At 44.7% G+C, this 72,089-nt stretch overlaps 3 protein-coding genes across 3 annotated transcripts in view; 2 read left to right on the forward strand and 1 right to left on the reverse strand.

Moving 5' to 3' along the window:
• The window catches only part of LOC115469905 (arylamine N-acetyltransferase, pineal gland isozyme NAT-10-like), a 19,561-nt gene extending 19,271 nt beyond the window's left edge, over positions 1 to 290 (forward strand). Inside the window, 1 exon segment of the mRNA XM_030202661.1 lies at positions 1 to 290. This exon segment is cut by the window's left edge and continues 87 nt beyond it. Within this exon segment, the coding sequence (XP_030058521.1) occupies positions 1 to 224 (224 nt within the window). The 3' untranslated portion in view covers positions 225 to 290.
• A 9,116-nt stretch (positions 291 to 9,406) lies between these two features.
• LOC115470904 (arylamine N-acetyltransferase, pineal gland isozyme NAT-10-like) lies at positions 9,407 to 17,876 on the forward strand. The gene is made up of 2 exons (XM_030204519.1): positions 9,407 to 9,611; positions 15,546 to 17,876. The coding sequence occupies exon 2, from the start codon at positions 15,554 to 15,556 to the stop codon at positions 16,433 to 16,435; it is 882 nt and encodes a 293-aa protein (XP_030060379.1). The 5' UTR covers positions 9,407 to 9,611; positions 15,546 to 15,553; the 3' UTR covers positions 16,436 to 17,876.
• Positions 17,877 to 22,916: 5,040 nt separating this feature from the next.
• On the reverse strand, positions 22,917 to 39,599 carry MPHOSPH6 (M-phase phosphoprotein 6). The gene is made up of 5 exons (XM_030204520.1): positions 39,394 to 39,599; positions 35,688 to 35,800; positions 30,440 to 30,530; positions 25,848 to 25,951; positions 22,917 to 24,491 (listed from the first exon to the last, which is right to left on the reverse strand). Exons 1-5 carry the CDS (start codon positions 39,442 to 39,444, stop codon positions 24,347 to 24,349), a joined length of 504 nt encoding a protein of 167 aa, XP_030060380.1. The 5' UTR covers positions 39,445 to 39,599; the 3' UTR covers positions 22,917 to 24,346.
• Positions 39,600 to 72,089: the final 32,490 nt, after the last annotated feature.

Consider the following 72,089-nt stretch of genomic DNA (forward strand, 5'->3'; position numbering starts at 1 on the left):
CGCCAGACTCTCCGTTTAAACGGAAATCTATCTGCTGCCTCCAGTTAAGATCGGGCCTTCGACATTTGGTTGGATGGACACTGACTGAGATAGAATACAATTACCAAGAAAGCATGGATCTAGTGGAAATCACAACTGTTAAGGATGAAGATGTGGAGAGAGTACTAAAGGAGAAATTCAGACTGACTCTAGAGAAAAAGCTGGTATCAATTAACATAGATTAATTGAAACCCTTATTCACACCCTTGTTACTTCTCGCTTGGACTATTGCAATTTACTTCTCACTGGTCTTCCGCTCAATCATTTCTCTCCTCTCCAATCTGTCCAGAATTCTGCAGCTCGACTTATTTTCCGCCAGAATCGCTATGCCCACAGTAGCCCACTCCTCAAGTCTCTTCACTTGCTCCCTGTTCGCTTCCGTATACAGTTCAAACTTCTCTTACTGACCTTTAAATGCATCCGCTCTATGACCCCTCGTTACCTCTCCTCTCTCATTTCTCCCTACATTCCTCCCTGTGAACTCTGTTCTCTGAGCAAGTCTCTCTTGTCGTCCCCCTTCTCCTCCACCGCTAACTCCAGACTTCGCTTCTTTTATCTTGCTGCACCTTATGCCTGGAACCGCCTTCCCGAGCCCATACGTCTAGCTCCATCTCTGCCTGTTTTTAAATCTATGCTGAAGGCTCACCTTTGGCTCCTAGCCACTACCCATTTGTCCTCCTCCCTGTTCCTCTTTACCCTGTAATTCCCTTGCCCGTAATGTCTTGTCTGTCTGTTTTACCTAGATTGTAAGCTCTTTGAGCAGGGACTGTCTCTCTATGTCAAATGTTCAGCGCTGCGTGCGTCTGGTAGCGCTATATAAATGCTATTAGTAGTAGTAGATTAAAAGTAGACAATTTAACCCTAGCTTTAGGGGCCTCTTTCTATTTAACTTATCCTTGCAAATGTGTAATCAAATATCAAGGGCTTAAATACGTCTTTCTCCTTCCCAGAACACTTAAATGCCTTTATATGTCAAAAAAAGTTGGTAACAGTTTGACGTTGGAAATAGAGAGACTGAGAATTAATAGTAATGCTAAGGTTTTGCGTGTAAAGCTATATCTACCTCTTTATCAATTCTTTAAGTTCTCTCCTGAATTTGTAATCTCCCCCTCTTATTATTGTGGTCTAAAGAGGGCATAATACTTTTCCTTTAATTATATTTTTGGCATAAGTTAGATGAAAAATCAACCGAAGCCTTTATTGCTTATACAAGTATTGTACTTGTTGAAATATTGATATAAATAAATAAATAATTAATTTTTAAAAAGTAGACAATTTAGTCCATCTTCTACTGTGCAATTGTTAACCGCACAATGGGCCCTGTTTACTAAGCCACGCTGTACGCGCTCTAGCGTTTTTTGTGCACGCTAATGCTAGAGACACCCAACTTGACATTTCGTTCTTTAGATTGTAAGCTCCTTTGAGCAGGGACCGTCCTTCTTTGTTTATTTTGTACAGCGCTGCGTAACCCTAGTAGCGCTCTAGAAATGTTAAGTAGTAGTAGTACTAGTATATTCCTATGGGTGTCTCGAGTGTTAGCGTGTGCTAATTTTTAGCACGTGTTAAAAATGCTAGCACACCTTACTGTACACAAAATCACTGTATACAAAATTACTAGTTTATTTTTGTTACATTTGTACCCTGTGCTTTCCCACTCATAGCAGCCTCAATGCGGCTTACATATTATATACAGGTACTTATTTGTACCTGGGGAGATGGAGGGTTAGGTGATTTGCCCAGAATCACAAGGAGCTGCATGTGCCTGTAGTGGGAATTGAACCCAGTTCCCCTGGACCAAAGTCTACCATGCTATCCATTAGGCCACTCCTCCACTCCGCTATTGGAGATTTGATATACTGCCCTTCAATGAAAATCACAGCAGTGTATAACAAAATGTAACAAAGGAAAGAAACTACAAAAAAATGAAAATAGGGGATAGCACAGAATATCAACTGGAGGAAAAAAAAAAGGGGGGGGGGGGCGGGAACTGTTCCAGGGTAGGCAACCGAGCCATAAGTACATAAGTACATAAGTAATGCCACACTGGGAAAAGATCAAGGGTCCATCAAGCCCAGCATCCTGTCCACGACAGTGGCCAATCCAGGCCAAGGGCACCTGCAAACATTCTATACATGTTATTCCTGGAATTGTGGATGTTTCCCAAGTCCATTTTGTAGCGGTTTATGGACTTGTCCTTTAGGAAACCGTCCAACCCCTTTTTACACTCTGCTAAGCTAACCGCCTTCACCACTTTCTCCGACAACGAATTCCAGAGTTTAATTACATGTTGGGTGAAGAAAAATTTTCTCCGATTTGTTTTAAATTTACTACACTGTAGTTTCATCGCATGCCCCCTAGTCCTAGTATTTTTGGAAAGCGTGAACAGACGCTTCACATCCACCTGTTCCACTCCACTCATTATTTTATATACCTCTATCATGTCTCCCCTCAGCCGTCTCTTCTCCAAGCTGTATAGCCCTAGCCTCCTTAGTCTTTCTTCATAGGGAAGTTTTCCCATCCCCGCTATCATTTTAGTCGCCCTTCGCTGCACCTTTTCCAATTCTACTATATCTTTCTTGAGATGCGGCGACCAGAATTGAACACAATACTCAAGGTGCGGTCGCACCATGGAGCGATACAACGGCATTATAACATCCTCACACTTGTTTTCCATACCTTTCCTAATAATACCCAACATTCTATTCTCAAACAGGGGTGAGGGCAAGGAAAGCTTGGGAGAACAGATGGGTCTTACGGACAGCTCAGAATCATAAGATTGTTCTCAATGAAGCTCCACAGGGAGGCCATATCAGAGGAAAGGAGTTGCACATTAAAAGACTGAATAATGGGTAGACTCAAGGTGGGAACAGTGGGCGGGAGTGGGGGGGGGGAAGTCAGTCGAAAGGCTAAGGCAGAACTTAGAACCCTAAAAGGAGTGGAGGAGGAAATGAGAGCAGAGAGATAGAAGGGATTCCCTGAATGTAGAACCTTATGAACCAGATTGAGAATCTCGCATTGTATGCAAAAAGATATGGTGAGCAAGCAAGGGAAGACGTGATCAGACCTGTGGGTGTGAGAGAGCAAACAGACAGCAGTATTTTGAACCGTTTGAGAGGGACTTTAGGGAGACCGGAGTAAATATTGCAATAGTCTAGACGAGAAGAAGCTAGTTGAGTGGCACATGAGGTAGCATCCAGGCTACTGCGAAGAGTACGGATGAAGCAAAGTGATTGGAAGAGATATAAGAACTGAAGGACAGTTGAAGGTCAAGAGTAAAACCCAAGTACTTAAAGGACTGAACTAGGTGAAGGGGAGATAAGGACTAACCAGTTATCCAGAGAGCAATGGATTTAGAAAGGTTCAGGACCAGGTGGTGAGCCAAGAGTCTATCTTGTTGAAACAAAGTTGGAGAGTGGTAAGACTGATAACTGATGGATTTGGTGGTGGTGGGGAGACCAACAAAATATCATCAGCATAAAAGTGCATGGTTCAGGATAAGGTAGTGGAGGAGTGGCCTAGTGGTTAGAGCACCGGTCTTGTACTCCAGAGGTGGCTGGTTCAAATCCCGCTGCTGCTCCTTGTGATCTTGGGCAAGTCACTTAACCCTCCATTGCCTCAGGTACAAACTTAGATTGTGAGCCCTCCTAGGACAGAGGAATATCCAATGTACTTGAATGTAACTCAAGTGAGCTACTACTGAAAAAGGTGTGAGGCAAAATCTAAATAAATAAAGATATCACCAAAACAGGGAAGATAGGGTATCCTGATAGTGAGGTTGCAAAAGAGACCATACTACATTTCTTTGAATGGATGAACAAACATGTGGATAAAGGTGAGCCGGTTGATATTGTGTATCTGGATTTTCAGGCGTTTGATAAAGTACATCATGAAAGACTCCAGAGGAAATTGGAGAGTCATGGGATAGGAGGTAGTGTTCTGTTGTGGGTTAAAAACTGTTTAAAAGATAGAAAACAGAGAGTAGGGTTAAACGGTCAGTATTCACAATAGAGAAGGGTAGTTAGTGGGGTTCCCCAGGGGTCTGTGCTGGGACCGCTGCTTTTTAACATATTTATAAATGACCTAGAGATGGGAGTAACTAGTGAGGTAATTAAATTTGCTGATGACACAAAGTTATTCAAAGTCGTTAAATCGCGGGAGGATTGTGAACAATCACAAGAGGACCTTACGAGACTGGGAGACTGGGCATCTAAATGGCAGATGATGTTTAATGTGAGCAAGTGCAAAGTGATGCATGTGGGAAAGAGGAACCTGAATTATAGCTATGTCATGCAAGGTTCCACGTTAGGAGTCACAGACAATTCATTTGAAACAAGTATAAACTGTTTTGGCTGTGCAGACCCCAAATTTTTTCCTCTTTGAAAAAGGCATGTATGTTTGAAAATGCAAAAAGCTTAGGCACACTATAGCAATTCCCTCCCCAAGGAATATTTCAGCTCAATGCAGGTAAAAAAATTCTGGCGGGGAGAATGAAATGAAAGTGTCCAAAATTCAATTGCAACTTTTTTTTTTAGAATTAATGTACCATAAATCCCAGTCTAAAGGATCTTACCATGTACATGAGTATTTGAAGCAACTGAGGACAAGGTGACTTGCCCAAGGTCACAAGCCTGCTTATTTTCGAAAGAGATCGCCGGCCGTCTTCCAAAACAAATCGGGAGATTGCCGGTCATCTCCTGAAATCGGCCAAATTGGTAAAATGGAAAGCCGATTTTGGCTGGCTCCAACTGCTTTCCTTCACAGAGCCGGCCAAATCTAAAGGGGGCGTTTTGGAAGGGTATGGAAGGCGGGACGGGGGCATGGTTATGAGATGGCTGGCTTTGGCCGATAATGGAAAAAAGATGGCCGGTTCTAACGAGCATTTGGCCGGCTTCACTTGGTCCATTTATTTTTAGAACCAATCCTCAAAAAAGTGCCCCAATTGACCAGATGACCACCAGAGGGAATCGGGGATCACCTCCCCTTACTGCCCCAGTGGTCACCAACCCCCTCCCACCCCCCAAAAATTAAAAAACATTTTTTTACCAGCCTGAAATGTGATACCCAGCTCCCTGACAGCAGTATGCAGGTCCCTGGAGCAGTTTTTTGTGGGTGCAGTGGACGTCAGCCAGGTGGACCCAGGCCCATCCCCCCCTACCTGTTACACTTGTGGTGGTAAATGGGAGCCCTCCAACCCCCCCCAAAGCCCACTGTATCCACATGTAGGTGCCCCCCTTCACTCATAAGGGCTATGGTATTGGTGTAGAGTTGTTGGGGAGTGGGGTTTGGGGGGATTTGGGGGGCTCAGCACCCAAGGTAAGGGAGCTATGCACCTGGGAGCAATTGTTGAAGTCCCCTGCTGTGCCCCCTAGGGTGCCCAGTTGGTGTCCTGGCATGTCAGGGGGACCAGTCACAGTGCACTAACAAATGTTGGCCCCTCCCACGACCAAATGCCTTGGATTTGGCCGGGTTTGAGATGGCCGGCATTGGTTTCCATTATCGGCGAAAACCAATGCCGGCCATCTGAAACCCGGCCATCTCTGACATTTGGCCGGCCCCAACCATATTATCGAAATGGAAGATGGCTGGCCATCTTTTCGAAAATACGGTTCGGGACCTCCCTTTGCCCCTCAAGGACAACCAGTGGTGAAAACACAAGATGAACCCTAGTTCTCAGCACCTGACTTTAACCACTACTACTACTACTACTACTTAGCATTTCTATAGCGCTGCCAGGGTTACGCAGCGCTGTACAAGTTTAAAGATGGGGAAGGACAGTCCCTGCTCAAGAGAGCTTACAATCTAAAGGTAAAAACTATGTAGTCAGTGTAGGTATCATGAATGGGGAAGGTGGTTATGCGCCAAAAGCAAGGGAGAAGAGATGGGCTTTGAGTAAGGACTTGAAAATGGTCAGGGAGGGCGCATGGCGTATGGGCTCGGGAAGTCTGATCCAGGCATAAGGTGATGCGAGGCAGAAGGGGCGGAGTCTGGAGTTAGCGGTGGTGGAGAAGGGTACAGATAGGAGTGATTTGTCCTGAGAGCGGAGGTTACGGGTGGGGACATACGGTCAGAGGAGGGTAGAGAGGTAATGGGGGGCTGCAGATTGAGTGCATTTGAAGGTCATTAGGAGAAACTTGAACTGAATACGGTAGCGAATCGGGAGCCAGTGAAGCGACTTGAGGAGAGGGGTGATATGAGAGTATCGGTTCACGCGGTAGATGAGACGTGCGGCGGAATTTTGGACAGATTGAAGGGGGGATAGATGGCTAAGCGGGAGGCCAGCGAGGAGAAGGTTGCAATAGTCAAGACGAGAGGTAATGAGCGAGTGGACGAGGGTTCGGGTGGACCTTCTCCTACTAATGGTTAAGAACTGGTTGAAAGATAGGAAGCAGAGAGTAGGATTGCGTGGCCAGTATTCTCAGTGGAGGAGGGTAGTTAGTGGGGTCCCGCAGGGGTCTGTGCTGGGTCAGTTGCTTTTTAATGTATTTATAAATGACCTAGAGATGGGAATAACTAGTGAGGTAATTAAATTCGCCGATGACACAAAATTATTCAGGGTCGTCAAGTCGCAGGAGGAATGTGAACGATTACAGGAGGACCTTGCGAGACTGGGAGAATGGGCGTGCAAGTGGCAGATGAAGTTCAATGTTGACAAGTGCAAAGTGATGCATGTGGGTAAGAGGAACCCGAATTATAGCTACGTCTTGCAAGGTTCCGCGTTAGGAGTTACGGATCAAGAAAGGGATCTGGGTGTCGTCGTCGATGATACGCTGAAACCTTCTGCTCAGTGTGCTGCTGCGGCTAGGAAAGCAAATAGAATGTTGGGTGTTATTAGGAAGGGTATGGAGTCCAGGTGTGCGGATGTTATAATGCCGTTGTATCGCTCCATGGTGCGACCGCACCTGGAGTATTGTGTTCAGTACTGGTCTCCGTATCTCAAAAAAGATATAGTAGAATTGGAAAAGGTACAGCGAAGGGCGACGAAAATGATAGTGGGGATGGGACGACTTTCCTATGAAGAGAGGCTGAGAAGGCTAGGGCTTTTCAGCTTGGAGAAGAGACGGCTGAGGGGAGATATGATAGAAGTGTATAAAATAATGAGTGGAATGGATCGGGTGGATGTGAAGCGACTGTTCACGCTATCCAAAAATAATAGGACTAGAGGGCATGAGTTGAAGCTACAGTGTGGTAAATTTAAAACGAATCGGAGAAAATTTTTCTTCACCCAACGTGTAATTAGACTCTGGAATTCGTTGCCGGAGAACGTGGTACGGGCGGTTAGCTTGACGGAGTTTAAAAAGGGGTTAGATAGATTCCTAAAGGACAAGTCCATAGACCGCTATTAAATGGACTTGGAAAAATTCCGCATTTTTAGGTATAACTTGTCTGGAATGTTTTTACGTTTGGGGAGCGTGCCAGGTGCCCTTGACCTGGATTGGCCACTGTCGGTGACAGGATGTTGGGCTAGATGGACCTTTGGTCTTTCCCAGTATGGCACTACTTATGTACTTATGTAATGGGTTTAGTAGATGCTAAAATCATTTAACAGGCACTAAAATAAAACATGCACACCCATTTTCTTGGTTGATTTGTTTTAAAACAACATGAAACGAAACAGTACAATCCCTGGTATTTTCATTTCATTTTCAATGACACTGCAACTGTACCAGTTAATGATAAACTGTTATTTAGCATTTCAGCTAAAACTAGGACTAGGGCACACTGCAGAAAAATAATTGGCAGCAGATTTAAAAGTAACAGGAAAGAGAGGGGGATTCGTTTCCAGCTTCTGCAATACAACAATGATGCAGAAACGAGTCTGCTCACACTACATACTCAGCAGGGAAGGAAATAAGGAAAAAACGGGGGGGGGGGGGGGGGGGGAGGGGGTGGAAGACCCCAGAAAAGGTGACACACAGCTAAACTGCTGGAATTTAAAACAAACAAATTCTAGGCACAGGGAGTTATCAATAGAAATCAAACAAAATAAAACATGGAAAAGAAAATAAGATGATACCTTTTTTTATTGGACATAACTTAATACATTTCTTGATTAGCTTTCGAAGGTTGCCCTTCTTCCTCAGATCGGAAATAAGCAAATGTGCTAGCTGACAGTGTATATAAGTGAAAACATTCAAGCATTACTATGACAGTAAAATAGATACCATTGGAGATTCTCCATGGAATGTTGCTACTATTGGACATTCTACATGGAATGTTGCTATTCCACTAGCAACATTCCATGTAGAAGGCTGCGCAGGCTTCTGTTTCTGTGAGTCTGACGTCATGCACGTACGTGCAGGATGTCAGACTCACAGAAGCAGAAGCCTGCGCGGCCACATTGGTGATCTACAAGGGCTGACTTCTACATGGAATGTTGCTAGTGGAATAGCAACATTCCATGTAGAATCTATAGAAATCAAACAAAATAAAACATGGAAAAGAAAATAAGATGATACCTTTTTTTATTGGACATAACTTAATACATTTCTTGATTAGCTTTCGAAGGTTGCCCTTCTTCGTCAGATCGGAAATAAGCAAATGTGCTAGCTGACAGTGTATATAAGTGAAAACATTCAAGCATTACTATGACAGTAAAATAGATACTATTGGAGATTCTACATGGAATGTTGCTATTCCAGTAGCAACATTCCATGTAGAAGGCTGCGCAGGCTTCTGTTTCTGTGAGTCTGACGTCCTGCACGTACAGGACGTCAGACTCACAGAAGCAGAAGCCTGCGTGGCCACATTGCTGATCTACAAGGGCCGACTTCTACATGGAATGTTGCTAGTGGAATAGCAACATTCCATGTAGAATCTATAGAAATCAAACAAAATAAAACATGGAAAAGAAAATAAGATGATACCTTTTTGATTGGACATAACTTAATACATTTCTTGATTAGCTTTGGAAGGTTGCCCTTCTTCCTCAGATCGGAAATAAGCAAATGTGCTAGCTGACTGTGTATATAAGTGAAAAAACATTCAAGCATTACTATGACAGTCTGACAGGGTGGTAGGCACAGGGAGGAAAGGGGTGTTTTTGAGACCAATGATTAAAGAAGTGACGATGACGTTTCTTTTTCTGAACTAATTCCAGCAGTTTTAACTTGTGTCACCTTTTCTGAGGTCTCCCCCCACCCCCGTTTTCCCCTTATTTTCTTCCCTGCTGAGTATGTAGCCTGAACAGCAGATTTAAAACAAACTTAAAGGTGGTATTTTTCAGTCCATGCACAATGAAGATGTGTGGGGTTTATTGCCAGAGGATGGAGTTCAAGCCAGTAACATAGCAGGATTTGACACCCCAACAGAAATATTCTATTGCTTCGAAAGGGTATCAAGGAAAAAAAAAAAAACAGTCCCCAAATTGTTTCCAGCTCTTGAAGTGAGTCCAGCTGGTTACTGGTTTGCCTGTGCCAAGCCCTGCCCTGCCTTGGCTCTAGCAGAAGGAAGCTGATAAAAAGGAGCTGCATGCATGCAGCAAGAGGAACTTCTGCATTTAGGAAGAATTCACTTTGCTCCTGTGACAAGACGGAGGAGGCTGGTAGTGAACAGAGCCCAGCTCTTCACTCAGTGTAAGTGTGTCTTATCTTCCCTCTTCCTAAGTTTATAGTGAAGAAACCCGAAGTCCGTGGTTTGTGCTGTGATAGACCCAGCTGATTGTCAGCGACTCTGGGACATGACAGAATTGGGTTTACGTTTAAGCTAGACAAGCTGCAGCTTTTTAAGGTCTCATATTTCAAGAGGCCTCATGCTTAGCCTGGAAAACTAACCTAAAATTTAAAGCCACTTAAGGGAGGGGAGGGGGGGCCTCTCCAATGTTACAGCTGAGATTACGGGCCACAATATGCATAAATCCAGCCCTGCCCAGGAGCAGTCAGCTGTTTTGAGAAAGTGAAAGGAGGCTGAGACTTTGTTGGTATCCGTTCCTGCTTAGGCCACAGCTTGCTTGTGTCCGGCTCAACACTCAAGACTTTGCCTTCCATCTCTGAACCGAACGCTTTGAGAGTAGATTTATAGCCTCCAGTTACTACTACTACTTAACATTTAGGGTTACGCAGCGCTGTACAAAAAGGAAAGTCCCTGCTCCAAGGAGCTTACAATCTAATGGGCGAAATGTCAAGTAGGGCAGTCCAGATTAGACTATTTAACCTGTCTGGTCAGTTTCTGTTAAGGAGGGCTGGTGGCCCATGACTGGAAAACAGAGGCATTGCTAGGTACTCAAAATATTTGGGGCTTGGGGATAACTCCAGGAGGCCAAATGGCATGGGGGGGGGGGGGGGGGGGGGAGAGACTACAGAAACGTGAGCAGTCTTGACTTATTTATATCACTCCTTTGTCCTACCATTTAATACAGATTGCTTTCCCTTCCTGTATTTTTTCTTCTCAATGTAATAGCAAACATACTAATAAAACCAATTCTAATCTGTGATGGAATACCAAGCCATTTAATCAGGGTGGTGGCAGCATCCCGTATACCCCGTTATCCTTGACTTACAGATGGCATCTCCAGCCCAGCATTCCCTTCTTTTGTAGCAGTGGCACTGGGAAAGCAGCCTCCTCTCTCTCTCTCTCTTGCACCCAGCATTCCCATCTCCCATTCCTGCTCAACTTCTCCCTGTCTTTCTCTCCCTTCCTTCCTCATGGAGGACAAGAGTAGCCTAATAGTGCAGCAGCCTGAGAACTCACGTGAACTGGGTTCAATTCCCACTGAAGCTCCTTGAGAATCTGGCCAACTCATTTAACCCTCTATTGCCCCAGGTGCAAAATAAGTAAACCTCTTTAATTGCAACCATAGAAAGGCAGTATATCAAATCCCATCCCCTTACCATCCAGCAATCTGTTTTGTTTTTTCACTCAGCTGTTTGGCATCCTCTTTTCTTTCCCTTAGATCCTGGGAGGATCTCCAATCTCTCTCTTTTGCTGATCTAGGGCCTCGTAACGCTAATGGTCTTCAGTAATGTTCCATCTAATTTTTTTCCCAGTCGGGTCACATAATTTCTGTGAGTACAAGGAAGGTCCCGTCCACCCTCCCACGAGCTCTTTCTAACATTAGCAGGAGCCCAAAATGTCTCATTCTCCTTTGTTCTTTCCATTTAATTTCTACTTCTTATCATCTTTATTCACTCCTCCCTAGGCTTTTTCACATCTTTCAAACTGCTGAAAACCTATCTCTTCGACAAGATATATCACAAAGATCAACATGTATAACAGTATAGTCTTAAAACTTTCAGACTGTCTTTCAATGTTTTATAATGTCTTTCTGCTCTAACGCCCTCATGTATTTCACCACCATGTAACACAAAACCCTCTGTATACCAAATGTATATTCACTGCTATCTCCAGTATCCATGACAAAATGTAAGCCACATTGAGCCTGCAAAGAGGTGGGATACAAATGCCATAAAATAAATAAATAATAAATAAAAATTTCTCAGTTACCACTGAACCCCATTTTCCTCTTTCCCTTCCACCTTCCTCCCCTATTCCTTCAGCTCAAAAACATTCATATTTCCTTTTCCATTCTCAGCTCTTGCAATCATAGTAACATAGTAGATGACGGCAGAAAAAGACCTGCATGGTCCATCCAGTCTGCCCAACAAGATAAACTCATATGTGTATACCTTACCTTGATTTGTCTTTTTCAGGGCACAGACCGTACAAGTCTGCCCAGCAGTATTTCCCGCCTCCCAACCACCAGTCCCGCCTCCCATCACCGGCTCTGGCACAGACCGTATAAGTCTGCCCTCCACTATCCTCGCCTCCCAACCACCAACCTCTCTTCCCCCACCTGCTCCGCCACCCAATTTTGGCTAAGCTTCTGAGGATCCATTCCTACTGCACAGGATTCCTTTATGCATATCCCACGCATGTTTGAATTCCGTTACCGTTTTCATCTCCACCACCTCCCGCGGGAGGGCATTCCAAGCATCCACCACCCTCTTCCCTTTCTATGCTCTTGCATCTGCCTTCCTGCCTCCTCCCCTTTCGTTGCATCCACCTTCATGCCTTTTCTCCCTTTCTAAGAATCATCATCTCTCCATTCTACTTCCCTTTTAGCCTACGCTTCCCTCCTTCTTCTCCTCTCAGCTGCTTTAAACCTCTGTCCTCAGCATCTGCCCATCTTTCCCCCAAACCTTGTGTATTAATGCAGCTACTGCCCTACTCCGCACTTGCCATTAGAATGCAGCTCAGCTCACACAACTCCATCCTCCCCCCCACAATAATACCTGCCCCTTCTAGGTGCTTCCCCATCTGCCCTCTTCCAATCCCCTCTTCTGGATGGAGTCGGTCCAGACGGCTGCTACAAAATTAGTAAGTGGTCTTGAACACTAAAAATATAGGGACAGACTTATGAACCTGGGAGGAGACATGATAGAGACACAGGGCCATGCCTAGGGTCTCTGGTGCCCTCCTGCAGACTATTAGTTGGCGCCCCCCCCCCCCCCCCCCGTGTGGCACAAGATGCAAAGGAAATAGGAGCTGAAAGATGGAGTGCATCTTTGTGGGATTGCTGGACAAATAGAGGGTTTACAACCACTTAGATTTTTGTGCTTTCATGTTCATGAAATTAGTAATTAAATCTTTGATATCTAACTGGGCACATATATCATTCTCAATAGCAATCATGGCAAGGCTTACAAGCCTTTCTTGCGAAATACTCGATCGCAAATAATTTTTTATGATTTTTAACTGTGAAAATGATCGCTCACCACTTGCCACACTGACAGGAACTGTCAGCAATATTCTTAGAAACAAATTGCTATACATTGCAAAATAAGATAGCAGATGTAAATTCTCAAAGTGGACATATTCCAAACACTAAAATGAAAATAAAATGATTTTTTTCTACCTTTGTTGTCTGGTGACTTTCTTTTTCTGATCATGCTGGCCCAGTATCTGATTCTGCTGCTATCTGTCCTCTTAACTCCGTTTCCAGGGCTTCCTTTCCATTTATTTCTTTACTTTCCTCCTTTCTTCTTAATTTCTTGCTCTATATCCATAAGTAAAAGCTGGGTCCTCCGCAGACTTGACTGTCCAGTGGATCCAGCTTCTGCCTATTTTCTCCATCCATGTGCAGTTTTTCTCCTCTCTTCCTTTCCCCTCATCTCATCTCCTTCCTCTCTCTGCCCTCCCCTCCATCCATGCCCAGCATTTTTCTCTCTCCCTTCCCCTCCATCCATGTGCATCTCCTTCCTCTGTCTTCTCTTTCCTCCCCTCCATCCATGTCCAACAATTCTCCTCTCTCCCCTCCCCTACATTTCCAGCAATTTCTCCTCTCCCTGGGCCCTGTCCTCCCATCCATGTCCCTCTCTGCCCTTCCCTCCTCCATCCATATCCAGCAATTCTCCTCTCTCCCCTCCCCTACATTTCCAGCAATTTCTCCTCTCCCTGGGCCCTGCCCTCCCATCCATGTCCCTCTCTGCCCTTCCCTTCTCCATCCATATCCAGCAATTCTCCTCTCTCCCCTCCCCTCCATTTCCAGCAATTTCTCCTCTCCCTGGGCCCTGCCCTCCCATCCATGTCCCTCTCTGCCCTTCCCTTACCTCAGCTCCGCACCGCCCTGGGAGCTTTAAATCTGAGCAGCGTCAGTGAAAGAGCTGCTGACGTCTCCTGCCTTCCCTTCGTGCTCGCTTGTTCGTTCCCTCAGTGTCCCGCCTTCTTCTGATGTCATTTCCTTGCGAGGGCGGGTCACTGAGGGAACGAACGAGCGCGAAGGGAAGGCCGGAGACGTCGGCAGCACTTTCACTGACGCTGCTCAGCTGTTGCGACTGTCGAAGGTAAAAGATTTAAAGCTCCCAGGGTGGCACGGAGCTGAGGTAAGCGGTGAGGGTAAGCACCGCGGCGGCGCCTTCCAGAGGTCGGCGCCCCCCCCTGCGGTGCTTACCCCGCTTACCGTGTTGGCACGGCCCTGTAGAGACATTTAAATATCTCAAGGGCATTTATGTACAGGAAGTGAGCCTTTTTCAACTGAAGGAGAGCTCTGGAACGAGGGGGCATACGATGAAGTTAATAGGGAATAGGCTTAGGAGTCATCTAAGGAAGTATTATTTAACAGAAAGGGTGGCAGAGGCGTGGAATGACCTCCCGGTGGAGGTTGTGGAGTTGAGAACTGTCAGAATTTAAAAAGGCATGGGATAAGCATGTGGGATCGCTTAGGAAAAGGAAGAGTTAGGGGTTACAGAGGATGGGCAGACTGGATGGGCTGCCTTCATGTGTCTATCCTTCCTCTGTAAGTGGTAAACTCTATTATGCCTTAATATTAATATTAGAGACTTATATGGTGTGTGCCAGAACTGGTGGTGGGACGCGGGACTGGTGGTTGGGAGGCGGGGATAGTGCTGGGCAGACTTATACAGTCTGTGCCAGAACCGGTGGTGGGAGGCGGGGCTGGTGGTTGGGAGGCGGGGATAGTGCTGGGCAGACTTATACGGTCTGTGCCCTGAAAAAGACAGGTACAAATCAAGGTAAGGAATATACACAAAAAGTAGCACATATGAGTTTATCTTGTTGGGCAGACTGGATGGACCGCGCAGGTCTTTTTTCTGCCGTCATCTACTATGTTACTATGTTAATATTAGAGAATGTTTATTGTTTGCTTGGAGCTACTTTATTACAAGAGTAGGAGTCTTGGCTACATTTAAATGGTGTACTAAGACCAGGGGCGTATCTGGACTCCGGCGGTAGGGGGGGCCAGAGCCAGAGGGAGGGGGCACATTTTAGCCCCCCCCCCCTCCCCGCCATTGCCGGACACCCCCCTCCCTTCCCGGTTGCAACCTTCCCTCCCCGCCATCGCTTACTTTTGCTGGCGGGGGACCCCAACCCCCGCCAGCCGAGATCCGCTTCCTCCTCCGAGTCCTACCTTTAAAAATATTTCTTCAGCTGGCGGGGGACTCCAACCCCCGCCAGCCGACCCGAGATCTTCTTTAACTTTCTTCTATCTTCGTCCTCCGCGTGGCTGGCGACGTGTTGCTGCTGTTGTGCAAAGCTGAAATCCAGTTTCGGAGTCTGACTGACATCGTAACGTGCTGCAACGTCAGACTCCGAAACTGGATTTCAGCTTTGCACAACAGCAGCAACACGTCGCCGGCCACGCGGAGGACGAAGATAGAAGAAAGTTAAAGAAGATCTCGGGTCGGCTGGTGGGGGTTGGAGTCCCCCGCCAGCTGAAGAAATATTTTTAAAGGTAGGACTCGGAGGAGGAAGCGGATCTCGGCTGGCGGGGGTTGGGGTCCCCCGCCAGCAAAAGTAAGCGACGGAGGGGAGGGTTGACGGCGGTAGGGGGGCCAGGGTGAAATCTGCGGGGGCCCAGGCCCCTGTGGCCCCACGCAGATACGCCCCTGACTAAGACTACCTGTTTAAGGGCTTCTTTTACCCACGCTAGCGATTCCTGTGTGGTAAATGTGACGCAGCCCATTCATTTTGAATTGCTAGCATGATTTAGTAAAAGAGGCCTAAATGTTAAAAAATATTATAAAAAGGTTAATCAAATTTAAACATTCTTGCAGGACGCAACATGGATTTAGAAAAATATTTCAACAGAATTAATTATCAAGGGACACACACAAAATTAGACTTGGATACACTGAATGAAATCTTACAACATCACGTCAGAGCTATTCCATTTGAAAATCTCAGTATCCACTGTGGTGAACCTATTGAACTAAACATAGAAGCCACTTACAACAAAATTGTGCAGAAGAAACGAGGTGGTTGGTGCATGGAGAATAACCATCTTTTATCCTGGGTGTTGAAAACAATGGGATATGACATCACACTTCTAGGGGCTAACGTTTATATTTCATCAGACGAGGCTTACTATCCCAACATATCTCACCTCGTGGTTAGAGTGGCAATTAACGGCAAATCCTATATAGCCGACGCTGGTTTTGGAGCTTCTTACCAAATGTGGCAAGCCTTGGAGCTGGTTTCCGGAAAGGCCCAGCCTCAGACGCCTGGCATTTTTTTCCTGACTGAAATTGACGGGGTTTGGTATTTAGACAAAATGAGACGGAAGCAACAGCTTTCCAACCCAAGTTTCTTGCATTGTAGCCTTGTAGAGAAGCATGACTATAAGAAAATCTACAGCTTCACCCTTGTGGCCCGAGTTATCGAGGAGTTCCAGGACATTTCTACATACCTACAGACAGCCCCCGATTCCCTGTTCAGAAATAAATCTATCTGCACCCTCCAACTCACAGATGGGCTTTGTGCATTAATAGGCTGGACACTATGCGAAGTCAAATATAATTACGAGAAGGATGTGGATCTGATGGCATTCACAACTGTTAAAGACGAAGACATGGAAAAAACACTAAAGGAGAAATTTAAAATAACGCTTGAAAACAAATTTACACCAGCTGATAACAAAATGAAAATGGTACGGTATACAATTTAATTTAGTGAACACAGGGGTCTCTGGGACATAATGTCAGCAGAATGAAGAAACTTTTGTTTTATGCCTGACTTGGTTTCATAAATGAAGAGTTCAAAAATGGTGCCTATTTTTTAAGGTACCACAAAGAGAATTTCTTGTATTGTGTTTGTTTAAATACGTTCTTACTTTTCTCAACATTTTTGATAATTAAAAATAAAAATCAGGAGGAAAAGACCCCATTTAGACCTTAACCACAATCTTGGAACTTACTGTTTCCTACGTATGGGGTTTGGTCAAAAAAGTCATCATTGGTCTAAAAAAAAACCCATCTGTTAATCGTCGTTGAACAACAAAAATCAGTCAACTTTATTCACAATAACTTTAGTTCAACAAGCGTATGTATAGAAAAAATGTTACTTAGCTTGAGCTGCCTTGCTCTTAAGCAACTCCCAAGTGATCATCTAATGGTTTTTATTGTGAGACCATGTACGGCGCTGTCAGTTGCTCGGTGGGGGGTCCCAACGGTGACCCATTTCGCTGTGGCTTCTTCTGGAGACCCCACCTTACTTGACGATCTCACTGTGAAAATATTTTAAGAATCCAAACACGCGTAAAATGACGATTACTGCCCAGTTTCCGCCACGCCTAGGAAAGTCTTCTGGATTGTTAAATGTGCATTTTTGGTGGAACTATGCGATACATCAAAACTTCGAACCTGCTCTTGCTGAAAAATGTGGTACAGTTCTTAATAAACGGAAATCGTGGTCGCCTATTGATGTTTTATACACAGAACACACTTCCATCTTCATAAGCCATTGCTCGCCATTCAGCTTTACTTTGATTGTGCGTTCATTATAGTGACACTACTGGACCGTTATGCAGCATATCGGAATTGTAGTTTTCTGTTTTACCCTCTTTTAGGAGGAGCGAGTTGGAAAACAATGCACGTAAATTTGATTTTTCGGATCTACTCATGCTGTTCTCAAACAAAGTAAATCTGCCCACACAAACAATGAGCTGAAAATCCTATAGGCCCTTTTCATCCATGGACCATGTAGCAACTCTGCTACTACTATTACTACTATTTATCATTTCTATAGCGCTACAAGGCATACGCAGCGCTGTACACCATACACAAAAAAGACAGTCCCTGCTCAAAGAGCTTACCTGGATAGATTCCCTTTAAAAATCAGGTGCAAGCTCCAAGGGTACGAAGTATCCACAGATGGTTTTAGTTAGGCAGTTTTTGGAACCTGCACCCGAAGGTGAATTGAAACACCAATAGACTGAAGCAGTCAAAGCAGAGCCCTGCAGGTCTCCAGCAAAGATTTAAACTATTAGCAGAGAGATTGAGACAGGGGAATAGACTGGAATGACCAGCTAGCCCATATCCATTATGCTCCTCTTCAGAAAGGAAGCAGAACCCTGCAGTAGGCAAGTGTTACTTTTAAAACAAACAAACTTCCTATTGTTTCTAATTCAGAAGATTAGCAGGTCCTGGTTGCCACTCCCTAAGCAAATGTGACCACCTCTGGGAAAAGGTGACTTAAGTCACCAGGAAAAAAAAAAAAAAAGAAGGGAAGGGACTTGATATATGGCCTTTCTGTGGTTTTTGCAACTACATTCAAAGCGGTTTACGTAGTATATACAAGTACTTATTTGTACCTGGGGCAATGGAGGGTTAAGTGACTTGCCCAGAGTCACAAGGAGTTGCAGTGGGAATGAACCCAGTTCCCCAGATCAAAGTCCGCTGCACTAACGACTATGCTGCTCCTCCACTCAACAGACCAAACCCCATCCTTTTGTGTGAAAAAAAAAATAGCAGATGGTCAAACATGGAACTTTCTGACTACTTATGATCATGAAAAATTGGCCATTCTCAACATTTTGAATCTGCGACTTAAGTCACCGTTTCCCAGAGATGGTCACAAATGAGGTCCTGGTTGCCACTCCCTAAGGAGATGCATTAGCTGGCTGTTAACAGGCATGTATGTGCTCAGACAGTCCTGTTGAACTGCCTCAGCCCAGTCAATGCCCCTTCTCCCCCCCCCCCCCCCCCCATGGCCTTAATCTCACTAAAGAATTTTCATGTGTCCCAAAAACATACTCCCATGCTGGAGGTCATCAAGCTGTGGGAAATAACCCCACAAACAGGCATCTGGTAGCCCAGCCCTGACTGATGAATTGTGAATTTTAATTCTTTACTGGCTAAGTTCTGGTATCTTGACCTGGGTGTTTTTCATTATGCTGCTGGAGACATCCCTAGTCACGATGGTTTTTAATCTTCTTTCTCTTTTGGAATATGGTCCACTCCACCAGTGGCATTCCTAGGGGGGCTGACACCCGGGGCGGATCGCCGATGCGCCCCCCCCCCCCCCCAGTGAAAGAACCCCCCCTGGGTGCACGCCACTGGGGGGGGGGGGGGGGGGGGTGCCGCGCGCCTGCCGGCTCTTCGTTTTCATGCTCCCTCTGCCCCGGAACAGGAAGTAACCTGTTTTTCTACCACAGGACTTTAATGAGCAATCCTGTTGGTAAAGCAAACCAGCTGTAAGCACATGCTCTGCTTATAAGCAAGCACTTGACTGGCTCTCCCCTTGTGTGCACAGTTCAACTGCTGTCCTTTCATTGATGTGCTGTTGTTGCTACCGTCCTATTAATTAATAAATGGGATACACCGGCTTGATTATGGATTGAGCGGAGCAGCCTAATGGTTAGTGCAGGGGCCAAGGAAACAGAGTTCAATTCCCACTTGAAGCTCCTTCTAACCCCGGGCAAATCACTTAGGGGTCCTTTTATTAAGGTGCGCTGAAAAATGGCCTGCACTGGTGTAGACACCTATATTGGAAGCGCAGGTCCATTTTTCAGCGCAACTGCAAAAAAGGCCTTGTTTGGACAAAAATGGACACGCAGCAAAATAAAAATTGGCGTGCGTCCATTTTGGACCCAAGACCTTACCGCTACCCATTCCAGCTTATTTTCGAAAGACACCCATATTTCGACCCAAATCGGGAGATGGGCGTCTTTCTCCCGTGGGCGCCCAAATCGGTATAATCGAAAGCCGATTTTGGGGCGTCTTCAACTGCAATCTGTCTCAGAAACCAGCAAAGTTGATGGGGGTGTGTCGGAGACATGGTGAAGGCGGGACTGGGGCATGTTTATCGGCAGAGATGGGTGCCCTTGGCCGATAATCGAAAAAAGGCGTTTTTAGCGTAAATTTGGGTCACTTGTTTTGGACTCTTTTTTTTCATGAACAAGTCCCAAAAAAGTGCCCTAAATGACCAGATGACCACTGGAGGGAATCGGGGATAACCACCCCTGACTCCCCAGTGGTCACTAACCCCTTCCCACCCAAAAAAAAAAAAAAAACAACTTTAACAACTTTTTTTTACCAGCCTGTATGCCAGCCTCAAATGTCATACCCAGCTCCATCACAGCAGTATGCAGGTCCCTGGAGCAGCTGTTAGTGGGTGCAGTGGACGTCAGTCAAGTGGACCCAGCCCCCCCCCCCCCCCCCCACACCTGTTACACTTGTGGTGGTAAATGGGAGCGCTCCAAACCGCCCCCACAACCCACTGTACCCACATCTAGGTGCCCCCCGTCACCCATAAATGCTATGGTAATGGTGTAGAGTTGTAGGCAGTGGGTTTGGAGGGGGGATTTGGGGGGCTCAGCATCCAAGGGAAGGGAGTTATGGACTTGGGAGGTATTTTAATTTTTTTTTAATTGTTACAAGTGCCCCCTAGGGTGCCCGGTTGGTGTCCTGGCATGTGAGGGGGACCAGTGCACTACGAATCCTGGCCCCTTCCATGACCCAATGCCTTGGATTTGTTTGTTTTTGAGCTGGGCGCCTTCGGTTTCCATTATCACTGAAAAACGATACCGCCCAGCTCAAATCCACACAAATCCGATGCATTTGCCCGGCATAAACCGTATTATCGAACAAAAAAAGATGGACGCCCATTTTTTTTCCAAAATACGGTCTGTCCTGCCCCTTCACATACCCGTTCTCGGAGATAGACGCCCATGGAGATGGGCGTTTGCAATTATGCCCCTCATTGTCTCACACGTTAACTGGGTGGTAATCATCAGCACGCGTACACTGCCATTAGTGCCATGTGTTGGAAAATTTTCCGGCAAACGTAGTGGACGAGTGTAAAAAACATTTGAAATTACCGCCCGGGCCACGCAGTAGCCGGACTGTAGTTCCAAATTGGCACGCGTAGGTGCCTACGCAGCTTAGTAAATGGGCCCCATACTTCTCCCATTGCCCCAGGTACAAAATAAGTACCTAAATATATAAACTGCTTTCATTGTAACCACAGAAAGGTAGTATGTCAAATTCCATCCCCATTTCCCTGATTACATTTACATATGATTAGTCTAATTGATGATTTTTAAAAAATTGTCCACTGGTGCTACACTGTATGGTAGTAACGTGTGGTAACTGAGAGACAGTTCAGACAGGATCACATTGAGTATATGCAAGTTGAACTTCAGTTTATTCACAGCATCATTTATGGAGAAGTTCCCGATCATTTATGGAGAAGTTCCCGAATACTTGTTAGATCTTCTGGATTTACCACCCAGAAACAGTACCAGTTCCTCCCGATCCTACCTTAATTTACACTATCCAGACTGCAGTGGCCTTAAATACAAATCTACCTACGCCTCCAACTTTTCCTTCATAGGTACACAACTATGGAATGCTTTACCCAAATCCTTAAAATCAACTCAGAATTATTGAGGACCAACGGGTTCAAGAAGGCTTCCCTCCCAGCCTCAACCTAATCTTACTTCTTCCTGGATTCAGCAACATTCATGGACCCTATTGCCTTGTATTACCCTTGTTATTCTTTGTTGTTTATATGATACATATATGTCTATTATCTTATCATTACATTGTTTAGTTGTGCTTTTTAAACTGTAGCCTACCCTCCGGTTCTGTGTAAGCCACATTGAGCCTACAACTAGTGGGAAAATGTGGGGTGTAAATGTATTAAATAAATAAAATAGTAGTTACTTTTACAACTGATTACATATATAAATACGAAAAAATAATCCAATCTAATTAAAACTCAGATTGTGAGCACACTGACAGAGAAAGTAACTCTACATATTGGAAACTGCTTTGATACCACATGAAGGTAGTATATCACAATGCATGACCCTATTTACGATGTCCCGATGAAGGGCACATGTATTTACAACCACATTCTCTGTAAAGGTCCAAATATTTGATTCTGTTGTACTCTGGAATTGTATTTATAATTTCATTTGTTATTCCATACCTTGAAATTGTATGTAGGGATTAAAAAAAAAAAAATTGGCAAATGATAACATGATGATACCTTAGTGACCCAAGATTCCCAACAGAGTGAAAGAAATATACTGTTATCTGAAGGTTTTTGAGTTGATTTAGGAAAGCAGGGAAGTGGGGGGGGGGGGTGGGGGGGGGGGGGGGGGGGGGGGGGGGGGAGAGGCCATGCTCTGGCATGGTGACATCATCTCAGTTATGCATTGTTCCACTGACACGTTTCAAAATTCTGTAAAAACTGTGCGATAACTTTGCAGAATGCCAATTAATATATGTAAATGTTTAAACACATTTTAAAGTGAACAAATAAAATGAATAGTATATGCAGTGTTTTTTTTGTAGGAAAAAAAGTTACAAATACTCATGAGTGGGGCTCCGCCCCTATGATAGCCTTCCCCTTATACCAACTATGGCGCATATAAACAGGCACCATTGAAAATATACCAGTATAGGAGAAAAAAATAACTTGAATTTTTTCATTATAAATTTCTTTTAAGATGTTACAGCTCCAGTATACCCAGTAGAAAACAAGTTACACTTATACAATTTAGGCCTGTCGTTCATATGCCTAGATTTATGAGCCTGGTGCTGAAAGTACTAATCCCCCCCCCCCCCCCCCCCACACACACACTTCTGTTCTCACCTACTTTTTATGCTTCTAAAGTTAGGTGTACAGTGAAATTCTGAGTATAAATTTAGGTACTCAGTTATTTTTTATTGTTTTTTTTAGTACAAACTGTATTTATATATAAAATTGTATCTTATGAATTCAATTTAATGTAGTTCACCTAAATATGAAAGTGTTAGGCACATAAGCAAACACAAATAAATAAAAATATAACCTAAATCAAATCACAAGAGCCCGGGGGCACTGCTGCTGCTGCTTGAATTTTAAGCGAGGATTGTCTGGTAACTCTCTCTGTAATCAGGCAAGAAGTGAAAGCCAAGGCATTTCAGCCAAAAGGTTTTCCCATTTATTTGGTTCAAGGACCTTTGTCCTGTTGACACAGAACTTAAAAACACTTCATAGTATTAAACATCATCTAAGAATATGCTGCACAAAATCTTTTTTTTTTTTTTTACATTTGTACCCTGCGCTTTCCCACTCATGGCAGGCTCAATGCGGCTTACATGGGGCAATGGAGGGTTAAGTGACTTGCCCAGAGTCACAAGGAGCTGCCTGTGCCTGAAGTGGGAATCCAACTCAGTTCCTCAGGACCAAAGTCCACCACCCTAACCACTAGGCCACTCCTCCACTTTGAAAAGCAAAGCCAAATAAATCGAACTGAAATTCCTACCCTTCTTTTAAAATTCCTGTCAACCAACTTGAGCAACGTATCCAGCTGTTGATACTGGCTGAAATGATGCACCTGCCTGTACAAAGGGGCAAATACACATTACAGGAATGGATTTTTTAAAGCAGCATTTTAACACAGCTATGTAGGAGACGGCCACTTGTTTCTAGGTGTAAGAACTGACAACCGCACACCCCTCTGTCCCCTACTTTTATAACATTATTTTTAAAACTTAATTTTCAGCAGAGGGCTCCATAGGACTCCTGTTCAGAGTATATACCTGAAGGCTCACAATCAGCAGGGACCTCTGAAGTGCACAGCAGGAATCAGCATGTGACGAGCAAAGGAGAAAATGCTCCTAAGACTCATTTATGTAACTCAGCTAATCAACAGTTAAAAAAAAAAAAAAAATGACCTTTACTGTTCCAAATTCTGCTGCCATTCACATTAGGCACTTCGGCCACTCGGACTGTGGAATGACCCTGAAGGCAGAATGTTGTAAACCCACCTTGACTATTAAAAGTACATGACCAGAAGGGCCTGAAAATGAGACATTTTTCAAAACAAAGATGATCTTCAATGCTCGAACAGGTAGAGGGGCTACAATGCCCATGCTCAAAAAAAAAAAAAACCTGATAAGAAAAGGATATATAATATCCATCACAAGCATACACTTTTTCATAAAAGAATATGTCCGTCATAAGATGGACATTTACATCAGAACAATTTTACTTTATGGGCAGCTCTCATGAGAGAACAGAGGAAAAGATTATTGGCTGGGAAGGTGACAGAAGACAATTTATATCACACACAAACACACAAACATTTAGCTCTAAAAACGGAGTTCTTTAGTGATGCCAGTTCATCCTGGTCCCTTGACGGGGAACAGACACCTTCAGCAGTCACCCGATAAACATTTCCTTTATTTTGCTGCGGTAGCTGCCTTTTAAAGAGATCAATGATTATTCAGGACAACAGACTAAAGGCTCCACCAAACACACTCGAATCAGGATCTTCTCTGCACAACTTGGGGTTTAAAAACTTTTTCTTCGCTTCCAGAGGGTGGGCTTTTTCAGATTCTAGAAGCAAAACGGACATGTGGCAGCTTATAGACTTACAGATTTAACGGGGCATAAGCCTTCAAGGATATCCAACGAGGTGGACTGTTGTGCTCCAACAAATCTGTTAAGTCTCTTAATTTTGCTACCACGGTCTAATCCGACATACCCTCTGACAGTGTTACCACCACGGAAGGCACCAGATTCCGTCAAATAAATCTGAAATCCGTAATACATCCGACAAGGTGGGCCCTTGATACATCCATCAGTTTATGTGCCACCAGCCTCTGCTTCTTTTTTCTTTCGGTTTGGTGTCTTGGTCGTTACCGCTCTCCTCGTTATTGGCTAGTGCACTTTGGTCTCTCTTTTTTGTGTATTTTTTCCGGATTGATCCTACTAGGGTCTCATACCTGAAGAGTTTAGAAGGAAAACAATTAATACCAAACCTGGATGAAGCACTTTCACTGCATGTGCAGTTTAGTTAATAAGATTGATGCGCTAAGGCTTTTCTTCCACTTTGTGTCCATGGCGAAAACACTCAGTGAATCAGATCCTACCTCCTACATTGACAAGTAAAAGGACACACAGGATGTATGTCTATATCTATTACACACATATATAACATATCTATGTATGTGTGGATATTACATTACACGCACTATATTAAAAATAATGAATGTGTACACAACTGCTGTTCTGCCATTCCTGCATATCAATGTTTTTCAATTCAGAGAGAGAGAGAGAGAGAGAGAGAGAGAGAGAACACAGTCGGGCTCTTCTCAACAGACCAAAGATGCTGAGTATGAATGACAAATTTTAATAAAAATGACTCAACACTCTGGGATTACTTTAATCAGTGTGATTTGAATTAGAGACTTAAGTATATGTATTGTTAAATAACTTCTGGTTTTTAAAAGAGAAAAAATGTAATCAGATGTATTATTTCTAACTAATATTGGACAATAAGTATGTTTTCAATGAAATGATTTGACTATACACCGTATTGGCCTTGAAGAAGCCAACCAGATGATCAATGTGGAATAATGAATTAGACGAGTAATATCTGGGGATAATCAGGTTAATACCACATTTTTTTTTCTGTTTACTGTTTAATTGATCTCCTTGTCTTGTTTCACTCTCCCTATTTAGTGGTCTAAGGACGAGAATAGAATTACCTGACTGCAATAATTCCTACATATTACTTTCTCTGTATTTCCAGCAAGTTGTTTTATCGCTTGTAAAAATTTAAATGGTTATAAATAAAAAATTTAAAAGAAGACTCAACACGGTACCATCTTTCGGCATTGTAAGTGCCTTCTTCAGGAGTCTTGGTAAACGTGTCTGCCACGGCACCTAGAAGCGACAGCACTCGCAATACTCACCAAAGGTCTTTGTAAAGACCACCACGTTTCATTTTTCAAAGACTCTTTAATGAAGATAAAGATTGTCAGACACGTTTACCAAGACTCCTGAAGAAGGCACTTACAGTGCCGAAAGATGGTACCATGCTGAGTCATCTTCTATTAAAATTTGTTATTCACACTCAGCATCTTTGGTCTGTTGAGAAGAGCCTGACTCTGTTCCCACTCTCTCTCTCTCTCTACATACAGCTGTTTGGTCCATAAGGGAAATCCAGCCCAAAGAGCTGCTCCTCCCCCAAACGAGTGTCATGCAGTAAAGACATCAACCCCCATGTATAATGTATATAAATGAAATTTTCACACACAATTCTCTTTCCTAGATGTATCCTAGAGCATGCAGTATACCTTCTGGCCATTTCTTCATCTGATATATCAGCTTCCATTTTCTCTTCCTCCTCCTCCTCCTCCTCTTCTGCCTTGTTCTTGGCGTTCATTGTTATCATTAGCTTCTGAAAAGAAAATTTGAAAAAATATCTTGAGAATTGAACTTGTGAACTTATCAGTAACCATTACATGCATGAGTGGCCCTTTCCATGCAGGATATGTGATCTTTTCTAGGTGAGGGAGGACTGCCTTTTCCCGTGGTAGGAGAGGGCAGAGTTCAAAGCACTGGATTGACATTAGCTCCACGACAGACATATCCATATCTGTAACTAATTTTGTTCAATTCAGGAGGATGCCCATGCCCCAGCCCATGAATCTGTCAGACTGCTTTCCCACGAAGAGCAGAGGTTCTTGAAACATCGAGTACACCACTGGACAAGGAATTCCCAGGCTGGAGGGGAGGAGGTTACAGATAGCCGGGAAACTTTGCATGGGTAGGGTTCGTGAAGAGAAGCCCTGAGGAAGATGAGCCTCCCTGGATCCGCAAACCAGTATGTAATGGCTCCCAGCAGATTCAAGGGGGTAGAGTTTCTAACAAGACCCAAAAGGCTCAAGGAACCTACTCCTATGGAGACGGAGTGGCCTATGATATAAGAGAAGGATCAAAATGTCAGAAGCAGAGAGTTTATGGACTGCTCCGATGCAGCCAATTAGCTAGAACCCCAAAGTATGGAGGTAAGTGAGAAAAGGGGATTCCCAGTTACCTGCTACAACTTACAGCTTTCTGATTAACAGCTATAGGGTGGGGGATAGTGCCTATTGAGCCCAAACCAGAGAACAGACTAAAGAAGGTACTAGATTTTTCCAGGCACCGATTTGCATATGACTTGTGGACCTTTAAAATTCCAGGATTATAAGTTGCAAGGGAAGGAATCCAGGGGTTGGAACTTATATTGTGGACTTTACAATCTAATCTTAAAGTATATAGTGCCTTGTTGATGACTGGATGCTGAATTTGTTTGTTCACCCCGAGTAAGAAGGTGGCCCAGAATCAGGACCCGTTTTTCTTGGCAGAACGCTGAGGCTTTATTATGGACTACTACTACTAATCATTTCTGTAGCGCTACTAGATGTACGCAGCGCTGTACACTTGAACATGAAGAGACAATCCCTGCTCGACAGAGCTTACAATCTAATTAGGACAGACAAACAGGACAAATAAGTAGATAAGGGAATGACTAAGGTGGGGATAATAAAATAAGGGTACTGAACAAGTGAGTAAGGGTGAGGAGTTAAAAGCAGCACCAAAAAGGTGGGCTTTTAGCCTAGATTTGAAGACGGTCAGAGATGGAGCTTGACGTACCCACTCAGGCAGTCTATTCCAGGCATATGGTGTAGCAAGATAAAAGGAACTACTGCATGCACCTGCTGGCGGTGGACCCCCTGCATGCTACAATAGTTATAGATATTGTATATCTATAAATATTGCAAGACAGTGGTTATGTATAAATATCTCCTTAGCGGCATAGACCAGAACAATGGGGCAAGCTGGATATCCCAGTCTTTGTCTGCTGACAAATTCCATGTTACATGTTAGGGTTCGATTAATCGATCAATAATAGGTTAAACTAACTGCTGCATTGCAGCAAGACTGGACAAAAAATAAAAATTAAGCTGGTTCAGTGAAAAAATACAGCTGGTCTAGGAGTGGCATTTCAGTGCATTATATCTTGTTTAGCAGAGTTGCCTTTGAGTAGGAAATGCTGCTTCTTGTGAGCTACACTGCTTTTCCTGCATACAGTTCCCGTTGTTAGTGGACTCAGTGCGACGCAAATAGAGCAACTGCCCCACAGCCATGCTCAAAGGGGCCCTATGTCCGCTTCCTGTTCTGCACACGAGTGACAAGGAACATCAGCAGCATACACTCTACTGTCAAAACCCCCTCCCTCAGTCATCCCACTTGCACTAAAGCCATCAGTTTGCACCAGAAACCTTCCCCGATTAGAAGTGCTGCACGGATATGTCCCTGGTCCTGCACCGGGTGGTTGCATACCTGGAGGAAAAAAAAGGTTCTGCAGCATTCAGGGGGTTAACTTCTATCCCGCTTTCTGTTGGTGTGCCTCAGGGTTCTGTCCTTGGACCCCTCCTTTTCTCCATCTATACCTCTTCCCTTGGTACCCTGATTTTATCCCATGGCTTTCAGTACCATCTTTACGCTGATGACTCTCAGATCTACATCTCCACCCCTGAAATTTCAACCTCGATCCAGGACAAAATCTCAGCCTGCTTGTCCGACATTGCTGTTTGGATGTCTCAACGCCATCTAAAGCTCAACATGACCAAAACTGAACTTCTCATTTTTCCCCTTAAACCCACTTCCCCTATCTCTGTTAATGGCTCTCACATCCTGTCTCCTCGGCTCGTAACCTTGGAGTCATTTTTGATTCCTCTCTCTCCTTCTCTGCACATATTCAACAGATCGCCAAAACCTGTTGTTTATCTACAACATTAGCAAAATTTGCCCCTTCCTTTCTGAATATGCTGCCAGAACCCTTATCCACACCCTTGTCACCTGTCGCTTGGACTATTGCAATTTACTTCTCACTGGTCTTCCACTCAGCCATCTCTTTCCTCTCCAAAATTCTGCGGCATGACTTATTTTCCGCCAGAATCGTTATACCCACACTAGCCCACTCCTCAAGTCACTTCACTGGCTCCCTGTCCGCTTACGCATACAGTTTAAACTTCTCGTACTGACCTTTAAATGCATCCATTCTGCAGCCCACCATTACCCATTACTCTCATCTCTCCCTACATTCCTCCCCGTGAACGCCGCTCACTGGACAAATCCCTCTTGTCATCCCCCTTCTCCTCCACTGCTAACGCCAGGCTTCGTTCCTTTTCTCTCGTGGTACCTTATGCCTGGAATAGACTTCCTGGACCTATACGTCTAGCTCCATCTCTACCTGTTTTCAAATCTATGCTGAAAACCCACCTTTTCATGGCTGCTTTTAGTTCCTAGCCACTACTCAATTGCCCTCCCCTTGTCCCTTCCGTCCTTCTCACCCATTACTTCCCTCACCCATAACTGTCTTGTCTGTCTGTATTATTTAGATTGTAAGCTCTTTTGAGCAGGGACTGTCTCTTTGTGTCAGGTGTTCAGTGCTGCGTGCATCTGGTAGCGCTATACAAATGCTAATAATAATAACAACTTGCATTTTTTTGCTCAAAGTGCCTCATCAAGGCAAAATATACAAGAAATTAATTCAATGGGGTCCAGTCTGACAAAAATTGATAGCAGAATGTAAACAAAACCACAGGAAGAACTCCCTATAACGAACGGAGGGTCAGAAAAAAAAAAAAAATCTTTTGGCCTTCCTAAAGGACTCTGCTGGGTTGTCCTTTTCTTGTTAGGTCACATATACGCTGCAAAGGAAACATTAAAGCTGCTATGATCCACACTGACAGAAAAAAAGTTGAGCCTTGCTGATCGACTCTTGCGTTAGTTGTTACCCGGGAAAAGTCACCCATCATCCCTGACCAACAAGTAATCAGCATGCACAGTTAAGACAGAGTTGCAATGAAGGGTTTGGAGAAGATTTTCAAGTCTTGTGATATTACTCTGCTCATATTCAGCAGATTGCCAAAACCTGTCGTTTCTTTCTCTATAATATTAACAAAATTCGCCCTTTCCTCTCCGAGGACGCTACCAAAACCCTTACCCACACCCTTATCACCTCTCGCCTAGACTACTGCAATTTGCTTCTCGCTGGTCTCCCGCGCAGCCATCTATCTCCTCTTCAATCTGTCCAAAACTCTGCTGCGCGTCTTATATTCCGCCAGAGTCGCTATACTCACGTTAGCCCTCTCCTCAAGTCGCTTCACTGGCTCCCTATCCGCTTCCGCATAGGGTTCAAACATCTCTTTTTGACTTACAAGTGCATCCACTCCGCAGCTCCTCAGTACCTTTCCGCTCTCATCTCTCCCTACACTCCTCCCCGTGAACTCCGTTCGCTGGGTAAATGTCTCCTGTCGTCCCCCTTCTCCCCCACTGCTAACTCCCGGCTCCGTTACTTCTATCTCGCTGCTCCCTATGCCTGGAATAGACTCCCTGAGCCAGTACGTCAGGCTCAGTCTCTGGCTGTCTTCAAGTCTAGGCTTAAAGCCCACCTCTTCACTACTGCTTTCGACTCCTAACCATGACTCTCTTACTCAACACCCTCACTTATCACCCCTACCACTGCAATTTCCCCACCCCTAGCTGTCTGTTCGTCTGTCCAATTTAGATTGTAAGCTCTGTTGAGCAGGGACTGTCTTTTCATGTTAATTTGTACAGCGCTGCGTAAGTCTAGTAGCGCTATAGAAATGTTTAATAGTAGTAGTATTACTAACAAAGATTTGAATTATACAAACAACTTTTTTTTTTCCTGTTACACTGTATAGAGGCAAATGTTGGAACATGAAAAAGCATTGAGGCATTTGAGTTGTGGTGCTGGAGATGACTGTTCTGAGTACAATGGACAGCCAGGAAATCAAACACTATACGTTTGAGTCTAGTCATATGAGCTTCGATGAGTAAGCTATGAGCAGTGGAGGTATGCTAAAGAAAATACCTCAACTTCTGCATTAAACCCCTTGAAGGACATTCTGCCATAAACCAGGTCTTCGCAAAGTACAAAACTTCTTTCTTCTATGATAAAAGACCTTGAGGATAGAGAAAACAAATAAACAAAAGTAAGCTCAAATTATCAGATGCAATAAACTGAAAAGCGTTAAGAGGTTTCCTTGTAAACGCCTGGTAACATAGAAAACACATTTTTTAGATCCTATTCATCTGGAGAATTTTCTCATAGATAACGCTATTGCTCGGAATGTGGAATAATGTTTCTATAAATAGATTTAAGCAGCTGTCTTGAGTTAGGGTCAGATGTTTATTTCTTCATGCCTGTGGTTATTTGGAGTAATTTGGAATTTGTTTTTCTCTCTTGAATCTCATTTTGGTCTCTCTTGAAGTGGGACTTTCATGTAATAATATGTAGCTTTATCTTGTGTGTTTTTCTTACACGTTTCTTTATTATTTTTTTTAAATAAAGTTTTATTCAAACATGCGTGGGATAAACATAAAGGAATCCTGTGCAGAAGAAAGGGATCCTCAGGAGCTTAGCCTAGAATGGGTGGCAGAGCTGGTGGTTGGGAGGCGGGGCTAGTGTGGGCAGACATATATGGTCTGTGCTGGGGCTGGTGGTTGGGAGGCGGAGCTAGTGTGGGCAGACATATACGGTCTGTGCTGGGGCTGGTGGTTGGGAGGCGGGACTAGTGCTGGGCAGACTTATACGGTCTGTGCCGGGGCTGGTGGTTGGGTGGCGGGACTAGTGCTGGGCAGACTTATACGGTCTGTGCCAGAGCCGGTGGTGGGTGGCAGGGATAGTGCTGGGCAGACTTATACGGTCTGTGCCAGAGCTGGTGGTTGGGAGGCAGGGTTGGTGGTTGGGAGGCGGGGATAAGGCTGGCCAGACTTATACGGTCTGTGCACTGAAGAGGACAGTACAAATAAAAAAAGTAGCACATATGAATTTATCTTCTTGGGCAGACTGGATGGACCGTGCAGGTCTTTTTCTGCCGTTATCTACTATGTTAGTAAAAGCCCAAAACAAAATGGCTCCTTGCCCCTCTCACTCCAACCTTCACTATCCTAATTCAAATCAAATCAGTTTAGCCACTTGAGCATGATGAAAAGGAAAGAGTAGGCAAAATTAAACAAAGTTATTTCATATCATAAATGCGAGTACTGGCTGCACTAGCTTCCCAAATACTGTCTTTGACATGATCAACCAAATCTGAAAGTGATTTGCTTTCACATGACTGTATGCTAGCCTCTTTCATACACGCTCACTGTGGGCACCCTGAAGGGTTGACCTTGAATAAGGAGCTTCCACTTGGCAAGCACTGAATCGACGGCTCAACCAAATTCAATTAATTCAATGGGGTCCAACCAAATTTTTGCTTGGCTGCCATGGCCACGAGATTCTTTAGGGCTGTTACAGTTCTTGAGGGATAATCATCCTCTTCTTACACATGGAGTTGGATTTAGTTGATGGGTGGCTGTATCTTATGCATTTTTATAATACTGTGCGATTATGACCCTGTAATTTATTATTGCTGAAAACAGTTTCATAGCTTTATTAGAAGTTGAAAACTGCATACTTACAGTGTGACAAAATGGTGCATTTACGTGGGCAACTGGGTGTGAAGTGATGAGGAGGGGCGTTTTCGAAAGGGCGTCCAAGTCAAAATGTATCAAATGGGCGTTTGAAAATACTTCAGATGGATGTCCAGGCCCTGGAAACGTCCAGCATGAACATTCGTTTTACAAACGGAAACATCCAAATTTTGAATGGGGGCAAACAGGGAACATGGACGTCGGTATAACAGCATCCTTAGAAAACGGCCACACAGATGTCCATGCTGAACTGAGAGAGGCAGCCTAGTGCTTAGCATAATGGACTGTAAACCAAAGGACCCAGGTTCAAATCCCTCTTTAGCTCTTTGTTTTTGTAACTGTGAACCCTCCAGGAACAGAAATATACCTACTGTATCTAAATGTACACCATTTCAATAGCCTTCTGTTATGACTGGGAATGTGAGCCCTTGTGCCCCGACTGAGCACGGCGAAGATGGAGGGACACCGCACTCGGTCAGGCAGCCAGACAACCCCTAGCTTCACCTGGGAAGCGACCGCCGTTCCCTGAGAGTTGAGGCTTCAGGTGCAGGCGGCCACCAGGACTTCTGGAACCGGCGGGGTTGCACGGTCACTGACCCGACAGGCGGGCGAGCAGACAGAGTCCCGGAGCAAGGAGTCAGCGAAGCAGCAAAAACAGGAAACAGTCCCGAGGTCTGGGCAGGCAGCAACACAGTGAGTAGTCAAGAAGCAATCCGAAGTCAGGAACACAGGAAAACACAGGAACAGATGAAGACCATAACCTCTACGCAAATAGAAACCGAAGCATGGAAGGACTGGAAGCAGGGCTTTAAATAGTGCAGGAATTAGGCTCAACCATGTGCAGCTGTTCCAAGATCGCTGCCCCCATCAGAGGAGATGCTCTACGCCCAAATATGGGCTTCCTTCCTGAAGCTGCTTAGTTCCAAGATGGCTGCCACCACCTGAGACGCCCATCTCCAAGATGGCCTCCCTAACCTGGCGATACCCCATCCAAGATGGCCGCCGCATCCTCGAGTGCCCATACCCTGCGCAAGCAGACTGCACCTCTGGAGGACTGTAGCAGAGCGTAACACCTTCAGGCTTGACGGTGTCTTATATATTTAGGTACAGTAAGTATTTTCCTTTTCCTGGAGGGCTCACAATTATAAACAAAAAAACCCAAAACTAAAGTGGAATTTGAACCTGGGTCCCTTGGTTTACAAGCCATTGCACTAACCACTACTCAGACTAGTTTCCTGCTTTGCTAAGAATAGCCATAATAACTGAAGCTGTCATACAGCCTGGTATCCTCTTCCAGTTTCACGGGAGAGGGACAGCAAACACTGGGGGATTAAGGAGGTGTTATGCCTTAATCCTTCCAGTGGTCAGCTGTTCTGTCAGGCCCAGATGCTCAGAACTCTGGCGCTGTTCCAAACCATGCTGTAAAAATACCGCCAGAACACAAACTCCTTAATGCTCAATGCTAATTTATTTGTTACATTTGTACCGCATATTTTCACCACCTATTTGCAGGCTCAATGTAGCTTACATAGTACCGCAATGGCATTCGCCGATTCGGTTGATAACAAATACAGGTTGTATTGTGGTCTGATGAGGTAGGTGTGTATCAGGCAACAAGAGGGTCGAAGGGAATCTAGATTATATATTGTCCAGTAAGGTCATTGGTTATGCTGTGTTGCTGTGAGATGCAAATATAGGAGCGCTCATAGTGTTAAGCATTAGGGAGTTCAGTGGGAGAACTGTGCTTGGCGCATGCGGAAAACCCCAACGCGAAGCATACGTTGGTGTCTGTTTTCTGCAGCCTAAATATAAACGTTTAAATTTTTTTTTTTAAACCTTGGATGCTTATATTTGAACAAAGGAAACAGATACCAATGTGTGCTTTCACTTTTGGGTCTGCTGTGACTTGTGCATATTCGTTTCTCACGACCAGAGCTTAAGGGCTTCCTACTGCCTCCAAAAGTATTCAAAACCAGCAGATTTTGAAGAAGGTTAGAATCATGAGAAATCCTCTCTTCCAATCTGGTGCTATTTTTTTTGCAGCGGTAAGGCAGTTTTGTTTTGGGCGCTCTTTTCCGAGCGCAGGGGAGGAATACAAAATGACCTCATTTACATGAGCCTGACTACATTAGCATGACACTTGTGCGGTTTGTTCCAGTTCTCTGAGCCTCTGAACATTCTGCGCAGATAAACGCAGGCGCTAGTCCAGTGCTAGCGACCTCTAATGCCCTAGTTTCCTTTGAGCATCAGGGCACGGATATTTCTAAAACAGATGTAAATAAGGACATCCCTTTTAAGACTTGGACGTCCAGATTTCAGGCCATCTGTAGTCCCGTGCAGATTCGGGATATGGATGCCCATATGCTTTGCTAAAATGTGTGTGTTTTCTGACATATAGACATTGTAGCACCTTACCCTCCTGAGACTTTGCCATCCACTCCATCCCTTTCCCCGTCACCTCGACCTATATCTTCCCTTCTAGACTCTTATGTCCATCCACCCTCCACTCCCTCAGGGGCTGTCCCTCTCACACATACTTATCCCTCTCTTTCTTCCCCTCTCCATTTTCACCCTCCCCCCCTTAAACTTCTAAACTTTATTCCAAGCCTTGGGCTGAAGGCACATCCTGCAGATCCTTGCCAGTGGGCTGTGCTGCTGAAGCCTATCTTCTTTTGTGGGCAGGAAGAGTTCTCTATGGCAGACTCCACTCCGTATCACTGCAGCCTCCATCGCTCTCTCCTCCCCCATGGCAGACTTCACTCTATGGACTGAATTTTATAAATGGTGCCTAATAGCAGTAAGCACTATTCTATAAACAGTGCTTAAAGTAAGGTGCCGTTTATAGAATAGTGATGCGAGCCGTGACTCGTTTAGGCACGACCGATAATAACAAAGAAACCTTGGTGTAAATCCCCGCACTTAAATAAGACACTGATCCCCTTTATTCTATAAACACATGTAAATTAAAGGAAGGCCATTGATCTGCCCAGGACCCTCTCATGGCTGCGCCCCCTTTTGGGACCCATGCATAAAATTTGTGTGCGGATCCCGCAGCTAAATTTATTAATTCCAATTAGCAGCAAAAACTGCTTGTGAAGAACAATTATTGGCGCTAATTGGCTTGTTATTCAATTAAACTGCACGTCCAAATTGGACGTGTGCCCCAATTTACATGCGCAATTTTTTGTGCTTTTTATAGAATTTGGGGGTAAATCACTGCAGCCTCAGTCTCTCTCTCCCCATGGTACACCACACACCAGAAGTTTCCAACCTAGTCCTCAGGGCATATCCAACCAGTCGGGGTTTTCAGGATATCCCCAGGAGTCCTGAAAACCCTGACTGGCTGGGTGTGCCCCGAGGACTGGGTTGAAAACCTCTCCTCCACTCTTTATCACTGCAACCTAAGTCTATCTCTCTCTCCCCTCCTTCTTCTGCTGGCGGAAGACAGGCTCTTCACTGGCACACTAAACTTTGCACCACCTTCTTTCATGGAACGCACAGGTTTTTGTGCAAATAAACCTATGCGTATAGAAGGACAGACTGGCAGACCCTTCCCAATAGGTGATACTCATAGGACAAAATGTGCCTAAAAACGAGAAATGAGAATAATCCTTTTCCTGCACACACAGTTTCAGACTCACTCCTTTTCCTTCAGCTCTGGCAGATCAAGATACCAATGTTCATCGCTGATTATCTTCTTTTCCTCCTCTGCCAGTTGCTTCTTGGTTTCTGCATCTAAGCCCCGTTGCATAAACTGAAAAAAGGAGAGAAAAAGACACTCACTGCTAGGAACAGGAAAGGGAATGAAATTTGATATACCACCTTTCTGTGGTTATGAACCAAGCAGTTTACATATAATAATATACAGTACTTACTTTGTACCTGGGGGAGTAGAGGGTTAAGTGACTTGCCCAGAGTCACAAAGAGTTGCAGAAAGAATTGAACCAGGTTCCTCTGGTTTTTACGCTACTGCACTAACCATTAGGCTACTCCTTCACTCATTCCCTTTCTGACTCAAAATCCCAACAGCCCACTACATTATTCATCAACAGCACTATGGTGCCACTTCCGATCTAGGTTAGATTTTGGTCATGTCTTTTTACAGGGTAAGCCCACACATTTAAAGACATCCTAAAACACACAAAATACAACATCAGTAAATACATGTAAATAAGAAAATATATCAATTCCATAACAATAGAAAACATAATTTTACCACATTAAACATTTTAATCCTGTCTGCAACTTTTGCCAGTGGTGAAACGTGTGTGCTGAGATTGTACATACCAAGAACTAAAGGAGGAATGGGCCTTCCAGAAACAGATCACACGTATTGAGTTAGTACACCAAGCAAAGTGTGCTGAAGTATCAAGGTAAATGTCCAGAATCGCTTCATCCTTATTCAGTACTAATCTAAACACACATATTTGGATTTAGCTCACACCTTTTTCAGTAGAAGCTTAAAGTGAGTTACACTCAGGCACACTGTTCAGGTCCCTGTTCCTGGGGGGGGGGGTTCACAATCTAAGCTTGTACCCGAGACAGAGCCGGTTCTGGTTCTACCCCATTAAATACAAGGCAGAACAATCCTACTTCTCTTGGGGAAATTAGGTCTATATAAAGTGCAGCGAGGAGGAAGATGGCATAACAAGTATTATCCCTGCAGCAGTCTCCGTTGGGAAAGAAACCCCTTGATCAACAAGGAGTGGCCTAGTGGTTAGAGTGGTGGACTTTGGTCCTGGGTTCGATTCCCACTGCAGGCACAGGCAGCTCCTTGTAACTCTGGGCAAGTCACTTAACCCTCCATTGTCCCTGGTACAAAATAAGTACCTGAATATATGTAAACAGCTTTGAATGTAGTTGCAAAAAACCTCAGAAAGGCAGTATATCAAGTTCCATTTCCCTATTTGAGATTCTACATGGAATGTTGCTACTATTGAGATTCTGTTGCTACTATTTGAGATTCTACATGGAATGTTGTTATTCCACTAGCAACATTCCATGTAGAAGCCTGCCCTTGCAGATCAGCCGCACAGGCTTCTGTTTCTGTGAGTCTGACGTCCTGCACGTACTCACAGAAACAGAAGCCTGCACGGCCGCATTGCTGATCTGCAAGGCAGGCTTCTACATGGAATGTTGCTAGTGGAGGAATAGCCTAGTGGTTAGTGCAGTGGACATTGATCCTGGGGAACTGAGTTCGATTCCCACTGCAGCTCCTTGTGACTCTGGGCAAGTCACTTAACCCTCCATTGCCCCAGGTACAAATAAATACCTGTATATACTATGTAAACTATACTGCTTTGAATGTAGAAAGGTGGTATATCAAGTCCCATTAACAAGATTCCATGCACAATCTCAAAGAGTAGCAACATTCCATGTAGAACCCCAAAGAATAGCAAGATTCCGGAATCCCAAAGAGTGGAAGAGTAGCCTAGTGGTTGCTACTATTTGAGATTGCACATGGAATGTTGCTAGTGGAGGAGTAGCCTAGTGGTTAGTGCAGCAGACTTTGATCTTGACTGGTCCGATTCCCACTGCAGCTCCTTGTGACTCTGGGCAAGTCACTTAACCCTCCATTGCCCCAGGTACAAAGAAGTACCCGTAACCTCCGCTCACAGGACAAATCCCTCCTATCAGTACCCTTCTCCGCCAACTCCAGACTCCGCCCCTTCTGCTTGGAATAAACTTCCCGAACCCATACGCCACGCGCCCTCCCTGCCCATCTTCAAATCCTTACTCAAAGCCCACCTCTTCCACTGTAGCTTTCGGCACTTAACCACTTACCTCGGTGCAGGAAACCTACACTCCCCCATTTGATTGACTGCTTACCTGTCCTTTAGATTGTAAGCTCTTTTGAGCAGGGACTGTCCTTCCTCGTTTAAATTGTACAGCGCTGCGTAAACCTAGTAGCGCTTTAGAAATGTTAAGTAGTAGTAGTAAGCCGCATTGAGCCTGCTATGAGTGGGAAAGCGCGGGGTACAAATGTAAGAAAAATAAAATATCACCCTCTGGTCCTCATCAGCCTCCTAAAAATGTCTCCAAAGCGACTGCTAAACACATAAAGCCCATGCAATCTCATAGACGCGCACCAATACATTCTCTGAACCTCTACTCCCGCGCTTAAACCCTACCTACTGACCAAATTTGTCAGACCTCCCTATTCCCTCGATTATGTTTCCCCCCTCTCAACTCACCCCTGTTATAATCCACTATTCGATCCCCTAAGAATATCTTGAACTTACTCTGTCTTATATAATTCTTCACAATGTAACCCATAATTGTACTGCAACCAACTGCACTTCCATTTTTACAATGTATTGTAAGCCACACTGAGCCCGCAAATAGGTGGGAAAATGTGGGATACAAATGCAAATAAATAAATAAAAATAAATAAATCTTAAATACTAAAAAAACACCCTACACGATATATACAAAACCGAACTTTTATCACATGACTGATTAAACTCTCTGAAATTAACTGAAATTAATGATTAAGCAAATACCACTTTAAACCGTATGCTGAATAGGGAATCTATATAGTCGAAGACCCAATGTACGTTACAATCCAATTCACTGCTTAGGAACCTTCAAGCAATACCATCATGTATTATTCTTTACCATGTATGTATGCACACGATGTATATATACAATTTGAAAAGAACATCCAATTCTTCATAGGTTCTTATTTCTTCCCTTTCTCATTTTCAAGTAATTCTATAAATATATTTACTGCAAAAACTTATCTTCATTTAATGATTTTGTCGGACCCAGGGGATCAAACGTCCCTGGGTCCGACAAAATCATTAAATTAAGATAAGTTTTTGCAGTAAATATATTTATAGAATTACTTGAAAATGAGAAAGGGAAGAAATAAGAACCTATGAAGAATTGGATGTTCTTTTCAATCGTTCCTATATTTAAAAGGACGATTTACATCACTGAGGTTCAAAAATAACTATATGTTTAAATTTTTGGATGGAGTATCTATGCTATTAATGCCGTATATACTAATAATTAAGAGGTTAGAAAGACTTTGAAACTGGATTACTACTTATTGTCTTGAGCTACAGGATAAATCTGGTTTTAATATATATAAAATCATTTTTGCCGATTGACTAGTGCTATATACAATTTGATCCATTCTAACTATGTTATGTTACATGTTTAGTACCAAGTATGTATGCACCTTAACGCAATACTATTTGTAACTCTGTTATCCGGAAATGGCGATGGTCTGCAAGGCAACTGCCATTACGGCAAATGTAAGCCACATTGAGCCTGCGAATTGGTGGGAAAATGTGAGATACAAATGCTACAAATAATTATAATAATAATCCCCCCCAATACCTTCATCCGCAACAGGTTCTTGGACAGTTTGCTTTTCACGTCGGTAGCCATGTTTTTTGAATTCCGTGACTGAGACGAGGCAGAGTAAAAGCACCGCAAGGAAACAGCCGCCGTTTCCCACCGCTCCACTTCCTAAATACTTATGCTCACAGAGAAGAAGAGCACGTTGGCAAGGGAGGACGAACAACCACAAGTGCGCAAAGCGCATGCTCACTCACCGCAATGGCTACTGGGTAGGGCGCTGATTGATGACGGAGAGTTGGGGGGGGGAGGAGGTAAATCTCCTTGGAATCGGATCCCGAGATCTAGGCAGTGCGTGCTGCCGCTCGTGGAAAACATCGAGAGTCGCCCGGGAGAAGGCGAAAGGAAAAGCAATTGCTTTCCGAGAGGCGGATGAGTGCCTTGCTGATGGGGGAGGGGTGTGAGGCACAGGATCAAAGCAAAGATAGATTTCCAGCAGTGTTATTTATTTATTTATTGCATTTGTATCCCACATTTTCCCACCTTTTTGCAGGCTCAAAGTGGCTTACAATACATCATGGATAGTGGAAATGAGAGGGGATTAAACATTTGGTATTAGTATTACAGAAGGATTTTGGGTTGCATGGGTTATCTTGGTATTAGAAGTTTAGTAGTATGTATTAAATGAGATTTGATTACTTTCTGATAAGGGATTTATATTAAGGATTTTTGGATTTAGCTCAAGACCACCTGTACGTTCGGGTGCATAATAATATTGTGGAAGTAAAGAGTTACATTTTTGTGCTTTAAGAAAATATAATCTAAAATAGATCTAGCTCTGCAACGCAAGTTTGAGCATACTAGAGAAGTAAACTGTTTGTTCTACTGAAAGTAGAATTAACAAGATCTTTGCTAAATTAAGAATGTTGTGGGTGCTCAGGAAACTTCCACCTGTTGTGACATTTGAGTGAAAGCAGATATCGGTATCCAGTTTTTCTCAGTTCTGAACCTGCATCGTAATTATGGCAAACTTTGCCTATAAATGTTTGAGCATTGCTGTTTGATTGGGGGACACTGTCACTCTGGGATTTGATCTTCATAAGAATAGCAATAGTGGGTCAGACAAATGGTCCATCTAGGCCAGTATCCTGTTTCCAACAGTGGCCAAACCAGGGCACAAGTCCCTAGCAGAAACCCAAATAGTAGCAACATTCCATGCTACTAATTCTGCTATATCTTTTTTGAGATACGGCGACCAGAATTGAACGCAATACTCAAGGTGAGGCTCCTGTTTGCTTTTTTGGCTGCCACTTGCAATTAACATTATCCACTGTAGTGAATAAAGCAATCTTTATTAATGACTTGTTAGAATTTGATTTCTTTCACAGCATGTTTTGACCAGTTCTGATTTTAAACTCGCATCCCATAGCAGTGTTGAATTTGTAGTTCTTGATTCTACTGATTGAAAGAAGTGCTGTAGGTCTTGTAGTGCACCAGGATAAGGTTGGCAGAAAACCAGGACCGACCTCAAATCTCCCTCCTGGAACTGGGTAACTTGGCATGTCTGTAAGGGACTGATGCAGTAAAGCGATGCGCTATCATTGTGTCAGCTTAGTTCGACTTTGCCCACGCAAAGTTTTGAGCACCCTGCGTAGAAATGAGTTTTGCGCACAAGCTCACTCCGCAAATTTTCTGGCAGATATTAGTACACAGCATATTTAAATCCATTCTGATAAAGCTATTAGGTATTCCGGGGTTGATGCCAAAAGCCACGCAGTAGAGTCACACACCGATGGCTGAGCACATAGGTTCTACCGCGAAATTAGCAAGAAAGTAAACTGTGGTGATGCAGTAAACTAATGAGATGTAAATTCAAAGCGCACATAACTTGTGCCCTATCAGGGAACGCCTGCTGGACACATACACACAAAGGTTCTGCATTAAGGGTAGCTTCACGTGCTCATGTCTGAACAAAAATGAAAGTACCAGTACACCTCTGTGCTTGACCCAGGATGTTCTGTGCACAAATGTTAGTTTTGCAAAAAATGGCTTTAAACATAAAACCTTTGTGAAGCCAAAAATGTATGTGCAGAGCAACATTCTGGTTCAACAATATGCAGATGTGCGCTGGAACTTTCGTTTTTTTCGGACATGTTCACAGAACTGTTGCCTCCCGTTCTTTTTGCCTATAAATTTTTACTTCTGGTATGCTGCACTGTTTCCCATCCCCCATCTTTCTTTTCTGTATGTGGCTGTTAGTCTTTTCTGTCAGCCATCACATGCAGGAATTTCTGCCTGATCACAGACTCTGATGTTGCCTCCCTCCCGTTGCTAGGGCAACTCAGCTACCTGGTAGAACTTGTTACAAATGTAATTTACTGAGAAGAGGTGTGGCAAGGACACCAATTGCAAGCCTCCAGCATATATGAAAGACCCAATTACAAGTCTCCAGCACATATGCAGCACCTATGATTGGCCCAGGGTAGAGAAGAAGTGAATGCTCACTACAGGCCTATAAAAGGACGCTGCAGACAAAGAAACTCTGAAAACCAAAGTTGCCACATTGGGTGGCTTTCTGCGACCCACTGCGGCTTTTTCATGCCGTTTGCGGGTTGTGGTTTTTTGGGCGGCTTTCGATTTGGCCAGGCGGTTTTTTTTCTCATCCGAGTGCATTTTTTTGACCCTGGGGGAGGCGGGGCTAATTATGTCGGGGGCGGAATTGATGACGGCAGAGGCGGGGTTGATGACGGCAGGGGCGGGGTTGATGACAGCGGGGGCAGGGTGTGTGGTTTTGGGCTAGTTTGGTGCTGGTTTTGAGAGGAGAAAATTATTTAAATCTGGCAATCCTGTAGCCATGCTGGTAAGAGAGTTTCGTACCCTTCCCATGGTCTATTTTTCATGATGGGGGTACTTCCCCCCCTTGTACAAATTAATTCTCAATAGCTAAGAATATTTCTTTCTTCCTTTCTTTTTCTTTGTTCTGTGACCTTTGTATGACAGTGAGGAATAAAACTTTCCTTCCTATTGTTAGATTCTGTTCTGTAAAACTACTAATGCCAAGAGCATTTCTTGTGCTGTTGCTAGTGAGAAATAAAGATTCATTTTCTTCTTTTTGTTACATTTGTACCCCGCACTTTCCCACTCATGGCAGGCTCAATGCGGCATTGGAGGGTTAAGTGACTTGCCCAGAGTCACAAGGAGCTGCCTGTGCCTGAAGTGGGAATCAAACTCAGTTCCTCAGGACCAAAGTCCACCACCCTAACCACTAGGCCACTCCTCCACTAACTGAACCTTCTTCTAACTTAACCTGAGTTTTTTTTTATAAGAATAGCAACCAAACGCAGCCTAGTACATTTTAAAGTTGCAGGCACTTATTATGGTTGCAGAAAAAAAGAAACAAAATGGTATTAAATTCTCTCAATTAAGCCTTCTAATCTCCCAGACCTGGCAGTAAATTTCATGCATTGTGCGTGCTTTAAAAATCCATGAGCATTGCAGTGGAATACCTAATGGACTGATTACCATGTATTTTAATATATTGTGCATTCATGTGTACCACACAAGCTAACTTCTGTGTAGAATCCCTTTGTGCATTGTGCACCCAGTAATTACTGTTCTTCTCTAAGCTGAGCGGGAGTCCTCCACCTATAGTCCTGCCAGTAGAGGGCCGTGTTTCACTATCACATTCTCAATAGTGAGAGACAGGCAAGTTCTGCAGGAATCCAGGGATCCTGCCTGTTCCTAGTGATGGAAGATACAGTATTGAAGTTCTGCCCCCTACTGGCAGCAATGCAGTTGGAGGACTCCCGCCCAGTTTAGAGGGAAGAGTGCCAGTAATGTGTGCATATGCCCCTTGCAGTAGCTGTATGTTTCTGCTTAGGGTAGCTTTCTGCACTGGGCCCTCTGTACAGGTGCAGAGAAGTGTACGGAGAAAGGGCGGAGTAGAGGCTTGATGCAGAAAAGTGTGGCAAGACTTTGCGTATGGTTAGTGCAGCTTGATGGAACAATTTTTTCAAATTCCCAAGGTTTTGCGCGGCAGCTAACCTTGAGCAATGCCTTGCCTTAGAGCTCAGCACACACACTGTTTAAATCCATGGAAATGCATTTGATTAACTAAACCACACGGATGCAGAAACATGCTGAAGACTATCAGGCTGAGCACAGCAGTAGAGCCATAACGCCAAGTCTGAGGTACATAAGTACATAAGTAATGCCATACTGTGAAAAGACCAAGGGTCCCAAGAGCCCAGCATCTTGTCCACGACAGCGGCCAATCCAGGCCAAGGGCACCTGGCAAGCTTCCCAAACGTACAAACATTCTATACATGTTATTCCTGGGATTTTGGATTTTTCCAAGTCCTTTTAGTAGCGGTTTATGGACTTGTCCTTTAGGAAACCGTCCAACCCCTTTTTAAACTCTGCTAAGCTAACTGCCTTCACCACATTTTCCGGCAATGAATTCCAGAGTTTAATTACACGTTGGGTGAAGAAAAATTTTCTCCGATTTGTTTTAAATTTACTACACTGTAGTTTCATCGCATGCCCCCTAGTCCTAGTATTTTTGGAAAGCGTGAACAGACGCTTCACATCCACCTGTTCCACTCCACTCATTATTTTTTATACCTCTATCATGTCTCCCCTCAGCCGTCTCTTCTCCAAGCTGAATAGCCCTAGCCTCCTTAGTCTTTCTTCATAGGGAAGTCATCCCATCCCCGCTATCATTTTAGTCGCCCTTCACTGCACATTTTCCAATTGTACTATATCTTTCTTGAGATGCGGCGACCAGAATTGAACACAATACTCAAGGTGCGGTCGCACCATGGAGCGATACAACGGCATTATAACATCCTCACACCTGTTTTCCATACCTTTCCTAATAATACCCAACATTCTATTCGCTTTCCTAGCCGCAGCAGCACACTGAGCAGAAGGTTTCAGTGTGTTAACGACGACGACACCCAGATCCCTTTCTTGGTCCGTAACTCCTAACGTGGAACCTTGCATGACGTAGCTATAATTCGGGTTCTTTTTTCCCACATGCATCACCTTGCACTTGCTCACATTAAACGTCATCTGCCGTTTAGCCGCCCAGTCTCCCAGTCTCGTAAGGTCCTCTTGTAATTTTTCACAATCCTGTCGCGAGTTAACGAGTTTGAATAACTTTGTGTGATCAGCAAATTTAATTACCTCGCTAGTTACTCCCATCTCTAAATCATTTATAAATATATTAAAAAGCAGCGGTCCTAGCACAGACCCCTGAGGAACCCCACTAACTACCCTTCTCCATTGTGAATACTGCCCATTTTGGTAGTGCACAGGCTGCCTTGCACTATGCTGCATTGAGCCCAGAGGGTCATCTGAGGATTAAAGCACTGTAAGATTCTGGATGGACCATCAGGGCATGGAAGCACAGCAGCAGGAAGACACGTTATATGCATTTTGTATTATTGTTTCATTCTTTTTCTATATGGATATTGTATTTGTCTTTTGTATTGAAATTATTTTAGTTATTGTTCACCTCTTTGATGGATTTCCCTAAGCGACTTATCAAATAAAATGAACCTTGAACCATGACCCAAAATTCCTAGTGGTCTTGTGGACTGACCATTCCCCTTTCGTGCCTTGACCTGCCCCCCAATAAACCCTGGTAGTCTAGTGGACCCCTCTTCCCTTTCTCCTCCAACATGACTCCCTTATTCCCAACACACAAAACATCCGGGTAGACTAGTGGTTCTCCCTTCCTACCCCCCTCCTCCGTCCCAATATAAAAAATCCCAAGAAGTCTAGTGAGTCCCCTCCTCCAACTCCCTGAACCTCCCAACCCACCCGATGCCCACTCACTCCTGACTGGCGCTGCTGTCATTCAAAATGGTGGTGCCTGACCCCCAGCAGTGCGTCCTGACACACTGTTAGGTGTCAGCCTACCAAGTAAGGCAAAGATCGCTTATTTGGCAAACTAATGGGCTCATTTTCGAAAGACAAGGACGCCCATCTTTTGACATAAATCGGAAGATGGACGTCCTCCCAGGGACGACCAAATCGGTATAATGGAAACCCGATTTTGGACGTATCCAACTGCAGTCCGTCGCAAGGACATCCAAAGTTCAAGGGGGCGTATTGGAGGCGTAGCGAATGTGGGACTTGGGCGTGCCTAACACTTGAACGTCTTTGACCCATAATTGAAAAAAACAAGGACATGCCTGACAAACACTTGGACGTTTTCAGCTGGACGTATTTTTCTTACGAATAAGTAAAAAAAAGGTGCCCGAAATGACCACATGACCACCGGAGAGCATCGGGGATGACCTCCCGTTACTCCCCCCAGTGGTCACTAACCCCCTCCCACCCTCAAAAACATCTTTAAAAGTATGTTGTGCCAGCCTCAGATGTCATACTTAGGTCCATGACAGTGCATGCAGATCCCAGGAGCAGTTTTAGTGGGTACTGCAGTACACTTCAGACAAGCGGACCCAGGCCCATAACCCCCCCTACCTGTTACATTTGTGGAGGAAACAGCGAGCCCTCCAAAACCCACCACAAACCCACTGTACCCATATATAGGTGCCCCCTTTCACCCATAAGGGCTATATGGTAGTGGTGTAGAGTTGTGGTTAGTAGGTTTTGGGGGGCTCAGCACACAAGGTAAGGGAGCTCTGTTCCTGGGAGCATTTTATGAAGTCCACTGCAGTGCCTTCTAGGGTGCCCGGTTGGTGTCCTGGCTTGTCAGGGGGACCAGTGCACTACAAATGCTGGCTCCTCCCATACCCAAATGGCTTGCATTAGGACGTTTTTGACATGGACGTCTTTGGTTTCGAAAATTGCCGTAAGTCAGAAACGTCCATGTCTAGGGACGTCCAAATTTAAGGATTTGGACGTCTCTGACAGTATTTTCGAAACGAAAGATAGACGTCCATCTTGTTTTGAAAATACAGGTTTCTCCACCCCTGGATTTCGCCATTTTGCAAGGATGTCCAAATCGCCACTTGGACGTTCCTTTCGAAAATGCCGCTCTATGCCTCCTGACACATTGCTAGGGATCAAGCACTGTCAATCTGAATGATGGTGGTGTTGGAGGTAGGAGCAAGTGGGTATCACTCCTGCCTTTTCACTCTTTGAAGTGGGTGGGGAGGTACTGGGGTTTAGGGAAGGGGTGATCCACTAGACTACCAGGGCTTATTTGTAAGGTGGGAACATGTCTGCGTCTTTCATTCTTTCTCCTCTCCGGCTATCATTGTATATCTTCCCCACGCTGTTCAAAAATACCATCCTGGAGGCGCAGGCCATACATATTCCGCGAATTAGAAAAGAAAGACGGAAGTCCAAAAGACAGCCGGCCTGGTTGAAAAAAGAGGTGAAGGAAGCTATTAGGGCTAAAAGAAACGCCTTTAGAAAATGGAAGAAGGAACCGTCTGAAAATAACAAGAAGCAGCATAACGAGTGTCAAAGCAAATGCAAGGCGCAGATAAAGAAGGCCAAGAGGGATTACGAAAAAAAGATAGCGTTAGAGGCCAAAAAACATAGTAAATTTTTTTTCGGTATATTAAAAGCAGCCGGCAAAAGAATCAGTTGGGCTGCTGGATGACCGAGGGGTAAAAGGGGCGATCAAGGAAGACAAAGATGTAGCGGAGAGACTGAATGAATTCTTTGCTTCGGTCTTCACCGAGGAAGATTTGGGTGGGATACCGGTGTCGGAAATGGTATTTCAAGCGGGCGAGTCGGAGAAACTTTCTGACTTCACGGTAAACCTGGAGGACGTAATGGGGCAGTTCGGCAAACTGAAGAGTAGCAAACCTCCTGGACCGGATGGTATTCATCCTAGAGTACTGATAGAACTGAAAAATGAGCTTGCGGAGCTACTGCTAGTGATATGCAACTTTTCCTTAAAATCGAGTGTGGTACCGAAAGATTGGAGGGTAGCCAATGTAACGCCCATTTTTAAAAAAGGCTCCAGGGGAGATCCAGGAAATTATAGACCGGTGAGTCTGATGTCGGTGCCGGGGAAAATGGTAGAGGCTATTATTGAAAACAAAATTACAGAGCACATCCGAGGACATGGATTACTGAGACCAAGTCAGCACGGCTTTTGTGGGGGGAAATCTTGCCTGACCAATTTACTTCAATTCTTTGAAGGAGTAAACAAACATGTGGACAAAGGGGAGCCGGTTGATGTGGAGGGGCATAATTGAACGAAAACGTCTATCTCCATGGGCGTTTATCTCCCAGAACGGGTCCGTGAAGGGGCGGACCGAACCGTATTTTCGAAAAAAATAGATGTCCATGTTTTATTCGATAATTTGTGAGCTGGGCGTTTTTGTTTTTCAGTGATAATGGAAAATGAAAGCACCCAGCTCAAAAACGAATAAATCCAAGGCATTTATTCGTGGGAGGGGCCAGGATTCGTAGTGCACTAGTCCCCCTCACATGCCAGGACACCAACCGGGCACCCTAGGGGGCACTTTTACAAAAACAAAAAAAAAGGTAAAAGAGCTCCCAGTTGCATAGCACCCTTCCCTTGTGTGTTGAGCCCCCCAAATCCCCCTCAAAACCCACTGCCCACAAGTCTACACCATTACTATAGCCTTAAGGGGTGAAGGGGGGCACCTACATGTGGGTACAGTGGGTTTGGGGGGGTTGGATGACTATAAGCATTAAGCAGCACAATTGTAACAGGTAGGGGGGGGGATGGGCCTGGGTCCACCTGCCTGAAGTCCACTGCACCCCCTAACAACTGCTCCAGGGACCTGCATACTGCTGCCAGGGAGGTGGGTATGACATTTGAGGGTGAAAATAAAAAGTTGTGAAACATCATTTTTTTGTGGTGGGAGGGGGTTAGTGACCACTGGGGGAGTCAGGGGAGGTCATCCCCGATTCCCTCTGGGGGTAATCTGGTCATTTAGGACACTTTTTGGGGCCTTATTCGTGAAAAAACAGGGTCCAGGAAAAGTGCCCTAAATTCTAGCTACAAACGCATACTTTTTTTCCATTATCGGCGAAAGGCGCCCATCTCTGTTCGGGTGATAACCATGCCCCAGTCCCGCCTTTACGACGCCTCTGACACGCCCCCGTCAACTTTGTATGCTTCCGCGATGGAGTGCAGTTGAAAACGTCCAAGTTCGGCTTTCGATTATACCGCGTTATTTGTTTTTGTGAGATAAACATCCATCTCCCGATTTAGGTCGGAACATGGGCGTTTTTCTCGTTCGATTATAAGCAGGATTGTGTATCTGGATTTTCAAAAGGCGTTTGACAAGGTACCTCATGAAAGGCTACAGAGGAAATTGGAGGGTCATGGGATAGGAGGAAATGTCCTATTGTGGATTAAAAACTGGTTGAAGGATAGGAAACAGAGAGTGGGGTTAAATGGGCAGTATTCACAATGGAGAAGGGTAGTTGGGGTTCCTCAGGGGTCTGTGCTAGGACCGCTGCTTTTTAATATATTTATAAATGATTTAGAGATGGGAGTAACTAGCGAGGTAATTAAATTTGCTGATCACACAAAGTTCTTCAAAGTCGTTAAATCGCGACAGGATTGTGAAAAATTACAAGAGGACCTTACGAGACTGGGAGACTGGGCGGCTAAATGGCAGATGACTTTTAATGTGAGCAAGTGCAAGGTGATGCATGTGGGAAAAAAGAACCCGAATTATAGCTACGTCATGCAAGGTTCCACATTAGGAGTTACGGACCAAGAAAGGGATCTGGGTGTCGTCGTCGATAATACACTGAAACCTTCTGCTCAGTGTGCTGCTGTGGTTAGGAAAGCGAATAGAATGTTGGGTATTATTAGGAAAGGTATGGAAAACAGGTGTGAGGATGTTATAATGCCGTTGTATCGCTCCATGGTGCGACCGCACCTTGAGTATTGGGTTCAATTCTGGTCGCCGCATCTCAAGAAAGATATAGTAGAATTGGAAAAGGTGCAGCGAAGGGCGACTAAAATGATAGCGGGGATGGGATGACTTCCCTATGAAGAAAGACTAAGGAGGCTAGGGCTATTCAGCTTGGAGACGAGACGGCTGAGGGGAGACATGATAGAGGTATATAAAATAATGAGTGGAGTGGAACAGGTGGATGTGAAGCGTCTGTTCACGCTTTCCAAAAATACTAGGACTAGGGGGCGTGCGATGAAACTACAGTGTAGTAAATTTAAAACAAATCGTAGAAATTATTTCTTCACCCAACGTGTAATTAAACTCTGGAATTCGTTGCCGGAGAAAGTGGTGAAGGCAGTTAGCTTGGCAGAGTTTAAAAAGGGGTTGGACGGTTTCCTAAAGGACAAGTCCATAAACCGCTACTAAACGGACTTGGAAAAATCCTCAATTCCAGGAATAACATGTATAGAATGTTTGTACATTTGGGAAGCTTGCCAGGTGCCCTTGGCCTGGATTGGCCGCTGTCATGGACAGGATGCTGGGCTCGATGGACCCTTGGTCTTTTCCCAGTATGGCATTACTTATGTACTTATGTACTTATAACACACCCTCAAGGCTGATTCCCTCTACACCAGTGGCACACACTCAGCTTGCTCTGCCTTCACCCCCACCATACAATTTCAGCTTTCTCTGCTGCCTCTCCCATCCCCATGTTGCACATCTCTAGCTATCTCTTCCCCCTCCCAACCTCATGGCACACTTCCAGCTTTATCATAAGAACATAAGTGTTGCCATACTGTGATAGATCAAGAGGGGCATAATCGAAAGGGGCGCCCAAGTTTTCCTGATGACGACCTCGCAGGATGTCCCGGCGAAGGGGCGGGGAAACCTGTATTATCGAAACAAGATGGGCGTCCATCTTTCTTTCGATAATACGGTTGGGGACGCCCAAATTTGGACATTTAGGTCGTCCCTAGACTTGGTCATTTCTGATTTTCGGCGATAATGGAAACTAAGGACGCCCATCTCAGAAATGACCAAATGCAAGCCCTTTGGTCGTGGAAGGAGCCAGCATTCGTAGTGCACTGGTCCCCCTGACATGCCAGGACACCAACCGGGCACCCTAGGGAGCACTGCAGTGGACTTCAGAAAAAGCTCCCAGGTACATAGCTCCCTTACCTTGTGTGCAGAGCCCCCACTACCCACAACTGTACACCACTACCATAGCTCTTAGGGGTGAAGGGGGGCACCTAGATGTGGGTACAGTGGGTTTGTGGTGGGTTTTGGAGGGCTCACATTTACCACCACAAGTGTAACAGGTGAGAGCACAGATCCAGTAAAGCAAAACTGACTAGCTTGAGTCCACGGTAACCCTGCACGGAATCTTGCTACTCTTTGTACTTATCCCTTATTTGTTCTGTTTGTCCTAATTAGATTGTAAGCTCTATCAAGCAGGGACTGTCTCTTCATGTTCAAGTGTACAGTGCTGTGTACGTCTAGTAGCGCTATAGAAATGATAAGTAGTAGTAGTGTTTGGGATTCTGGAATCTTGCTACTCTTTGGGATTCTGCACAGAATGTTGCTACTCTTTGGGATTCCGGAATCTTGCTACTCTTTGTCCTTATCCCTTATGTGTGCTGTTTGTCTGTACTGATTAGATTGTAAGCTCTGTCGAGCAGGGACTGTCTCTTCATGTTCAAGTATACAGCGTTGCGTACGTCTAGTAGCGCCATAGAAATGATAAGTAGTAGTAGTGTTTGGGATTCTGGAATCTTGCTACTCTTTGGGATTCTGTACAGAATGTTGCTACTCTTTGGGATTCCGTACAGAATGTTGCTACTCTTTGAGATTCTGGAATCTTGCTACTCTTTGTCCTTATCCCTTATGTGTGCTGTTTGTCTGTCCTGATTAGATTGTAAGCTCTGTCAAGCAGGGACTGTCTCTTCATGTTCAAGTGTACAGTTCTGTGTACGTCTAGTAGCGCTATAGAAATGATAAGTAGTAGTAGTAGTGTTTGGGATTCTGGAATCTTGCTACTCTTTGGGATTCTGCATAGAATGTTGCTACTCTTTGGGATTCCGGAATCTTGCTACTCTTTGGGATTCTGCACAGAATGTTGCTACTCTTTGGGATTCTGCATGGAATCTTGCTATTCTTTGGGAATCCGGAATCTTGCTACTCTTTGTCCTTATCCCTTATGTGTGCTGTTTGTCTGTACTGATTAGATTGTAAGCTCTGTCGAGCAGGGACTGTCTCTTCATGTTCAAGTATACAGCGCTGTGTACGTCTAGTAGCGCTATAGAAATGATAAGTAGTAGTAGTGTTTGGGATTCTGGAATCTTGCTACTCTTTGGGATTCTGCACAGAATGTTGCTACTCTTTGGGATTCCGGAATCTTGCTACTGTTTGGGATTCTGCACAGAATGTTGCTACTGTTTGGGATTCTGCATGGAATCTTGCTATTCTTTGGGATTCCGGAATCTTGCTACTCTTTGTCCTTATCCCTTATGTGTGCTGTTTGTCTGTCCTGATTAGATTGTAAGCTCTGTCGAGCAGGGACTGTCTCTTCATGTTCAAGTGTACAGTGCTGTGTACGTCTAGTAGCGCTATAGAAATGATAAGTAGTAGTAGTGTTTGGGATTCTGGAATCTTGCTACTCTGTGGGATTCCAGAATCTTGCTACTCTTTGGGATTCTGCACAGAATGTTGCTACTCTTTGGGATTCCGGAATCTTGCTACTCTTTGTCCTTATCCCTTATGTGTGCTGTTTGTCTGTCCTGATTAGATTATAAGCTCTGTCAAGCAGGGACTGTCTCTTCATGTTCAAGTGTACAGTGCTGTGTACGTCTAGTAGCGCTATAGAAATGATAAGTAGTAGTAGTGTTTGGGATTCTGGAATCTTGCTACTCTTTGGGATTCTGCACAGAATGTTGCTACTCTTTGGGATTCCGGAATCTTGCTACTCTTTGGGATTCTGCACAGAATGTTGCTACTCTTTGGGATTCTGCATGGAATCTTGCTATTCTTTGGGAATCCGGAATCTTGCTACTCTTTGTCCTTATCCCTTATGTGTGCTGTTTGTCTGTACTGATTAGATTGTAAGCTCTGTCGAGCAGGGACTGTCTCTTCATGTTCAAGTATACAGCGCTGTGTACGTCTAGTAGCGCTATAGAAATGATAAGTAGTAGTAGTGTTTGGGATTCTGGAATCTTGCTACTCTTTGGGATTCTGCACAGAATGTTGCTACTCTTTGGGATTCCGGAATCTTGCTACTCTTTGGGATTCTGCACAGAATGTTGCTACTCTTTGGGATTCTGCATGGAATCTTGCTATTCTTTGGGATTCCGGAATCTTGCTACTCTTTGTCCTTATCCCTTATGTGTGCTGTTTGTCTGTCCTGATTAGATTGTAAGCTCTGTCGAGCAGGGACTGTCTCTTCATGTTCAAGTGTACAGTGCTGTGTACGTCTAGTAGCGCTATAGAAATGATAAGTAGTAGTAGTGTTTGGGATTCTGGAATCTTGCTACTCTGTGGGATTCCAGAATCTTGCTACTCTTTGGGATTCTGCACAGAATGTTGCTACTCTTTGGGATTCCGGAATCTTGCTACTCTTTGTCCTTATCCCTTATGTGTGCTGTTTGTCTGTCCTGATTAGATTGTAAGCTCTGTCGAGCAGGGACTGTCTCTTCATGTTCAAGTGTACAGTGCTGTGTACGTCTAGTAGCGCTATAGAAATGATAAGTAGTAGTAGTAGTATTACCTAGCCAGGGCTGGCTCAAAAGATTGTGTAGAAGCCGATGAAGAACTTGGTGCTGTTTGAATTGCCAAAAATTAATTATTGGACAATTAAGCACTACTGAGGCAAGACTAAGAAAGCCTGTGAAAATTGCAATATGAAATAATAAGGTATACAATGTGGTGGGAGAAAATATGATCTGGGACTGTTAAATTTGATGTGAGTTTGTATGTATGGTTCCCAGTAAGAGACTTATATTATAACTGCCTTTATATGAGTGGATCAAAAGATTGCGTGCCTTGAGCCAGCTTGGGGCCTGCATGAGCTCTAGGGTTACCAACTTTGCGAAAAAGGAAAGCCCGACACCTGCTCCTCTCCAGTGTTGCCAAATAGAAAACATTTGTCACGCCCAAAGCCAGCCCCAAACCGCACAAAATCAATTTGCATGTGAATGACATTGTTAATAAATATTAATGAGTCAATTTGCATATGAATGACATCATTAATATTAATGAGGCAATTTGCATATGAATGACATCATTAAGCCCACCAGTGTGGGGCTTCTACTGGCTGCGGCCGCGGGAAAACTAGCCAACCCGCGGAAAAAAACGCAGCGGGGGAAAAAACTGCCGGCAGGGCAACAAGAAGCCGCCCAAACTCCCGCAACCCGCACGTGGCGTGAAAAAGCCACAGCGGGTCGCGGAAAGGAATCCAATTGGGCGGGAAAACTGCCTATCTGACAACACTGCCCCTCTCCCTGCCCCTCCCTTGCCTTGCCCATGCCCCTCCTTTGTCACACCCCCATGCCTTGCCCTCAGCCTTGCCACACCTATGGTGTCTAATCTGCAACATACTGACAAAAACTATAACTGTGCCTAGTTCCCTGCAGATAATTTTTCTTGGGAAAACTATGCAGTTCCCCCTAATTTTGTAATCTGCGCTTGCACTTAGGGCACAAAATTGCAATAGAGGGGGTCTTTTACTAAGGGGGACCTCAGTGCACATCAAAAACACTTGCTGACGCCAGGTCAGTCTTGATGATGTTGATGATGATGGAAGCGGAAGTAAGGACGAGGTTGGGAACTCTAGGTTGGTTACTCAGAGTTTGCCATCAGATGAAAAATTGTTAGAACAACGATAGACAACTCTGTGAAAGCCTTCTCTGTAATTGGACAACATGACAATTTTGTTGTTGTTACATTTGTACCCTGTGCTTTCCCACTCATGGCAGGCTCAATGCAGCTTACATGGGGCAATGGAGGGTTAAGTGACTTGCCCAGAGTCACAAGGAGCTGCCTGTGCCTGAAGTGGGAATCGAACTCAGTTCCTCAGTTCCCCAGGACCAAAGTCCACCACCCTAACCACTAGGCCACTCCTCCACTGTTGCTACTATTGGAGATTCTACATGGAATGTTGCTATTCCACTAGCAACATTCCATGTAGAAGTCGGCCCTTGCAGATCACCAATGTGGCTGCGCAGGCTTCTGCTTCTGTGAGTCTGACGTCCTGCACGGACGTGCAGGACGTCAGACTCACAGAAACAGAAGCCTGCGCAGCCTTCTACATGGAATGTTGCTAGTGGAATAGCAACATTCCATGTAGAATCTCCAATAGTATCTATTTTATTGTTGTTACATTTGTACCCCGCACTTTCCCACTCATGGCAGGCTCAATGCGGCTTACATGGGGCAATGGAGGGTTAAGTGACTTGCCCAGAGTCACAAGGAGCTGCCTGTGCCTGAAGTGGCAATCCAACTCAGTTCCCCAGGACCAAAGTCCACCACCCTAACCACTAGGCCTCTCCTCCACTGTTGCTACTATTTGAGATTCTACATGGAATGTTGCTATTCCACTAGCAACATTCCATGTAGAAGTCGGCCCTTGCAGATCACCAATGTGGCTGCGCAGGCTTCTGCTTCTGTGAGTCTGACGTCCTGCACAGACGTGCAGGACGTCAGACTCACAGAAACAGAAGCCTGCGCAGCCTTCTACATGGAATGTTGCTAGTGGAATAGCAACATTCCATGTAGAATCTCCAATAGTATCTATTTTATTGTTGTTACATTTGTACCCCGCACTTTCCCACTCATGGCAGGCTCAATGCGGCTTACATGTGGCAATGGAGGGTTAAGTGACTTGCCCAGAGTCACAAGGAGCTGCCTGTGCCTGAAGTGGCAATCCAACTCAGTTCCCCAGGACCAAAGTCCACCACCCTAACCACTAGGCCTCTCCTCCACTGTTGCTACTATTTGAGATTCTACATGGAATGTTGCTATTCCACTAGCAACATTCCATGTAGAAGTCGGCCCTTGCAGATCACCAATGTGGCTGCGCAGGCTTCTGCTTCTGTGAGTCTGACGTCCTGCACGGACGTGCAGGACGTCAGACTCACAGAAACAGAAGCCTGCGCAGCCTTCTACATGGAATGTTGCTAGTGGAATAGCAACATTCCATGTAGAATCTCAAATAGTAGCAACATTCCATGTAGAATCTCCAATAGTATCTATTTTATTTTTGTTACATTTGTACCCCGCACTTTCCCACTCATGGCAGGCTCAATGCGGCTTACATATTGTATATAGGTACTTATTTGTACCTGGGGCAATGGAGGGTTAAGTGACTTGCCCAGAGTCACAAGGAGCTGCTTGTGCCTGAAGTGGGAATTGAACTCAGTTCCTCAGTTCCCCAGGACCAAAGTCCACCACCCTGACCACTAGGCCACTCCTCCAAGATGCAAATGATAAGTTGTACAGCACGGAGGCGCATCTGGACTTCGGCGGGAGGGGGGGGGCCAGAGCCAGAGTGAGGGGGCACATTTTAGCCCCCCCACCCCGGTGCCGCCGACCCCTCCCTGCCATTGCCAGATCCCCCCGCCATTGCCGGACCCCCCCTGCCGATGACCCTCCCCTGCCGCCGTCGCCTACCTTTGCTGATGGGGGACCTCAACCCCCACCAGCCGAGGTCCTTCTGTTGCAAAGCTGGCGGGGGACCCCAACCCCCACCAGCCGAGGTCCTCTCTTCCGTTGCAGCCAAGCTTCCTTCAGTTTCAAATTCTGAGTCTGACGTCCTGAACGTTGTACGTGCAGGATGTCAGACTCAGAACAGAAAGCTTTGCTGCAACGGACCTCGGCTGGCGGGGGTTGGGGTCCCCCGCCAGCAAAGATAGGCGACAGCGGGTTGGTGGTGGGAGGGGGGGTGGAGAGGGTTGTTGGCAGGGGGGTCCAGGGCCAAATCTACGGGGGCCCAGGCCCCCATGGCCCCACACAGATACGTCCCTTGTACAGCACCAATTCTAATGCAGATGATAATGACAATAATGATGATAAAGTATCCTTTGCTATATGGAAGTCAAATGTTTCAAACAGAAATTCCCTTGATCAACACCTGCAAACCCTTCAGAAAATATCAGTAGTTTTTCAGCCTGGTCTGATTTGAAGGAACTTTTTATCAGACTGAGTACTTCATTTCTTGCTAGTGCAGTTGTTGAACATCTTTTCAACTATGCAGGATTAATGACTCGCAAGTGTAGTCATGTGAGTGACAGTCAAAATTTAGTTTTACTAAAAGCAAAGTGGATTGAATTGTAGAGCAGTAAAGTTACTGAGATAAAAACGTTAACAATAGTTGAATTCATTTTACTTGCGGTATTTTTACTTTTTACTCAAAACGTATTAGGCAGTATCTTTTTAAAGTAAAATTTTTAATGTGTTTTTTTTACTGTACTTTTACTTAAGTATTAAAATATACATTTACTTTTACATAGGTACTTTGACCTAATACTTTGAAGAACACTGTCTGGTACATATGTATTTGAAGGTAATCAATAGAAATAAAACAAAATAAAACATGGAAAAGAAAATAAGATGATACCTTTTTTTATTGGACATAATACATTTCTTGATTAGCTTTCGAAGGTTGCCCTTCTTCGTCAGATCGGAAACCAAGTATAAACTTTTTAGGTGGTACAAATGTTTTCAGATCTCTAGGTGGACTCAAGAAAGTAGAAAAGAATTTCTATCAATGTGACAAAAGTAATTTCACCGATTTTCATAGCAATTTAAGTGGCCAGACATGGCTGCTGACCAGTTAAGTAGTATATCGGTGCCTAACATAACATAAGAGTAGCCATACTGGGTCAGACCAATGGTCCATCTAGCCCAGTATCCTGTTTCCAATGTGGCCAACCCAGGTCACAAGCACCTGGCAGAAACCCAAATTGTGACAACATTCCATGCTACCAATCTAATGCAGAATAGGGAGCCACAAACCCCCCCCCCTCAAAAAAAAACAACAACAAAAATTGAAATAGAGACCCCCTGCCCAAGGAAGCCAGACTCTAAACAGTGCAATAATGGTAAAAAAAAGAGACAGAAATGCATTTTCTCCTGTACTTTGCAAAATAAAAATAGAAAAAAATGTACATTTTACAAAGCCTAACTGCAAATATTCAGTGGGAGATAGTTGGTTATCTCTGCTGAATTTTGCCGATTAGCGCTTAGTGCATAACTGGCTATATCACGCGACTTCTCTGGCTAGGCGCCGATAGCGCCTAACCAGATATGTTTAGCGGTCAAATAGGACCGCATAAATAGTAAGGTCTCTCACGTTAACTGTGCGGTAATCACCTACGTGTGTCAAGTTGGAATTACCGCCTGATTTTCACCGTGCGCCAGAAAATAAAATATATTTTCTGATGTGCGTAGTGGATGCGCGCCAAAAATGAAATTACCGCATGGGCCACGCAGTAACTCCAAATTGATGCACGTTGGGTGTTCGTAGGCCCTTACGGGGCTTAGTAAAAGGGAACCTCAATGCTGGTAGCTGGAAATGGGCCAGCATTGAATATCCGGGCTTAACACTGGCAGCAGACAGCAAAAGCGCCGCCTGGCACCAGCTGAATATCAGGCCCAATATCAATTACGTTTCCCATTTAAATGTGTGGTTTATTTTTAGAGACAGAACATATCATTTCTTTGATCCAATTCAACTGTGTAGTTTTTTTTTTTTTAATGCGCATGGACTTCTGGCGTTTGGTTCATGTTGAGAATGGGGAGGGGTGGGGGGGTGGGTAGGTAAAGGCATGGCGTAATCTCTTTCTTGGCTTCTGTATGAATGTTTAATTACTTTTTAATCCCAGCTTCCTATGGGATTTTTGTATCTTGGTTCCACACAGTGGTGGATTACTAGCTCAATAATATTGTGTAAATTCGTTTTCCTTTCTTTGTTAATTTTCTTTTGTGAGCTCATTTCTGTACAAAGATTGTTTCTTTAATACTTATGTGAAAGTTTATTAAAAAGAATAAAGCTAAGAGAGAGATGTAGGCATACGATGAGGAGAGTGAGAAGCTTTCAGGAATGCATTCACTGGGAAGGCAGACTCTTACCCTGACCAAAAAGTGCAGGAGTGAAACATACAATCAACTGGAAAGATATCTAGAGAGCTTGCGTATATTGGGCAGATTCTATAAATAATGCTCAAAGCAGGGGCGTAGCCAGACCGCATGGTGGGAGGGGGCCAGAGCCTGAGGTTGGGGGCACATTTTGAGTGCCGCCCTGCTGCTCCCTCACCGTCATGCCTCGCCCCCCCCCACCACCACCTCGCCTCCTCACAAACAAATACCTTTGCTGGTGGGGGTCCCCAACCCCTGCCAGCCGAAGCCTTCTTCAGTGGGAATCTCCGACGCAGCCGCATTCGCTGCCTGCCCCCTTGCTTTTCTTTCTTCTTGCTCGTCCTGTGCACAGGAACAAGAAGAAAGAAGAGCAGGGGGCAGGCAGCAAATGTGGCTGCGCCGGAGACCGCTGAGTGTCAGCGTACACAAGAGGAGCAATAAAAAAAGAAGAGCAGGGGGCAGGCAGCAAATGTGGCTGCGCCGGAGACCGCTGAGCGTCAGCGTACACAAGAGGAGCAATAAAAAAAGAAGAGCAGGGGGCAGGCAGTGAACGCGGCTGCGCCGGAGACCGCTGAGCGTCGGCGTACACAAGAGGAACAATAAAAAAAGAAGAGCAGGGGGCAGGCAGCAAATGTGGCTGCGCCGGAGACCGCTGAGCGTCAGCGTACACAAGAGGAGCAATAAAAAAAGAAGAGCAGGGGCAGGCAGTGAACGCGGCTGCGCCAGAGACCGCTGAGCATCAGCGTGCACAAGAGGAGTAAGAAGAAAGAAGAGCAGGGGGCAGGCAGCGAACGTGGCTGCGCCGGAGACCGCACTGAAGAAGGTTCAGTTGGCAGGGGTTTGGGACCCCTGCTAGCCAAACCAGGGGCCCGGACAAAATTTGCAGGGACCCAGGCCTCCGTGGCCCCCCATAGCTACACCCCTGGCTCAAAGTTAGGCGCTGGAAAACAATCCTGTGCTAAGCGCTGTTCTGTAAAGGGCACGTGCTCATATAACATAGTGCTTAAGTGCGGATGTTGCTTTTAGCTTTGGTTGCCAGACTTAGGCCTGCTGAAACCTGGTGTAAATGCTGGTGCTCAAGTCAGATGCACTACCCAGTACTCTGTAACTATATGTGCAAATTTTGGAATGCCCCTGACATGTCCATGCTCCTCCCATGGCCACACACTCCTTTTGAGATATGTGCCATGAGAGTTAGGTGCACTGTCTTATAGAATAGTATTTTTTAAATTGGTTTCACTGCTCTAAAATTACTAGTTTTATATGGCTTATAATGTAACTAGCCGTTGAGCCCGTGTAAACGGGCTCGTTTTGGAATGGGGGGGTTCCGAGGCTCCCGCCCCGAGGTCGCCGCTGCTCCATCCCCCCCCCCCCGGCCCGAGCACTGTCTGTTATTGAACTTACATCGCACCATGCAGACGCAGCAGGCACATCAGCAAAGCTGCCATTGGGACGGCCTTCCTTCTCTGCCTGTGTCCCGTCCTCGTGTGACGTAACGCGGCGAGGGCGGGACACAGGCAGAGAAGGAAGCCCGTCCCGACGCCAGCTTTGCTGATGTGCCTGCTGCGTCTGCGTGGTGCGATGTAAGTTCAATAAGAAAGACAGTGCTCGGGCCGGGTGGAGGGGCGGCGGTGGCGGCGCCTCCGGGTGGGGGGAGCGGTAGCAGTGACCTCGGGGGGGAGGGGGAGGGCGAAGTGGTTGCGAGTACGTCTGCGGCATGCGCAGTAGAGACTTCCCGCTCTGTCCCGCCCCCCCTCATCACATATTGATGCAGTGGCGGGGCAGAGAGGGAAGTCTCTACTGCGCATTTGCGAGTGAGTACGACACTCGCCTTTTATATGTTTGATTGTTCCAGCTTCTTGATTTGTAATCCGTGTTGAGCCGAGTAGATGCTATATGGACTATAAGAACTGAAATGCACTGTTTGTATCTTTGAAGGTGCCACTGGATGTGTGTATTGGGGGGGGGGGGGGGGTGGCAGGGTGGAGTTCACTTGCTCCCCTTTCCCTGTTATAATAGTGGAAGAGCTCTGAACCTGAACAAAGATTTGCAGTGTGTTGGTTATGCAATTTATTTAGCTACATGCCTACCGGTGGTTTGTATTAATTATCATGTCCTTTGTATGACGGTGTTAACCAATTAGCTACGCAATCAGATTAACAAGGGATGGATACAGTTTCTCTTAAGCAAGTTTGGTGATTCCTACAGAGCAATTTCAACAGAACAGATTGTACATTACACTGGGATTAACAACATCTTTATTTCTTACAATGTGTTACAGGATCTTGAATGTCCAAATTTAGGACTAGATTTTTTAAAGATTTTTAATTTGGAGAAAAGCCTTAATGCAGGGCTTCCCAGATGTGTCTCAGGGATCCCATAGCCAGTTTGGTTTTGTGGATATCAACAATGAATATGAGGCAAATTTGCATATTCTAGGTTTCAAACATACAGATTTGTCCATGAATATCCACTGCCTAGCCCGGTGCATCCTGGGATACACTGGGCAGGGCCTAACGACCGTATAAGGGAGAAACTCTCTTATATGGTAGTTAGACTCCGCCCAGTGAATCCGAGGATGCACCGGGAAGGGCAGGGTGCCGCCATGTTGAGGACTGCCCAGCAGGAGGAGGGAAGGAGTCCTAATCCCTCCTCCTTCAAGGTCCGAGGGGGTTGGGTTGGGGGGCCACCGCTAGACCACCGTGGCTAGTTTTTGTTCCTGTTCCCTTCTTCAGATTGACTTCTGGGCTTAGACCCTGGCTTGTCTCTTCAATTCCTCAGGACCACCAACTGCTCTGACTCCTTCTTGCCTGACTGTGCCTTGATTATAGCCTGCCCTGACCTCCGGGATTGTTTGGACTTCCTTGAGCCTCTGTTACAGTACTTCCTACTCTCCTGGTGAACCTCTAGACTTGGCCAGCCCTGATCCTAGCCTGGTGTGTCTCACCTGCCGCCAGTTGGGGCCTACCTAGCCTCCAGGATTGGTAGGTAGCGTAAAATTGGCTGCAGCCCAAGGGCTCACCCTCCCTGACCTGTGACACCAGTTAGCTTTTTAGCAGTCAAAGATAGGCCTGTTATTTAAATGGCCTATTTTGACTGCTCAGCATAGCTGTTTTGGCGCTGAATATCTGTGCCTAACTGGCTATGTTGCATGATTTAGCCGGTTAGCTGGTAGCTGCTAATCGGGATATTCAATGGGAGATAAGTGGTTATCTCCCGCTGAATATCTGCAGTTAGGCACTTTAATGCTATTTAACCGGCCATGAGCCATTCCCTGAATATCGGGGGGGGGGGGGGGTCTCCTTTTGAAGAGTTCGTGTGCAAGAAGATTCCTGTAAGGAGAGACTGAATTATTTGTATAGAAGGGAATAAGTTTGCCTAGCATCTGGGAAACTCCCACCTTCCAATAAGACAATCGTATCATCATACATCGTGCAGAAATAAGTACGTTTTTAATGCCTTTTTGTTGCAAACTTGGGCATAAGCACAAATATCTGAGGAATTTATTCTAGTGAAACTGCCACTGGAAAAGCAGGTCTTCATAGTTTCTGTATATATAACATTTTTGAACATCACTTTTTGCCTTTAAACAAAAGCAATAACAGTAATTTTACCACTGTAAAAGAAACCTCTGTACAGATCACACCAAATCTACCTTTCATTATCTGCCATCCTAAAAAATGTCCATGACAAAAGAAAGAAAAATTCAGCCCTGCAACAGCTGAACCTTCTGCATCCCTAGGACCCTGTTCACTAAGGTGCGTTAGTGGTTTTAATGCACCTACAGTTAGCGTACGCGCTCTGTATGCGCCTATAGGGACACTGTAGGCATGCACACGGTTAACGTGCGTACACGGCTAACACGTGTGAAAAATGCTTAACGCCTATAGCGCGGTTTAGTAGTATTGAAACGAAACATCCCCCAAGCCTCGCTCCCAGCCCTGACACTCCAAAATCATTTCAGCTCTTACTGTCGTAGCTGTTTCAGTAAAAGTAAAAAATCTTTGCCGACGGCGCTTAGTCAGAAAATAAGGCATTGGACTTCAATTTTCTTCTTTTCAGCCCTTCATCATGACAAAGTGATGCAATTGATGCCCTGGTCCTCCCTGTCTGACCTAACATTGAAACATTGCTTTAGAGCCAAAGTGTGAAGCGCTACAGAGATACTGAGCTAAAGACAGTTCTTTCATTGCTCATAGAGTAACAAAACACTTTTCTGAAATATTAATTTTCCTCTGCATTGAGCACTGCAGAGCCAAGTGTATAAAGCACATTTCACAATACTGAAACCAGAAACTGGTATTTTTCAGTGTAAAACCTTGATATTATTTTCTGTCCTCAAAATATCACTGTATTCCGGTCAGGCTGCTCTACTAGTACTGAATCTCTATTAGTCTTAATTATTATAAAGGTTTCACACCTATGGTGAAATGACAGAATAGCAAATGAAAACAAAAAATATTCCTTTCTAAGGATATGCATGGGAAAAAAAGGGTTCTTTTTTCGATTTTGACTGTAATTGTTAGACATTTTGCCATTTTGCTTCATATAGAGGGGAATAATCGAACGGCGCCGGCGAAATACACTTTTCTCCTGCAAGTTATCCCAGAACCCACCCCCTTGGGCTGGATTATCACACCTCTCATACCTCAAATCCTCCCCCCAGTGACTCTGGAGAGTTCCACATACCAAACCTTAGAAATCCCCATTATAACGGAGATTACATATGCAACCTGTCGCAAAATCTCCCACCAGTTCAGTTCCAACCACTCTCGACCCGGGTCACAGGGAAACAGTTTATTTTTTTCCTCTCTCTCCAAACCACATTTCACTCTTTTCACATACTCTACTCAGCACAGTCCATTCAGTTGAGGCTTGAGAGTGGGTAAATGGTCTGGAATAGAGATCCGGGGATTGGGAAATTAAGTGGGGCTTCTTTACAATGTCTTTCCAGTCCAGGGAGCAAGCGTCCCACTCCCACTTCAGAGACAAACCACACAGCACTCCAAGAATGTTGATTTAATGCAATGCAACTTTCCTGAGCTTTCTGCAAACAGTTTCAATGGAACTTCATATATACAGTATTCCTGCTTGAGACTGTGAACCATCTTCTTAGACCAAGCTTGTCTCCAACTTGATCTCCTTAATAAGGCTTTAGTATTGACACATTTACAAGACCTCCTGTCCGTTACCCATCCCAAGGCTGATAATAATCCAGGGCCATTGTCAACTCCTCTGATTCCAAGCCGCTTCCCTAAGGCACAGACTCTTTATTCTGTCCTCCTTTCAGTGATGTACTTCTTGAGCAGCATCTTGGCCTTGAACAGGCTTCTCCTATTCAGGTTCCTTCTTCAGGCTGGGCTCCCTGGACCTACCCTCAGCTCTGATACCTTCACAGTTGCTACTTAGGGGGCCAGCAATTACTACTCCATAACAAGCCTGAGGATATATATCCACGTTGGGATCAGGGGCGTAGCCACGGGTGGGCCTGGGCGGGCCTAGGCCCACCCAGTTTGGGTTCAGGCCCACCCAGCAGTGGAGCACCTTCATCTTCATGGCAGCGGAGGGAGCAGGCTGAGCTCCGATCCTGCATCTGCCTCCCTCTCTCTCAAGGCAGCGCTTCCCAGTCAGACTCTGCCTACTGCCGCCACGATCCTGCATCTACCTCCATCTCAGCACTCAGCACGCAGCAGCGGTAGCGATTCATACATGCTGCCTCCTGCTTCTAACACGGAAGCATCTCCTCTGCCGCGTCCTGCCCCAGCAGAAACAGGAAGTTGTGATAATGGGGGCGGGACGCGGCAGAGGAGACGCTTCCAGGTTAGAAGCAGGAGGCAGCATGTATGAATCGCTACCGCTGCTGCGTGCTGAGTGCTGAGAGGGAGGTAGATGCAGGATCGTGGCGGCAGTAGGCAGCGTCTGGGAAGCGCTGCCGTGAGAGAGAGAGGGAGGCAGATGCAGGAACGGAGCTCAGCCTGCTTCCACTGTAAATTTAATGATCATTAACATTTGGAGCAAGGATTCAGGCCTAAGGAACAAGAAAGTATAGTTCAACTTGGGATCCCCCTCTCCACCAAGGGTGCCGGCAGGGATATAGGCAACCAAAGACTCCTCCCCCAAACAGGAGCCTTTATCACCTTTATCTCCACTCCTCTATCAATCAACTCATAAACCCACTTTCTTTCTGCAACTTATTTCAACACCAGTCCCCTTGGGCTGGGCCTTGTCCCACTCATGGACATCCCAGCTCTCCCCTCAGTGACTCCGGAGAGTTGATACCACTTAGTAATCCCCAGTGGCGTAGGAAGGGGGGGGGCGGTGGGGCAGTCTGCCCCGGGTGCACGCCGCTGGGGGGGGTGTCGGCTCCTCTGGTTCCCTGCTCTCTCTGCCCCGGAACAGGTTACTTCCTGTTCCGGGGCAGAAAGAGTAGGGAACACAGCGGAGCCGAAGCAGCTCCCAGCGACTTGCATTCGGGGGCGGATCGGCCCGCCCCTCACCTCGTTTCTTCGTGCATGTAAGAATGCGCTCCGGGGGGGGGTGCGCGCCGGAGGGGGGAGGGGGCGTGCGCCACCCGGGGGGGGGGGGGGTGCGCAGCGGCGACCCGCCCCGGGTGTCAGTTGCCCTCACTACGGCACTAGTAATCCCCTTATAGTGGGGGATTACACATATGTTTAGGCTTTCATGGGTCTTGTGAACTGCCTGGGGATGGAGTGTTCCTAGTCCAGAATAGTTCAGGAAAGCAGTAAAAACCCATTTATTCAAGCAAGCCTACCCAAAAGACCCAGATTAATCTCTTGAACCCATCTACCTTACATATACCGAAGAGAAAACGACATTGACCCAGACTCTATCTCTCACCTTACCTTCCTCTCTATCTCTACCTACCCATCCATCCTATTACTACCCATCATTACTATGTTATACTTAATTTCCTACTTTACATAACAAAATTCTGTGCTACCTATTATTGTGTAAGCCGCATTGAGCCTGCTTTTAGTGGGAAAGTGCGGGATACAAATGTAATAAATAAATACATAAATAAATAAATAAATATGTTCCAGGAGAATGAAGTCACTAATGTGGTAGTTTAATGTCAAAAATGATCTTTCTATAAATGATGACCCAACATATGTTACAATCCAATCTATTACTTAGGAACCTATTTGCAATACCATAATGTATTCCTCTTTCATGTATGTACGCACTTGAATGCAATACCATTTGTAATTCTACTGACCGGAAATGGCAATCGCCACTACGGTAAATGTAAGCCACATTGAGCCTGCAAATTGGTGGGAAAATGTGGGATACAAATGCTACAAATAAATAAATAAATAAATAAAATTTGCATGTCTTATGAAGTTCATTCAGCTAGAGTGTGGATGTCTCAAGATGGTACTGTCAGTGGATTATGAAAATCTCAGGCCATGGGTTCAGAAGAATAAGCCAAAGTCCTAGAGAGAAATGTGGAGGCATTCAAGTATAGTAATGTGTCTATTGAAAGTTTGCAGTTTCCTGTTGGCGACTGGAAGAGTGAAGTTTGCATATGGTAGCGAGTGCCTTTCGTTACATGTTTCTTTCTTGTTCAAAGGGGAGTGTATGAATGAAATATCTTCCACGAGAGTATTATGTCATAAGAAGACGAATTGAAGTACAGAATTGTAACATTCTTTGTCCCTACAGAACAAAAGTGAGGAAGATGAAGAGTTTATGAATTTGGGGATTTTAGATATCTAAGGAATCACGGGAGCCAACCTTTCAAAATGACTGGGGTGCTAAACCTAATGGAAATTACCCCTCTATGAACACAAAGAGTGCTCAATATTGGGGCTTCTTAAGCACCCTCAGCATCCTGAGAGCTGGCTCCTATGCAAGGAATGGTGAGAGGGGTCCACATTTCTCAGCAGTGGGAGTGCTGTGCCATGGAACTGTTCCTCATGCAAATGTCATTAACCATTTAGGAGCTGGAAGAGACGGAGCGTTTTGAAGTAAAAGACAGTGTACCCTTGTAATGCAGGGATTATGTTAGAAGGTAGCAAATATGATACTGGCAGTAAGACCGGGGGAAGGTCATGATGGCAGGTATTTGTTATGGTTTGATGGTGTGTGGTTCAATTGTACTTGCTATACAACCTTTTTTTTTTATTATAAAACTCTTCCATGATCCAATTATATATCGTTTGGATGAGTACTTCAACCAAGCATTTACATATAGGCCTTCATTGAAAAAACAGAAGAGAGATGCACCTTCAGTCTGGAGAGCTGCTAATGAAGTAACCACTGTTGTTTTCCCATAGGTTCTAGGTGGAGTACTGCATATTAACTGTGGACAGAGGGGGAAAGACAGGGGGAGATGCTGTGGATGGAAGGGAGAGAGGGGGAGATGCTGGATGGAAGAGTGAGGGGGAGAGAGCAGAGTTGCTAGATAGGAACAGGGCTTTTTTTTTGAGGGGGTACTGAGTACCGGCACCTTTTCCGTTGTCTGCTAAAATTGACCCATGGTCCCCAAGTTTTAATGAACGAGCTCAGGCCCTACACACCAATTCTGCCATGTCATAGATTCTGTGACTGGTTGCAGGGGGTGTGGCTATTGTGGGGTGGGTCCCTGAGTGATCACCCCACCGCTGAAGGATGGCCTGGCATTTGAGTACCAGCACCTTTTCCTCTGGAAAAAACACACTGGATAGGAATGAGAGAGAGAGAGAGAGAGAGAGAGAGAGAGAGAGAGAGAGAGAGAGAGAGAGATAAGCTGAATGAAGGGAAAGGAAAGAGAGAAAAAATGCTAGATGGAAGGGGTTAGAAAGAGAGGGCAGATGCTAGATGGAAGTGGGACAGGAGATGGTGGGATGGGGAGCTGGGGAGAACTGTATAAAGAATTTGCCTTGAGTTTAGCCACCCATCTATTTATCCCAACTGACTCTGTATCACCCATCTTGTCCCCATCTATATATCTGCACTTGGACTCTTGGTTACATAGTCAGCTGTGTTGTAGAAAGACATTAGCATCATATCTCTGTTAGCTGAATGTTGTAACGTGTGCTTATTAGATGTTTCATTGGTATTATGCAGACATTGCATTATATCTCTGTTATTTGAATTTCAGTGCTGTTAAATGTGTATATTTTTGATCCTGTTTCATAGTAGTCCTATTATTAGGTTTAATTTGCTGTTCTCAAGTTAACCTCATTTTTTGAATGTATTCTTATTTTTGGTTATTTAACTATTGTTATGCTGTTAACAAAATTGTAAGTTTTATGTTAAACGGCATCTGCTGTACACTGCCTTGGGTGGTGAATCTCTTCATAAAGGCGGTTAATAAATCCCAATAAATAAATAAATAAATAAATAAGTGGTCTAAATATCATCATCAACCAGATAACCTGTACTCAAGCTTCACCCACAGACCACCCTGACATTCCAAGATTAGGCACCCCGACATAATTAATATCATTATTTATTTGAAATTTAAATGGTTATCTGGTTTTTATCCAGCTTTTTATCTTTACATGTATGTGTAACTTTTATTATTTTATGTTTATTGTTTAAATTTATGCGTACCTATACATTTTCAATTATTTAATGACTCTTACTCATATATGACATTTTTTGTATTGCATTATTATTTCATATATTCATATACAGCATTTCATAATCAGTTTTATTATATGTCTCATTTTTATTATTATTATCATCTTTAAATAATTTATTACATTAACTGTTTTTATTTCATTTATTATTAATATTTTTTGTTGTCCCTTTATCACACATATCATTTATAAATGTACTTTTTATAGACTCCTGATGCAGGCCTGACGGCCGAAACACGACGTGTCGAGTCTTCAAATCCTTAATAAAGTCTTTTTATTTAAGAACGTCTTCCAGTGTCTGGTTTCCTTGGTCGTATTCCCACTTTTTGCACACCCCGACATAATAGCCCAGACAAAAAAAACCCGACAACCCCCCCCCCCCCCCCACCAAAATAGACTAAAAACAAAACAGACCAAAAAATACCCTTAAAAAAACCCTTACAAAACAACCAACAACAAAACAGACCTAGACAAAATAGTCCCTTCCACAAACTAAACCTTGACAAAACAAATCAGATAAACCAAGTTCAAATAAACTAATCTAAAAAAAAAAAACCCTATTTTGACATGGAACCATTATGTATCCAATCACATATGCCTCAACCCATTTTGACGGAATCTCAAAACTTACAATCTTTTTTATCGCAAACGATTTTAACGGGATTCTTTTGCCACTAAACTATTTTGATGGGTCTTTAATGACAAAACTATTATAACGGACCTCATTTGACCAGGTACCTCCAAGGTAGTCAGAGGGAATGTTCTGGACACTGTCCAGTTAGTGCTGCTGAATACTCCGTTCGCTGGCATTTATCCAGTTAGCAGCACCTACTAACCAGATAAGTACTTTTGAATATTTCTGGAATATTTGTATCCAGGGCCGTGCCTAGGGTCTCCGGCACCCCCCTGCAGTTGGCTCTGCTCCCCCCCCCCCCCCGCGAAAACGATCGCTACTCTACCCGCCTTCTTCTCCCCAGATCCTTTTCCTTTTTTTTGTTTAAATTTACCTCTGTCCGGCGGCAGCGTAACATTAGTGAGAAGGAGGCGGCGCTCCCCCACCCCGACGTGTCAGTCTTCCCTTCGCTCAGTGTCCCACCTTCTTCTGACATCATTTCTGATGTCAAAAGAAGGCGGAACTGAGCGAAGGGAAGACTGACACGTCGGGGCGGGGGAGCGCCGCCTCCTCACTAACGCTACGCTGCCACTGGACAGAGGTAAATTTAAACAAAAAAAAAAGGAAAAGGATCTGGGGAGAAGAAGGCGAGGTAAGCATGGTGCGGCGGGGCACCCCCCAGAGGATGGCGCCCTCCTGCCATGCTTACCTCGCTTACCATGTTGGCACGGCCCTGTTTGTATCTATTCTTATTCTTGATGATCTCCCCTCATTTTACGTAGCTCCCTCCTCAGATGATGAGATGGAAGTCTCTGAGAATTCTACCTCTCAGTGATGAGCTACGGCAGCCTCCAGCTTCCCTCCAGGGGCAAAGCCAGACTTCTGCAGAGGGGGTTCAGAGCCCGAGGTGAGGGGGCACATTTTAGCTGCTGATCCCCCGCCACTTTTGACCCCCCCCCCAGCGCCACCGCCCCTCCCACCGCTGCCAACCCTCCCGCCACCACCAGGTACCTTTGCTGCCGGGGTCCCCAACCCCCGCCAGCTGAAGTCCCTTTCAACGCCGGTCTCCTAGTCCGGTGCGTTCGCTGATCTGGATTCTGTTTCTGTGAGTCCTGACATCATGCACATTCCGTGCAGGACATCAGGACTCACAGAAACAGAATCCAGATCAGCAACGCGCCGGAGACCGGAGCTGGAGAGGACTTCAGCTGGCGGGGGTTAGGACCCCCGCCAGCAAAGGTACATGATGGCGGTGGTAGCGGGGGAGGGTTGGCGGTGGTGGTGGTGGGGGGGGTCAAATGTGGTGGGGGAGGGGTCGAAAGCAGGGGGCCAGGGCTAAATCTGTGGGGGGCCCATGCCCCCGTGGCCCCACCTAGCTACGCCCCTGCTTCCCTCTTTCCTCATCCTCTGATTCTTACCCTGAACATGGAGTTTGCTGGACCACAACTTGACAGTTGTCCTGAGCTTGGCAAATCTTACTGGATGCCTTAAGATCACTGAGCTCATGAATTGTCTCAAGTAGGTTTCTCCAAATTCAGTCTTGGAGGTCCACAAACCAGTTTGGTTTTCAGTCTTTCAACTATGAATATGTAAGCCACATTGAATTTACCACTAGGTTGGAAAATGTGGGGTACAGATGCCAAAATAAAATAAAATAAAAATAAGGTATATTTGCATACAATGGGGGAGGGGATGCATATAAATATATCTCCTTATATTCATTGTGAAAATTCTGGAAACTGGACTGGTTTGTGGCCCTCCAGGACTGGATTTGGGGTCTGTTCTAATGTATGGACTGATAACAGGGTAATATACATCATCCCCTTAATTCTATAAAAGTCACCAAAAATGACTCATGCAAATTTGGGTGTGAGCTCAATTGGCATGCACAATTTAATTGAATAATGAGCCAATTAGGGCCAATAATTGGCGTTTTAACTATCAATTATTGGGAAATCAATTAATATGTACACACCTAAATTTAAGCACGTGATCCATGCCTAAATTTTATGCATGGAAAAGAGGGCACAGAAATGGGAGGATCGTGGGTGTTTTGGGGCACAGCATGGGCAAGGATTTGAGTTTCATGCAGAATCATAGAATAAGTAAATTTAGGTAGGGCATTGGCATCACATTGTCATTGGTGCAAATGGACATGCTTAAAGTTATGTGCAACCCTTGTGCTTAAGAACTATTCTATTCGCAACTTATAGAATAGCGCTTAACTGTTTTTTTCCGTATCAATTTTTTAGGCGCACTTTATAGAATTCACCCCCAATATGTTCATAATAAATATAATACATTGGTAATTGAGCCTTGTAATGTCATTCTGGAACAAAACCTGCTTTTTGGAAGAATAATTGCTTATTTTTATGCTACATTGAAATGCCTCACCAGAATTTTGTCACTTTTAATTTGATTTATAATAAGTAATGAAACATAGGGCGCTGGAAAAGATAAAGGTTAGGTTCATATGCATTCAGTTTTGCAATAATGGAAGTAATTACTTTAGTCAAGAACCAGTTTCCAATTAATTTCTGTAAAATACAATGTTATTCTATTTTCATAGACACTGTAGTTCATTTTAAAACTTAGTTTTGATAATACATGAATTCACCCTCGACTTCCGTCCCCCTCCCATGCAAACCTGCTTTTACAATCAGATTGACAGCTAACCTGGTGAATATTCTGAACTGCGCAGAAAACAAGCCTACAAAGCAGGGTTTAATTTGAGTTGCCTATATTTTGAAGATAAAGTGAAATGAGAAATCAGTTTCCTGAAAGACCCATATCTTTCTGAGCATTTGACGTTGCAGCTTGTGTCGGTGATGTTAATCACAAACCATCTACTTCTGTTGTCATTTGCAAGCTCTTCTCGAAATGTTTAAATTGCTCCTTGTTCTAAAAAGAGAGTGTCCTTTCCGAATGTTTTTCTCTTACATATTCTAGGTTTTTTTTTTTTTTTTCAAAATCCACAGTTGTGTAATACATTTGACAGTAAATTAGCGAGTCCCTCTGAAACTAATGAACTTTTTTTTTTAATTTAAAGTTTTGCTAAAGGCACTCAATTTAACATCAACATTAGATTAAGTTATAACGGTTGATGGGTTGTGTTAGAATTTTAATTTAACTCTGCTGCATTCTGTCTGTATTTTTTTTTTTGTTTAAATCTGTACCATTAGGTTCTGCAGTCTCTTGTGTTTCAGGATGATCCATAGTTTTTCTGCTGCTGTTATGATAGGATTTAAGTAAATTACATATTTATTTATTTATTTGTTACATTTGTACCCCACAATTTGCCCTCTATCTCATAAGTACATAAGTACATAAGTGATGCCATACTGGGAAAAGACCAAGGGTCCATCGAGCTCAGCATCATGTCCACGACAGCGGCCAATCCAGGCCAAGGGCACCTGGCAAGCTTCCCAAACATACAAACATTCTATACATGTTATTCCTGGAATTGTGGATGTTTCCCAAGTCCATTTAGTAGCGGTTTATGGACTTGTCCTTTAGGAAACCGTCCAACCCCTTTTT

Source organism: Microcaecilia unicolor, chromosome 5, assembly GCF_901765095.1.
Source record: "Microcaecilia unicolor chromosome 5, aMicUni1.1, whole genome shotgun sequence".
Classification (NCBI taxonomy): Eukaryota; Metazoa; Chordata; class Amphibia; order Gymnophiona; family Siphonopidae; genus Microcaecilia; species Microcaecilia unicolor.

What these genes read in the sequence shown, in the direction of transcription:
- LOC115470904 (XM_030204519.1), top strand. Translation starts at nt 15,554, where the DNA reads ATGGATTTAGAAAAATATTTCAACAGAATTAATTATCAAGGGACACAC.
- MPHOSPH6 (XM_030204520.1), bottom strand. Translation starts at nt 39,444, where the DNA reads ATGGCTACCGACGTGAAAAGCAAACTGTCCAAGAACCTGTTGCGGATG. An exon ending in CCAGAGCTGAAGGAAAAGGA is followed by an intron (nt 30,531 to 35,687) that starts GTGAGTCTGAAA and finishes TCTATCCTCAAG; the next exon opens with GTCTTTTATCATAGAAGAAA. An exon ending in GGTTTAATGCAGAAGTTGAG is followed by an intron (nt 25,952 to 30,439) that starts GTATTTTCTTTA and finishes TTTTCTTTTCAG; the next exon opens with AAGCTAATGATAACAATGAA.